Source organism: Papaver somniferum, chromosome 7 (assembly GCF_003573695.1).
Source record: "Papaver somniferum cultivar HN1 chromosome 7, ASM357369v1, whole genome shotgun sequence".
Lineage (NCBI taxonomy): Eukaryota > Viridiplantae > Streptophyta > Magnoliopsida > Ranunculales > Papaveraceae > Papaver > Papaver somniferum.
The window spans coordinates 265,791,035-265,863,123 of NC_039364.1; the positions used below are offsets into that span (position 1 = coordinate 265,791,035).

General features: G+C 36.5%; 2 protein-coding genes, 2 long non-coding RNA genes, 2 other non-coding genes and 2 pseudogenes across 7 annotated transcripts in view; 4 read left to right on the forward strand and 4 right to left on the reverse strand.

Annotated features, from left to right (window-relative positions):
• Window positions 1-11,891: 11,891 nt before the first annotated feature.
• On the forward strand, window positions 11,892-13,649 carry LOC113296533 (protein GLE1-like). Its single transcript, XM_026544838.1, has one exon. The coding sequence runs from the start codon at window positions 11,892-11,894 to the stop codon at window positions 13,647-13,649; it is 1,758 nt and encodes a 585-aa protein (XP_026400623.1).
• Window positions 13,650-29,040: 15,391 nt separating this feature from the next.
• Window positions 29,041-31,633, reverse strand: LOC113296535. Its single transcript, XM_026544839.1, has 5 exons — window positions 31,187-31,633; window positions 30,618-31,087; window positions 30,407-30,506; window positions 29,930-30,319; window positions 29,041-29,427 (listed from the first exon to the last, which is right to left on the reverse strand). Exons 1-5 carry the CDS (start codon window positions 31,631-31,633, stop codon window positions 29,041-29,043), a joined length of 1,794 nt encoding a protein of 597 aa, XP_026400624.1.
• A 14,042-nt stretch (window positions 31,634-45,675) lies between these two features.
• Window positions 45,676-50,039, forward strand: LOC113293762. 2 transcript variants are annotated; one of them, XR_003332541.1, is made up of 7 exons: window positions 45,676-45,769; window positions 46,268-46,515; window positions 46,691-46,869; window positions 47,315-47,598; window positions 47,873-48,043; window positions 48,463-48,984; window positions 49,215-50,039. It is a non-coding gene; the product is annotated as an uncharacterized LOC113293762 (long non-coding RNA). The 2 variants fall into 2 exon arrangements; XR_003332542.1 differs by lacking the exon at window positions 46,268-46,515 and having other exon boundaries at window positions 45,686-45,769.
• Window positions 46,307-46,519, reverse strand: LOC113300940 (annotated as a pseudogene).
• LOC113300660 lies at window positions 49,670-49,815 on the reverse strand (annotated as a pseudogene).
• Window positions 50,040-52,267: 2,228 nt separating the features above from the next.
• Window positions 52,268-52,456, reverse strand: LOC113300932. Its single transcript, XR_003336020.1, has one exon. It is a non-coding gene; the product is annotated as a U2 spliceosomal RNA (small nuclear RNA).
• Window positions 52,457-68,261: 15,805 nt separating this feature from the next.
• Window positions 68,262-68,461, forward strand: LOC113300914. The gene has a single exon (XR_003336013.1). It is a non-coding gene; the product is annotated as a U2 spliceosomal RNA (small nuclear RNA).
• Window positions 68,462-71,900: 3,439 nt separating this feature from the next.
• The window catches only part of LOC113293763, a 2,331-nt gene continuing 2,142 nt past the window's right edge, over window positions 71,901-72,089 (forward strand). Inside the window, exon 1 of the long non-coding RNA XR_003332543.1 lies at window positions 71,901-72,089. This exon is cut by the window's right edge and continues 216 nt beyond it. This is a non-coding gene — a long non-coding RNA (uncharacterized LOC113293763).

A 72,089-nucleotide genomic window follows, 5' to 3' on the forward strand; every position in this document is an offset into this window, starting at 1 on the left:
ACCTAAAAAATATTTTTAGAATTTAAAAACCAATAAACCTAAAAAATAACATAAGAATATGAAAACAAAATTAGATATGTGTAGTCACAATCTTCGCAATTGAAAGCACTATTTATTCTTCCAACTAATCCAAAAAGAAGACATACTAGGAAACAATTCCTTTGAGAAATTCTTTATCATTCCCGAACTCCTTGTTATCGACAACCATCGGGACATAAGGTTCACGGAGATAAGTGTCAATACCCACGAACTGTCTTGGTTTAAGAGGTCGAATTAGGGTCCTCTGAATTTCCAAAGATTTAGACACGAACGTATTTATTTCATAAATCTCCCTTCTTATTTCCTTTAACTCATCAAGAACATTGGAAAACTTCTGAGAGTTAGAAGGAACAACCATGGGTTTTCTTGTATTCCTTCTTTTTCTTTTCAGGGACTTAGAAACAAGAGATTTCTCTTTTTCCTTGATTGAAGACTTAACAATCATGTTGACATCCTTTTCATCTAACGACATAGTGCTTTGAGAAAAATTATGAACAACTGGATTTATGTGATGAAAATCACTTAACTCAACAAGAAGTCTTATAAAGGATGTCAAAAGGAAAAAGGAATGTAGGGTTCGAAACCTATTGACAGGTTCGTATACGCCCAACTCTAAAACCCTATAAAGAGTAGAATTGTCGATAATAACCCTTTATTTTATTTGATAGATAAAAAAAATAACAAATCTAAGAAAAGAATGAAAAACTTTTCTGAAGCCTGGATCAACACTCAATCTTGTCTCTTTTCGAATAGGCACATGAGACAAGATTTTGCCAACAACACAATTAAGTTGTGTTGCGATGAACAACGATTTGTCCATCTTTTTCCTCATGGGAGGAATCCTCTGATCTCTGTCTATCAAAACGATTTGACCATATTTTCTTTTCAAATGGTCTTATTCTATCATTGGAAACCAACTTATTAGACGAAGATAAGATCCTACATACCTCGGCGGTCTTCTGAGCAGGTTTCAGATTCCTTGCTAATCGATCTGCTCTTCGTTGAAGTTTGTTGGCGTCCCTTATTTGACGCTTGTATTTGTAACACATTGATAGTTCGTGTCCCTTCATCGAACAAAATGAGCACGTCAATCTTGGATAGTATTCAGGCATCTGAGATGTGCAAGTAGCTAGACATACAGTTGATCCTGAAACATCACTGATAGGGTTTCCAGTTATCGGATTCAGTGAATCTTCCAGCTTGATTGGGTTTGCCTCTTCTCCGAACCCATTGAGGTTGATATATGTATTGCTACAAGTATCAAAATCGATGTTTTCACAAAGAAGCCCTACACTTGATTTCCTATCTTCATCGGAATCATAGGTTTCAGACATTTCATCAAGTGTTACAGCTAGACCTTTATTTCCAGTGTATTTTCTACGATTTGGACATTCGTTAGCAAAATGGCCAAAACCCTTACACTTAAAGCACTGAGGCATGTCCTCGTCATCATCCTCGTCAGCATCCCTGTTTTTAGGAGGTACGCGACCGTGAGGTTAATTTGTCTCTTTAAAACCGTTTACTTCTCTTCAACAGAAGATACCTAAACTGTCTTGTGATCAAGGAGACTGATTTGTCAAGATCTTCATCCGAAAAATCATCCTCAGACTGATCATCCTCAGAGACATGAACACTCTTACCTTTGACAGGTAATTTAGTGTTCTTTTGTGCTATAAAGGCAACATCTTTACCGACTTTGGATGTATGCTCATGGTCAAAGATCTTAAGACTTCCAACCAAGGTGTTTCTGGAAATATTATCGAGGTTATTCCCCTCAACGATGGAATGCTTCTTAGACTCGTATCTAGATGGCAGCGATCTGATAATTTTCATCACAATGTCATTTTCAGGAATAGTCTTACCCAATGTAAAAGATGCATTAACAATTTCAGACAATTTGTGATTAAACTCATCAAATATTTCTTCATCTTCCATACGAAGGTTCTCCCAATCGGAATTAAGGTTTTGAATCCTAGCATCCTTTTCACTGGAGTTGCCTTCAAATACAGTTTCTAAGATATCCCAAGCATCTTTAGATCTAGTGCAGTTTGTCACATGATGCTGAAGATTTAGGGTAATGGCATGTATGATAGCATTCAAACCGTCGGAATTTTGCTTTGCAGCAGTTATCTCAACAGCGGTGTATTCACCAATAGGTTTGGGAACGTTTACATCACCAACTTCCACGACGGGAGCATCATAGCCATTAACCACATATACCCATGATTGAAAATCACGCGATTGAAGAAAAGCTCGCATATCAATTTTTCACCATAAGTAATTGGAGCCATCGAAGACTGGTGGTACGTTAATAGAGATAACACCTCTGTCCATAGAGTCAGATCGCTACAAACACGGACTTGTTAGGTCTTAAACGTGTTTCCCTGCTCTGATACCAATTGAAAAATCGGGGGTCTAACAACAACACCCAATATTTCATTTAGAAATCTGTATGGACTAATTCCGAAATACTTTGCTAGAGAATCAACTAGACAGTCAGACTTAATCTAGATTAAAGTATCTCAAGGAGCCAATTTCTCTCATTTGTTTTGATGTACTAAAGCTAAAACAATAGTGAGTCTTTAATCAAACACAAGGAATAACTTGGACGGTACCAAAGACCAATATCCAAGGATCAATCAATATCAATCAACAACCAAAGGTTGGATTTCCAATTGATGATCTTAACACACAACCTGTATTATTTCAATTATATAAAATATAATGCGGAAAAGAAATAACACAGACACCAGAAGTTTTTTTAACGAGGAAACCGCAAATGCAGAAAACCCCCGGGACCTAGTCCAGATTGAATACACACTGTATTAAGCCGCTACAGACACTAGCCTACTACAAGATAAATTCGGACTGGACTATAGTTGAACCCCAATCATTCTCTCACCGATCCAAGGTACAGTTGTACTCCTACGCCTCTCATCCCAGCAGGATACTGCGCACTTGATTCCCTTAGCTGAGCTCACCCATAACTAAGAGTTGCTGCAACCCAAAATCGCAGACTTGATAATAAACAAATCTGTCTCACACAGAAAAGTCTATCAAAGGATAAATCTGTCTCCCACAGAAAAAACCTAGGTTTTGTTCCGTCTTAAGATATAAAATCAAGGTGAACAAGAACAAATTGATAATCCGGTCTTATATTCCCGAAGAACAACCTAGATTAATCAATCACCTCTCAACAATCCTTCTTGAGTACACAAGCGGTTTGTCGAGGAATCATAAACAATGAGACGAAGATGTTTGTGACTTCTTTATCTTACCTATTGGAGAACTCTCACGATATCAAGCCAATCAAAGATTGTACTCGTACGATAGAAGATGCAAGATCAGATCACACAACTACGATAAAAGTAGTATCGGTCTGGCTTCACAATCCCAATGAAGTCTTTAAGTCATTAATCTGGTTTTAGCGAAGAAAACCAAAGGTTAAAGGAGAATCGACTCTAGCGAGCGCACTTGTATCACACATACGTGTGGGGATTATTTTTGCACAATTCTAGATGTCTCCTTTATATAGCCTTCAAATCAGGGTTTTGCCTTAGTTACAAAGAAATTCATATTCACCGTTAGATGAAAACCTGATTTAGATTCAAGCTAATATTTCTCAACCGTTAGATCAAAAATTTAGCTTGTCACACACACTTGGGTAGACGTTTACTGGGTTTGCGAAAACCATGCCCAAACGTGTACGTGTATGTTGGTTCAACATAGTAACCAAAAAGGTTAACCATATGAGCATTTCATATTAACCTAGTTCTTCTTCACCATAACTAGTTCAATTGACTCAAATGAACTAGTTAGAGAGTTGTTCAATTGCTATGAGATCCTATGTAACTACACAAGACACAATTGAAACAAAGATGATTCGATTCGATGAATCGGCTCATGAACTTTATAGCCACGGTTTGCATAAAGCATTCCTTAGTAATTTAAGTTTCATGTTCAGAACACATCTTTAGATCATAACCACTTCAGTTTACAAACAAGTTCGCGGACTTAAGGCAACCGAAAGAGTTTTCCAAACTCAGCAGAAAATCTCGGCAAAGAGACTTCCGCCAATTCACGGACTAAACACGCAAACGAGTTTTTGGAAATTCCTAGCAGAAATTCTCGGAAAGAGAACTTCCGTCAGCTCGCAGACTGAGTTCGCGGACTTGGCAAAGGTGTGAGTAAATTTCCAATCCTTACAAAACAAAAAGATGTCGGTAATGTCCAAAACAACCATCAATTCAGACGAGACCAAGGTGTGAGTAAATTTCAAAACAAAAAACATGTGAGTAATTTAGGGCCTGTTTGGTACAGTTTTCAAAAATAGTTTTCTACTGTTTTAAATACATACCCTTTTTTTTGTTTTCATTTTCTAAAATTTGTTTGGTAGGATAAAAAACTGTTTTGAAAACCAAAGAAAATGAACTAAATCAGATCAAATGTAAAGACTCGTCTAAGAGATAGTGATACTAGTCATGAGTAACTTGTGGTCATTTCCCCGATCTCTTACTTTGTTCTAAAAAGAAGAAGAATGAACAGAAAACAATAATCTGTTGTTTTCATTTTTTTTGTTTTCAAAAACGTAAAACAAATAGAAAACAGAAAACTGTTTTTTGAAAATGTCCCTACCTAACGCGTTTTCTACTGTTTTCTGTTTTTAAAAACACAAAACTGTTTTTGAAAACTATACCAAACAGGCTATTAGTATTTAAAGAAAGTTCTCGTGCATTTTCTTTTTCCTTTTGTTTTGGAAAGAGAATCATTGTGCTAATGAGCTTGTGTGTCACAGGAGTACCACATTAGTGAACCAGCGCAAGTAATAAATGAATACCTTAATTCATTTTTTCGCATCAAAAGACGATCAAATATCTCAAACCAAGAGTGAGAAGAAAAAGAATTCCTGGATAGCCGAATGAAGATAATTTAATTCTACGCTTTTATGTTTGCTAGAATTTTTGTTTAATGCGTTTACCTGTTTCAGCTGTACTTATGATTGATAGTAATTGAAGTCTTTGGCCTGTTCGAAAGTGTCGATTCAGACACAACCAAGATGTGAGTAATTTCCTTATTATGTGACTTTTTGTTTTGTGAATAAGTTCGTGTGCATTATGTAAAGAATGGTATCTGCAGTTAGTGACATACAACATGGATACAGACCTATTGCGATCAAACGGAATTTCTAGCTTGGGAAAATTCTATTCCATAGTTCACATATTTGATTTCTAGTTCCAAATTTAATGCAATTGACATGTTGCATTTTTCTACAGATTGAAGAGGTTCGCTTGCGGCTAAATCTTGATGTTACTGCTGCTCGATATTCTGCTCCTGCACCTGCGCAAATTGGATCATTTACAGACATGGTACATTGTTTTCATTTCCAGATACTACAAGTCCATGACCAGGATTAACATTTCCTAAAACTATGTGGAATTTGTTTTCATTGTTTGCATGAAAGTATCATGAAAGATATAGCGTTTCACGGATACACTAGACCGACCTCTATTCAGGCCCAAGCTATGCCAGTTGCTCTTAATGGAAGGGATCTTTTGGGTTGTGCAGAGACTGGGAGTGGGAGAACTGCTGCTTTTGTTATTCCAATGATCCAGGTTTTCATTTCCACCATCATTGCATTTTTTGATCATTGTACTATATTTATACACTATTCTATTTCAACTCTGCAGCATTGCTTAGCCCAGCCTTCTGTTTGGCGAAGTGATGGTCCTCTTATTTATTATCAAGGATTCAAATTTGTGCATCCCGTTACTTAATATGAGCATATTCTCATAAGCAAGGTTATCTTTGCATGATACTGGTTCAATCATATGACGGTTCTTCTGGACATTGAGATGTGATGTTATTTTTAAGAGTGTGTTTATTAATCTTGACTAGGCATCTGATACTCCTAGTTCTGGGGCATTTTTGTTTCTGTGTGTTTTACTGGGCTGGGTCTCGGATTCTGCACATTAGAAGAAGAAAATATCCTTGAAGTCGCCAACAATGGCCCAATAAAGAGTGTTTGTCGAAGATGTTTTGGATTGTCATTCTTACTTTGACACTTCCTAGTAGGAAGTTACATTCTTTGATGCCATTCATCCAATGGCATCAGCCAGGGATTGCATTCTTATTTTTTTAAGGGTTCTTTTTGTTGTTGTTGCTGTTGAGATCAGCTTATTCCAATAAGGAAGGTTGCTAGAATTAGAATATATATTGGGCCAGTCGAAGCCAACATATATATATATATACTGCACTCTTCAAGGAACAACTTCCTAGAAATGGCAGGTTTTGCACTCTTCGGGACATACAAAACTCAGTTCCAGAAGATACTAAATTTTATATCTCGCCACTTTGTGGATGCCCTGGAATCAAAACTAGATCCAAAGCTGAAACCAGTCGTCGTGCAACTTAAAACTTATACCGACACAAACCAATTCCTCAAGGAACCAGAAGGATGGCTTTTGAAAATTTGGCTAGGCAAACCGGATTGTTACCAATTTTTACTTCAGGAGGTGAAGATGTGCTATGTGTTCTTTGCAGTTCCATGTCATCTAAATCAGCATGAGTCTCATTTGCCACACGTGCGTTCCTTGGTAAAAGGAGCTACAGAGGTGGCACATGATGATGGGTCTGAAACTGCAGAATCATCTTTGTCACAAACGCTTCATTCAGTCCATCAATGCCTTGAGAATCAGGAGATTTGCCAGATTTCCTCGCCATCGTAGCGAACGCCATGGTATCCATCATCATTCCTAATAACGAGGTCCAACATCAAGATTCTACCAAGAGAAGCCGCTGTCATTTCAGAAGCCTCCAATGATTTGAACGCACTAGGAGAGGATATCCATGAACATAACACTGCAGAAACAATACAGATATTTTTAGCTCAAGTATCTACAGAAAATAAAAATCCAATATTCAAAGTGAATTGCAGCATAATATTCCCCCCATTCCCATACCAGCATGAAATAAGTTTGAACGGTTGATCCTAACCACACCTATCAAGGCATACAAATATACATATAAATCTGACGAGTTTGCAGAAGTAAATTTTAATACTATCAGGTACAGCCTATCAGTCTTTGGGAGATGACAATGATCCTTACTACTAAGCATTTGATCCAGTATAACTCTATAATCCATAAAGAACACAAAACAAGGAGATAACCGGCACAGCTACTGTTTGTATTACCTAAAACATGGCTAGCAGTCAGAAGTTGGGTTTAGCACACACTTACGACTTCTATATACATATCAGACAAACTGACAAGCCACAGCAATTTTAGACATGAAGCAAGCATCTGGAGTATTCAAAAAAGATTGTGAACTTTGTGGGGAAGACAAAGTAGGAACTAGGACAAAGAATTATGTGTCATTGGATTTCCAAAACTAGAATGGTCTTATGACCTGCATAATAAGAGTACTGTGATGTTCATGTGATTTTTCGACCAGAACTGATTTTTGAACAACAGAACCTGCCACAAAAAGAAAGAGAAAATACAACCAAAACAGTTCAATGGCTACCCAAAATTGGTCCCAAAATATCAATAAGGTTCGCAACTATGTATTGTTAGTCAATTGAGGAGTACCTTGGCGGCTCTTGCCCTTGCACATGCTCATCGTGAAACAGCGGTTTCTCAATGTTGAAGAAAATACCAAACTCCGTTTGGGAGCGGAAAAGTCCAATACTTCCACCTACAACATTTGAGAGGAAACCAAATTATATCAGCAATTCAGCATAGAAATCCTAAAATCCTAATTACTTAAAGGAAATATTAAATAGTGATGCTAATTGCTTACCAAAGCTCCACAATCACAACTGCACAATTTGCAAGATTTCTCCGAAGTAAGCTTATAAACTTTCTGTCTGGTAACACTTATAAACTTTTGAAGCTTAAGCGCAGAAGCATCAAGTTCACTGATCTCGGAGAAAAAAAAAACTGCTGGCTCTACAATGGAATTACGAGCTTTGACCTTTTGGTGCAATAAGCCAGTTTTGCTCTTTGCTCTTCGAAATAGCCGAATATAAGAAGTTTGAACTATCAAGAACCAGATTTTAAAATGAATGTGTAGTTTTGAGCTTCAATTACTCTGTTTCCATGTTTTTGAAGCTCACTGACTCTTGATTGATCACATTATGGGATTCATCAGATTTCAAAACAGAATATACTCGATAATCTTCACTGATAAGAAATATACCTTAAACTATTGCAAATGCTAATGCTAAACCTTCTTGACTAATTATCTGACTAGTTGTTGATCACTGAATATAGCAAGGTGATACAATTTCTGCAACCTGCTCGGGAAATATTCTTAATAATTTTATCTAAACCTAGGCTACTTCGTAACAGATATAGATACAACTGTAGCTGCTAGATAACCAAATTATGATATGTGCACAAGGAACGAGTTTTGCTGCCGCATTAAGAACAGTTGCGCACACTAGGGACTTCCATGCTTATCAGACAAATTGTCAAGCCACGGCAATTTTAGACATGAGCACAGGAAGAAAACATCTGCAGTATTCTTAAACGCTTACAAAGTTGGAGCTAGGACAAAGAACTATGCAGCATTGAATTTCAATAACCAGAATGGTCTAATATGACCTGCAATGCACCAACCTATTCGAAGTTCTAGTCATCACTAGCCACATCAACCCAAAATGAAATTACACTAGCAGTCTGCTAAGAACCTTGCTAATTGATCTTTCCATGGAGATTTGAAAGGTAGCATTATTTGATGACAAACCAAGAGAATGGAAACTTAGATCATATTGGTAATCACTGAGAAACTATTAGTGCAGTTTCCTATTCAAACTACCACTTTCAGTGAAATGACACTAGTAATTACAACACCAACATAAGCAGTTTCAAAATGCTAGGCGAAAATATGAAAGACAATAAATTTGGAAAACTAAAATTATTTATCAGATAATATTAAGAAGTAAGTATTCCCTCATACTACCCTTGATTTTGCTTGCATAGTTGCATATACATAAATGAAATAAGTCACCAACGAATGCATCACATTCTTCCATTGAAATAATGTCTAGTCACTAACAAAATGCAGAATTAACAAAGCAATATAGCTTAACCCAAAATAAAAATTACGTCTATCAAGTTAAAGCTGGATCGATTATATAATGACAATGTTAATAGCATTTAGCTTCAAACAAAGGTTACTCGTCAAATCTGTAGAGATATGAATATTGCATCTAAAATTGAACGAAGATTACCAGCTTATACGTTTTCAGGGTTCGCTATCCTCCTAGAGCTGCTCGAAAGAATACTCACGGCTTCTGGTCTCCTCCAATTCAACTGACTCCATTATTTTTGTATCTTCTTCGCCCAATTCTTTCAACGAAACTAAGGTGTTCTGGTGAGGGAATACTTGAAGAAACCCACCGTTAAACTTCACAAGCACAAGCCTTTTCGAGATTGAAGATTTTGTGTCATAAATGCTGAGATAGTTACTACCGTAGGTTAAAACACGATCACTTTTCGTAGCGGCAACCAATTTGCTTAATATGTCAATCCTAAACACTTTACTCCAAACCAATGGCTGATGTTCCTCCCCCTCTTTCAAGTCATGATTATGATCCTTGTTTTTCAGTAGCCATATATCATTAATCCTAGAGCTGCTCCAAAGAATACTCACGGCTTCTGGTCTCCTCCAATTCAGTTTTCGCTTCTCAGACCTTTGCATCTGGAGGTTCACTGATGGCCATGCCCATGTTGGCACAAAGAAGAAAAAAACTTTTAGCTGAGTAAAAAAAAAAGGTCTTCGCATCTAGTATCCAAGAAACTGTAGACAAAATAGTTCATGCTTCCGATTGTTGAATTTGGAACTTACTTTCTAATCTTGCAACCCATCTATTGTGGAAGTTTACCGACACCGTGATCAAGATTGCTACCTAATGGTGATCTTTCATTAGAAGTTCTTCTTGTATGAGGTTCTTTGATTCTTTCTTTATGTGGTTCTGGTCAAAATCAAGTGGAATTTCAGAAACTGATTCTTATTCAAACTCTTGGATTTAGTGTTTCAAAATGCTGTCCTTCAAGTTTTGAGAATTAGTGTTCCAATTTGTAATACTATGTCATAAGCTGTTCAGTTCTGTACTTCGCAAGCTGCCGGTTCTCATTGATTGAAAATTGATGCATTTCTGGGTTGAGATGTGTACATGAGTAATTCGTGGGTTTGCTAATTGCATTTCCTAAGTGTTGTTATACTTCAGATTTCCAATTTTTCAAGTTTATTTCCTGCAAACTGTGTGCAGAGTAGTGTTCAGGTTGTCTTTGTCCCAGCAGTTGCTCTTGTTGTGCTTGGATCACAGTGTGTGATACTGGTGGTATTCTATGTCTGGCATTATAGCTTGTGAAAAATCATCAAAGCCAGTGTTGGTGTGTTTGATAGTTTGGCTTCACTGAAGCATCTTAATGGTCTACAAAGGTGTTCTGTATTCCTTGAATGTGGATGCTGTGCAGGGATCAGGGTCAGTGTTCCAAAACTATGTTCCTGGGCATTAATATTTATCAACTTAAAAGTTGAGTTAGTCAGGTCTTTGGTAGTTTTGTTAGCTAGGAATTCACCCATTAATCCTATTGTAAGCTGCTTGTTATTATTGCTGTGGAGTTTTTCTGGTTACGGACAGGTGCATCTCTTGGGTCTGTTGTAACCATGTTTTGTTACCACTTCTGGTGTTATTGAGTCTTTTGGTTAGATGTCAAAAAGGCAGAGCTGAGACAAGCAAGCCCGCTAACAGTATCTTCAATTACTAGACCTAGTACTCTCTGTCCATTTTGGGAAATACTGTTAACTAGGAGGGTGACACCTTCCAGATGGGAGGTCATAACACTAATAACTCATAAGGTGGGCAAATCAACTATTACCAAGTTCTTTGTTTTTTTACTAGTAGAAAGATTTTGTCAACACTATTTACATCGTTATAGAGGGGAGGATAGACTTGGTGGTTTGCTCTACAGGATTCAGAATACTCTTCTAGAAAAATCACAGTGCTGTTCTTTCCCCTTTTTAGCCACCACCACCACATCAAAGACTGAGAAGCAGTTTACGCATTCTCTTCTCAGTTGTAATGTTTTGAAGTGTAATCGAGTGATACTTCAAAGTTATCATTGTCTTCATCTACCAATATTATTCAATATTCAATTCTTTGTAAACTAGATGTACGTACAGTAGAAACTCTTTTAATTAATACTCGATTATTTAATAAATTCTCTTAAATAATATTTTTGGCCGGTCCCGAATCGGGAAAAACGTGCCAAATTAATAATTCGCTAAAATTATAAGATACTATATTTTTATTACCTATATAGACCCATATGAAATTTAAATTAATAATGCATATATATATTCAATACATTAGTGATTTACGAAGACTTTTTGAAAAATGATTTAATTCTCTTCTGTTTTTTTGATTACTAGATTACGTAGTTGTTTGGCCAACACCCCAAGTAATCTACAGTAATTACTTGGACGACTAAATTACTGAGAGTTCACATTTTCTGGATATTTCCAACTGGTTTTATATTTCAGTAAACGCATTATGTTCAACACTTTTATTAACACACTTTGATCCATCCAAAACATGGAAAAGGAAACAGCAGTTAATCATGACCATTCAGTCGGAGTCCGTTCCTAAGGGGATGTTGGTGAACTTCTAGGAAACTTATTTCTAGTATGTCTTTGATTTAGAAATCTAGTTATTTTAGGAATCTAGTTTGAGCCTATATATAAACTGGCATCCCCTTTTCTTCTTTTCGCATCCCCGTATTGCATTCTTCTTCTTTTTTTTAGGGTTCGTTGTTGTTGAGATCAGCTTATTCTAATACACAATGGGAGCAATAAAATTGGAACTACCTTGTGTTACTGCGAGTAATGGAGTAATAATAACACCAGACCCTGATCCAAACTGGAATTTAGATTCACTATTATCAGAACTAAATTCTTTAAACCTCAAACTCAATGGCACTTCATCTCCAGATTCTTCTTACCTTATTGTACCTTTGGCTACAAGTACAACTAAACAAGTTCACAGTAAGAAAGTGGTTAGTCAGATGCAGAGGGGTTTTGTGATGAGAGTACCTGATTATTCCAGTGACTCGGAAACCTCTGGGGATGATGATGATGATGATTCGGTTATCAAAGAGAACCAGACGCGATTAATGGGTAGAGTTGGATTGCTGGATGGTGTTTTAGCTGAACTGGAGCATGAATTGTGCCATCAAGGGACTAAAGAGAAGATAAGGAACAAAGTGAAAAAGTTACAAACTGATTTGATGCATGAGTATGAGAGGTCAGCTTCTCTACTCAGCCAGCTTGAAAAGGATGGAGATTATGAAAGGGAGCTAGACAGACAGTCAGATATGCAGCATTGTCGCGCAATTGCAGAAGAAAGGGAGAACCACTTATTAGCAGTCCATAGGGAGCGTGAGCTCCAGTCACGGATTGAAGAGCGGAAAATAACAAATGCATTGGAGGAAGCTAGAAGAGAAGAACAAGTTTTACGTGAAGAGAGGCTTCAAAAGGAAAACCTGGCTCATGAGCAGAAAATAAAAAATGCTGCTGCTGCAGCATTGGAGGAAGCTAGAAGAAAGGAAGAAGTGAGGCTTCTAAAGTTGAAGGAACAAGCTTTACGTGAAGAGAGGCTTCAAAAGTTTAAGGAACAAGCTTTACGCGAAGATAGGCTTCTGAAGGAAATTGATGAAAAAATCCAGGCTTTCAGATCGATTTCTAGTCAGGCTTTCCGTGATCAGGAGTTGCAAATTGGTCGGCGGATAAGGCAGATATCCGGGAGTAGAGATAGTGTCATAGCAAAAGCGAGTGAACTGATTACACTTCTTAATGATCCTCTACTATGCCCTCAATCAATTAGCGCTGCTATATTCGCAAAGAAGATTGTGTCTCAATGCTCAAACCAGAGGGCAAACTTTAACGGTACTGCATTTGCGTATGGGTATGTCATTGTTTTTGTTACTTCGCAGGTTCCCCTTGCGATGGATCTTCTTCTCGCGGAGCTCCATAAGGCTTGTATATACACTGACCCAATGCATCTAGTTTGCTCAAAGCCTGCAGCAATATCTAAAGAAGACTGCTTTAAAATGACGGGTTTCCGAGAAGAAGATTGGAATGCTGCAGAAAGCCTTGAAAGTTATTTGGAAGGAGTGGCATCTTATATAAAACTCTACGGAGCACTAGTTCAGACAGAAGTTAGAGGTGTCAAAACCCTACATGGTCTCAAGGAAGGTTGGGCATGGGTTGCCAGGTTGTTGAATTCATTGGAACCCGACATATACACTGCAGTAGCTCTGTACAGCTTCCTGGAAATGGCAGGTTTTGCACTCTTCAGGGCATACAAAACTCAGTTCCAGAAGATGTTAAATTTTATATCTGGCCGCTTTGTGGATGCCCTGGAATCAAAGCAGGATCCAGACCTTAAACCAGTCATCGTGCAACTTGAAACTTATATCGACACAAACCAATTCCTCAAGGAACCAGAAGGACGGCATTTGAAAACCTGTTTATTGTCTGAGATGGCTATGCCAGAGGAGAATTACCGTCCTCAACAGAGAAGACAATATTACACCGGCTGATTTGTATCAACTTAAACTGAGTAGACAATATCACACCTAACTCAAATTGAGTATCGTTGTATCAGAGTTTAAAGGAAATGTATCAAACAGCAATACCAATTATGTTTCATTATTTGTAAAATAAATCTTAATTATTATTTTTATTTTTATTTTGAGAATATTGATAAAATTATTTTATTTTACACCAGAATAAATTACAATATCAGTCTACAATAAAAGTGCATATATAATTTGAAGATAAACAGATGGGTCAAGTTAACATTTACGATCTTCTAAATGGGATTGTTGATTCATGATTCATTTATTCTTCGTGAACAACTTTCATCTTCAGTAATAATACAAGTAGTTGTAGTAGGCATTGGGATTTCTGTTGATAGATGGGTGTACAATAGTGCAGTGCCCCTAAACCACATCCAAAACCATTGGGAACCTGCGAGGCACATACACAACAGCAAACATTAGATTCATCTTCCGAAAAATGAAATAAACGGGTTATATGAGCAGGATGTTGGTCAGATTTGGACTAATCAGTTTATGAACCCTGAACACAATAACAAATTAGTTTATGATCCGTCAGAGATATAGTGTATGATTGTCAAAGTGCCTGTGATCCAAAACACCTATCAAGTTTATTCAAACACCTGAAACTAAAGGTTCATATTAAGAAAATTGACAAACACACTTACATCAACAGAAGGATCTTGACCAAGAAGTCCATAAGCGAACCAGGATGTGCCGCTAACAAACAGATACAGTGATAAGAAGAAGCACAGGTACTCCATACTCTTTGTTCGAATTGCCAGTTTCTGCAATCAGATTATTGATAATAATTATGTTAATAAACACGATCTGTTTTACCTTCTAAATGATGAGAATACAATGAAAAGAACTGAGCTCATTACTAGCCACATTGACTAAACAATAACGAAGAAAGTAAAAAATATTTGAAAACAATTTCTATTCAAAATTACATCACATAGTTGAAAATTGACAAATAAAACCATTAAAGAGGAATTGAGAGCTGCTTTACAAGAAAACAAGGTAAACTTACACAAAAATTAGTCCAATACTCACCGAGATGGAACCCTTTTGGGGATGTGGCTTCAAGTTGAAAAATAAAAATGGACAGGATAAAAATTTTCCTATGGGCACAAGATGAGCCTAAGTTAGTCAATTCTCTATGCTGTGAGATCAATTCAAGTTAGTAGGTCTAGTTGTGGAGACCCTAGGTTAAGGAGTCTTATAGAAAATAAGATTTGGGGTTTGATTGAGGAGAAGTGACCGGCCCATACTACTGTTACTACTAGCTGGAAGCTTAATGAGAACCCATACTATTACCCAAAAAAAACATCCTAATAAACATTATCAACAACACTATCATGCTCATCTTCTTGTTTCTGCGCGTCAAATTGCTTCTTTTCTTTCTAATTTCACATTTTATCAGTCAATAATGGTTTCTCAACTGGAAGCAGCTAAATCTCAGAACAAAAAATTGAAATTAGACCTTGAATTGGAAATGAAACATATGAAAAAAAAATGGTTGTGGAGAAATGATGGGAGGACTTGCCTGTGATAAAGCTATAACAAATGAAATAAAAAGTACTACCTTCATTTTTGGAAAATGACTTTCACTTTGGGTGTGAAATAAATAAAAACCTCTCTGAAAGTATCTCTTTTTCAAAAACGGAGGGAGTAATAATCAACAAGAGAGAAAAATGTTGGACAAGTCTGAAGTTCTAAAAGAAGAACAGAAATAACAGTAGTGGTATTATTGTTGGATCCAATTCTTCTTGCGAAACTGAAAATCCTTGCATAGAAAGAGGGATAAAAGGGCATGATAAGTTCAGGTGGTAATTACTAGTTAATATATTATACTAGATCTAATCTCATGAATCAAAATAATGACAAGAATGCTCATACAAAGAACTATTAGAGTATAAGAGAAAATCGTACACTTCAGCAAATAAAGTCGCAATAATCCTAATATAAAAAAATAAACTATTGGCATAAGATCTTCACCTGTTAAATCAGCATTCTTGTCAGTTTAGGACATAGTTGTTTCATTTGTTATTTTTCATTCGCTTGTTCTTCTACTTGCATATCCGCTTCTGCTTTAGCATGAGCCTCGATGACTCGTGTGTGTGTGTATATTTAGCTTCTCCTAGAACCTACATAGACACTACAAAAACGCACAGATATCTCAAGAGACGTACATGCATGATTGTGGTACACAGATTCAGAACTAACTACTGATTCTTTTGCTCTGCCATAAACAAGTTAACTATGTTATGCTTAAGATTAGCTACTTCCTAAACACCCCAAGATCTTCACACAGAAAACTGAAAACTAGCGCGGAATTAAACAAGAACACAAAGAGTTATAGTGGTTCGGCAATGTGTCTACTCCACTGCAGCAATAAACTTCTTTATTGAAACTTAGAGAATAGACTTCTTCACACACCTCTGCAATTCAGACTGAGATACAATAACCAAAGGGTTACACTCTTATTTATAGGCCTAGGAATAATCTAGAATTGCCTAGAAATAGAAGTCCTAAATAGAGAACTATTTCCTAATGTAACTTAGAAAACATATTCCTAAAATACTTGAGGAGGTGCAAAACTGTTTTAGGGAAATCAGTTTGCTCTTTGCTAAAACAGGGTGTTTCCTAAATCAAGCCAATAACTAACAATTCTCCACCTTGGCAAGATTTCTAGGACAACTTCACTATTCTCTAATTTCTCCACCTTGGCGTGAAATGTGACATTCCATTTCCTTCAAACTTTACTGCTTTCACTCATCCTTAGATGTTTCACTTCTTCACTCATCATAAGATGTTTCACTCCCTTTTTGGGCTTCACATGTGCTTGACAGCACCACTACACCCTAAGGTGTCTTCAAATATGCACAATGCTGATCAAGTTTAGACAATGTCTAAAATTTTCACCTGTCACCACTTTGGTGAGCATATCTGCTGGATTGTTGGCGGTTCCAACCTTTTCCAGCTGAATTTCACCTTCTTCAACAATTTCCCGTATTTTATGATATCGTACATTGATGTGCTTTGTTCGTGATAAACTTGATTCTTAGCTAGGTGTATTGCACTTTGACTGTCACAATACACGCTTACTTTCTCTTGCTAAATTCCCAACTCCTCAAACAAACCTTTAATCCAAACGGCTTCCCTTATACCTTCTACAACAGCCATATATTCAGCTTCGGTTGTCGATAATGCTACTGTTGGTTGTAAGCTTGACCTCCAACTGATTGGTCCACTCGCAACTATAAAAACATACCCCATAGTGGATTGAAAATTATCCAAATCACCAGCGTAATCGGAATCACAGTATCCGACTACTTTGCAAGCAGATCTCTCATTTCGTGAGAACTTCAATCCAACATCTACGGTACCTTGAATATACCGCAAAATCCACTTCACAGCCTGCCAGTGCTCCTTCCATGCATTATGCATATATCTACTAACCACACTAACAACTTGTGAAATATCAGGCCTAGTGCATACCATAGCATACATAAGGCTTCCAACAGCACTTTCATAAGGTATTTCAGCCTTAACCTCTGCTCCTTCACTGTGTTTGGTGACTGTTCAGCATTCAACTTAAAGTGTCGAGCTAGAGGTTGTGTTACCGATTTAGACTTGTCATCTAAACCAAAACGCTTCAATACCCTTTTTAAATAAGACTTTTGAGAAAGACTAATAGTGCCTGATTTCCTATCTCTCTCAATTTCCATGCCCAAAATTTTTCTTGCTTCACCGAGATCTTTCATCTCAAATTCATTACTCAACTGATTTTTCAATCGTTGAATCTCCACCTCACTTTTAGACGCAATAAGCATGTCATCTACGTATAAAAGTAGGTAGATAAAGGATTCATCTTTGAGCTTTTTGAAGTACACACAAGAGTCATAGTTGCTGCTTGTGTACTTTTGTGTCTTCATAAACTTGTCGAATTGTTTGTACCACTTCCTTGGAGACTGCTTCAAGCCATACAACGATCTCTTCAAGTTACATACCCAATCTTCTTTACCTGCTACTTCAAACCCCTCGGGTTGCTTCATATAAATCGTCTCCTCCAAGTCACCATGTAAGAAAGCAGTTTTCACATCAAGTTGTACAAGATCGAGATCAAACTGCGCCACCAAAGCAAGTAAAATTCTAATGGAAGTATGCTTTACCACTGGAGAAAACACTTCATTATAGTCAATTCCTTCCCTTTGCGCGTAGCCCTTAGCTACCAACCTTTCTTTGTACCTTACATTGCTTGCACTTGGAGATCCTTCCTTCTTTGTATATGCCCACTTGTATCCAATTGCCTTTTCTCCTTTAGGTAGCTGCACCAGCTCCCAAGTTCCATTCTTGTCAAGAGAATCCATCTCATCACTCATGGATTTCTCCCATTCTATCTTTTCAACTGTCTTGACAGCTTGTTTATGGGTGGAAGGAATTTCTTCTTATACAATCGGTAATGCATATCCAACAATATCCACAAACCGTTCTGGTTGGCGAGTATTTCTTTTTTCTTTCCTATGAGCAATACTATCAAAATATGTAGCTTCTTCCGGTACGTCAGATTGTGTTTCTTCTACTTGTACCTCTTGTTCCGGTTCTTTGGTTGAACCATCAGTTGTTCCCAATTCTAAGTCTTCGTCAGATCCTTCATCTTCTAAATTCTCGTCTATGTGGACAGACTTCGCTGGTTTCTCATTCAGTTCAAACCCCTGCCATTTTCCGACTTACTTCATTCGTTTCAGATGATTCATTCTTCCAAATTGCAGTCTCATTAAAGGTAACATCCCTACTTATCACGACCTTCTTCGACTCAGGACACCACAACTTGTATCCTTTTACTCCTGATTGGAAACCTACGAAAATAGCTTTCTTGGCTCTAGGATCAAGTTTTCCTTCCCTCATATGGTAATAAGCGGGAAAAGCAAATACGTGTAACATATTGTAATCTGAAACTGGTTTACCGTACCATACTTCCATCGGTGTTTTACCTTCTAGTGCCGCTGTTGGCAACCGATTCACTAGGTGACACGCATATTCCACAGCTGCAACCCAAAACTGTTTGCCTAATCCAGCATTAGACAACATACATCGTACTTTCTCCACTAATGTACGATTCATGCGCTCCGCCACCCCGTTCTGTTGTGGAGTCTCCCTTACTGTGAAATGACGCTCAATGCCTTCATCTTCACAGATTCGCATGAATGGATCAGACTTATACTCACCACCATTGTCTGATCTTAAGGCATTCACTTTCCTGCCGGTCTTCATCTCGACCTTCTTCTTCCACTTCAAAAATATTCCCAAAACTTCATCCTTTCTGCTCATGGTGTACACCCATACTCTTCTGGTGAAGTCATCTATAAAGGAGACAAAATATCTTCTACCTCTCAAGGATGCAGTCCTTGAAGGTCCCCATACATCTGTGTGAACATAATCTAGAATTCCCTTTGTGGTGCTTTCACCGGTCATAAACTTCGTTCTAGTTCTCTTCCCCTTCACACAATGTTCACAAAATCCCAACTTGCTGCATGATTTTGTGCCTTTCAACAAGCCTTGCGAAGTCAGCTTTTGCAAATACTTTTCTCCGGTATGCCCTAAACGCATATGCCATAGTTTGGTAGTGTCCGACTCAACACTATCCGATACTGCTGCAATTCCTTCACTCATACTTGTGTTTCCTTGCAGAAAATACAAGTTCCCATGTTTCAAACCTTTCATAACAACTAGGCCATTGGAATACACTTTCAAACCTCCACATTTCAATGTCACCTCGTACCCTCGGGAGTCAAGTTCACCTACTGAAATCAAATTTTTCTTCAATTCTGGTACATAACGAACATCTTCAAGCTCTTGAAAAACACCATCATTCATCTTCAAACGAATCTTCCCAATCCCTTCAACTTTACAGGTATTATTATTACCCATAAACACCCTTGGTCCATCAAACTTTTTAAACTTAACGAACCAGTCCTTCCTAGGAAACATATGGTAGGAAGCTGCGCAATCCATAATCGACGACACCACTTAATTACCAATTAATTGTGTGGAAAGAAGTAATTAATTTGTTGCGTAAACGACTGCACCACTAGTGAATTAGGTCATGAGACTTCAATTATTTTCTTGTAATTCCTCCTTGAAGCTAGTTTTTACTGTATCGATCTGAGAAGTAAGATCTGTGGAAAGGGTTTGGAACTCCGAGCGGAGTTGAGTGATTGCAGCGGCGTTAGCATCAGTTTTATCGGAAACATCCTTGAGAGTCATCGGAAAAAAAAAATTGGGTGGATTAAACGGCTATGATACCAAATGTTAGAGTACCGACCCTAAACTCGTCATAAGCCCATGGGTAGAACTCAACTAGAAAACCGGTTGACTAGATGAGGGATCCCATTGACTTATAAACTACCCAATTAAGCCCCATCTACCAATGTGGTACTAAGGTCCCGACATCCCACCGCGCTTCCAGACCCAACGTCCTCGTTGGCCCACTCTATCGACACTGACCCAGCGGTAGCCCTTTCCTTTATGGCGGCTCCACTCGACTAGCGGTATTCAGTGCGGTGACAACTACGCCATACATTGGTGCCCCTACACTATAATCCAGCCTATAGGTCACCCCTTCCGTGGAGAGGGCATGGGTCGTGGTGGTTGGCTCTGATACCAGTTTTTGTATCCCTACAACAACTTGAACAAGCAGAGATGATAGAATGGTGAAGAATCACCTCTTGAATCGAGATTCAAGCCGAAATCTGTGCCAGAGGCGCAGCCAAATGATATTTCATTAAAACAAACTTCAGGTTATTTTTAGAGATAACTCTCTTACACATTAAGTAGAGAATTATTGAACCCTAAACAGAGTCAATCAGTAACTAACATGTGACTAACCATCAACGGTCCACAACCAAACCAATTACAACCTGTCTGAATGACTAAGGTATACAATTAAAAGGATATGGGCATAATATATAGTAGTATTTGAAGAGGGGACACAACAGGAAGGCAAGATAAATCCTGCCCGTGTAGTTGATGTTCCTGGACACTCTCGATTTCGACCAAAGCTTGATGAACATTTGCCTCAAGCGGATGGCCTTATCTTTGTCGTCAACGCTCTCGACTTTGTGCCAAACTGCCACGCAAAGTACCTGTATGAAATTTTGACCAATGCGCCTATGGTGGAGAAGAGAATCCCACTGCTTATAATGTGCAACAAGAGTGACAAAGTGAATGCCCATACCAAGGAATTCATCAGAAAACAACGCGCGCATCAAGGAATGCCATATCTGCTGCTGATATGTCTACGAATATGCACTTGGTGTGGCTGGCGAGGCTTTCACGGTTTCTTAGTGTCATAACAAGGTAAGTGTGGGAGAATCATTTGGGCTCACAGGAGATAAATCACAGGTTGAGCATTTTATAAGGGAAAATAGCAAAAAAAAAAAAATTTGCCTGACATTCATACTTTGTAAGAAAACGTTGATCGATCAACAATTTTATTTAAATTGAATCTCACACAGCTAAATGATAAGTAGCCAAAAAAAATGTACAATGGAGGCAAAAAAAAAACAAAAAAAAACAGCAAGCCCAAGCAGAGCCAACCTGCCAACAAAAGCACCACACTTAGTCAGCTGCTCTTTCGTTCAGCCACAACGTATATAAATAAGAAGGCTGTTATTGGGGCATCACACTCCATTAGAGGGGATTCACTTGGATATATGGTGACCAAAAATCTGGTTAAGGGATACTTTTAATTCAATAACAATTTGTCCAAATTAGCCTTCAATTAAAATTAAAACAAAAACAGAATAAAACCTAATCAAATCTTCACATTTTCAATCTTTTGACTCCTGCTCTTCTTCTTCTTCACAGTAAATTTCCGTTTTCACAATTAACCACATCTTCATCCTCAACTATTCCACCAATTCAATCAACTGAAGAATCAGGTTTTCAAACTCCCCAACAACAACCCATGGTGTGTGTAAGGTATTAATCAACAAACCCATCTATTCTTACTCGTTTTGAATCAAATCGAAGCCAAACTAGGGTTTCAGTTTTGTTTTTGAAGGTGTTACGCCTAGGTTAGCCAAGCGTAAGTCTAGTGTTTGAAGAACTTACGCCTAGGTTTAGAGGAATTCAGGCGTAAATTGATTTTGCATGTAGGTTTACGCCTAGGTTTAGAGAAATTCAGGCGTATTTCTTTTACTTACGCTTGGTTTTTCAGTAGACAAAACACAGGCGTAAAAGTTTCTGGATGGTTTGAAGAAATTGCAGTTTTGGTTTACGCCTAGGTACGTGCACAAAGTTTCCAGGCGTATTTTCTTTTGTGCCTAGGTTTGGTGGATGAAGTTTCCAGGCGTATTTGTTTTACGCCTAGGTTCGGTTATATTTTTCTCTAGGATAACCTAGACGTGATTAAGACTGAACACTTTTTTTTCTGAGATCAAGTATGGTGTAGAAGTTATGAGCTGAACTCCGGCCACGACAACTGAACTTCTTCTAACAAAGGTGTAAACTGGATCACATGAATGTGATAGAAGTCGTGTAGCAAAAGAAAAGTAACCATGAAACTAACGAGAAAACAATATATTCATTGTGACTTGTAGCCTATAATGCAAACATGTTTTAGTACGAGTTTAACTGCGAACCACACAGGTCTAATGTAGAATTTCGATCTTTCTCGAATCATTAACGATCACTTTTATTCTTTGTCAGGAGATTCATGTTTGGCAGCTTGAAGAGTAGACTTGAATTATGTTCAGTTAGAAACATGGAATGTGTTCTATGCCATTTTATTTGTTCCTGCTTTTCGTTGGCATGTTTGCTGCATGTATGTATGCTTCTCTTACGCTCTCCAAACTGATAATTATGTGTGTACCCTACACTTGCCACTTACATTACATGTTGACAGCAAGAAAACTATTTAGTGCATATTTTAATTTTTTGGTGGTTGTTTGGTTTTAAGAAGTTTAGTACAACGTGTAGGTTGCAATTAATGTACAAATGTACAGATGTAGGGTGCCATTACATCATTTACATGTATATCTTCTTATACACAGATGTACTGTGTATGTTTTTAGTATGTTTAATGTACAAATTTAGATTCTCATGTCATTGATGTTTAGCTGAAGGACAGGAACCCGATGACCATCTGTCAAAGAAAGCTTAAGCTTTTTGGGGTTAATCCACTTGATCGTACGCAGTCTTCTTTGTGATGTATTATTGTGATATCAGTAATACGAAAAGAAGTGTGATCAGAAGTCACGTACATACAAGTTAATCTTTTTTTTTTTTGGCACTTCTCTGTATTTCTTGAATATGCAGATCTATATATATCATGGAACAGGGCAATTTCCTTTACAGATCACAGTTTCAATTAATTTCGGTCAGAATATGTCCGTATCGTGTAACGACCCCATGGTTTTGGATAGTATTGGATGGGGAAACCAACCACACGTCTGTAAAAGATATTCTATGAACCAAAAAATCACAACATTAGTCAAAAAAGGAAGGAAAACCAAAATTACGTCCAGGTTAGAAGGTACACAGACCCAACCATAATTATTGATTTCAAGGTATAGGAATAATTACGGTTGGAAATTTCAACATATAACCTGGACGTTCCGAATTACGGTTGAGAAAGAAGAATTTCTAGGTTTTGAAAAAAATCTTCAAATTTTTTTCTTTTTTCTAGTTTTTCTTGCTACAAAAACTTTGTCCAGAATTCACAAATATATAACAAAATTCATCTTCTTAATCTAATTAGATTAGATAATAATTAAACTAAATTAAAATTAGCTAAATAAGGATTGTTTGGTCATTACAAAATTATTTGAGATAAGAGATTTTTGATATTACTTGTGGGTGATCCGTTTTTGTCTTATTAGGTGACGCGCCAATAATGGCCTTCATAAATAAACCTGGACTTTGTAATGTGTCCAATGTGGCACTAAAAATATGGTAAGACTCTAAAACCCCAATGCCTATTCATTCATTTGCCTTCAGATTCAAAACATCAGTCTTTCTCTCTTTCCTTCAAGGAGATAAGAAAATTGTAGGAAGAAACCCTAATTTTTCTAAATAAGCAATCTAAGAAGAAAATTGAAGAATCAGCAGCAATATATCTCAAGCATGCATTTCGGAAGAGATGTACCGTAAATCCTTAATCTGTTTGGTATGGCCTAATTACTTCTTCCTCTCATTTTGTTTGTTAATTTGCACCTAATTCTACCACCCAGAAAAACAACAACCCTTTTCTCATGCTTGAAGACAACTTTACTTTACAGGTTATGTATGATTCAGTGTGTGAATCTGGTTAATATTGAAATGGATGATGATTACCCATTTATCATACTTAGTCTTATTCTGTTTTTATGCTGATAGATCACCTGGAAGTTGATTATTAAGGATGTTTGATGAAGAGTCTGGAAGTTATTATGACTTGATACAGAGAGGGGCAAAGTTTGATTGGGTTTAAAGCTGGATTAGCCATGAATTAGGAAAGTGCATAGGTGATCTTGTGTATTTGAAAACTGGTACTCTTTGCCTACGGTGAGTTTTGCAAATCCGTATGGTGAGTTTTGGTGTATGTTCTAGTGTACTGAAGATTGATTGTTTTTGGAGTTATTTTGAATTTGGGTCGTAAGTTTTGGTATAGCTTAGTGTTTGAGTCCTGAGTTTGTCCAATTTTGAATTTGGGTCGTTGACCCGTTAGTCAACCTGGTCTTTTGGTCAAACCGTTAAAAGAAATCACGTCCGTTAATGTTCTTCAATATCCCTCCGGAAAAGATAATGTTTTAAGCTCAAAAATCTTCTTTTTCAAAGATAAAGAAAAAATATCATTAAGAAATATAATCAAACACTTTGAGTTCAATCGAAAATTCTTCGACCCAGTACTCCAATTGCATCAAATTCAATCAAATCCCAGAATTTCAAACACGATAATATTTTTAGAAAAACCAAACACACAATAACATCAGTTGTATTTCTACCATTAGCAACAGTGTCAGAAAGGGTAGATTGAGGGAGATTATCGTACAGCCCCAAGTCCTTTCTAGCTCTCTTATAAACCCCAACAATTCAATTTCATTTTCTAATCCAATCATCATGGTCTTCAATTCAGAATCAAACGGATCTATCATACTACCCAGTTCGATAATATCAATAAAAATTCCAAACCAATCCAGCTCAAATCTGTTTGATTAATTAGAAAATTGGGGTTCTTTGAAAACAATGATGTAAAGTACCAATTTTCTTTCTTTGATTCAGGATCAAGATCAATTGGAAAAAAGTCCCTTTTTTTTGGGTGATTTACTGATGATGATAGTTAAGTTTGTAAACAATGGAGACGATCGCCAGCACCTTCATTGAAAATGGAAACAATTTATTATTAAGTTTGTAATTTGGTGAGATATGAAGATATTGAACCAGTCTCCAACTGACGGTAGAATCTAGGATGATAATGAGTGAAGGTAGAATCTAGATGACGGCAGAATCTAGATGACGGTAATTTTGTTAACAGTTTGACCTAACGAATTAGTTGACTAACTAGTCTACGACCCAAATTCAAAATTGGACAAATGTAGGATCCAAACTCTAAACCAAAATTCACGACCCAAATGCAAAATAACTCTTGTTTTTGAATTTTGGTTGATGATGAGTGATTTTTTTGTACATGGTTATCAAATGAATACGCAACCTTCGGAAGCTGAAGCAGGTTTTGATATTCGGATTCCACCTACAGTAGACCCATAAATGTTGATAAAGAGGTGAGCTTTTTGGAACTCTTATATTTGCATAGTCATAGTTTATTTATGCAAGATTGAATCTGCTAAAGATCAACTGGGCGGGGATTTTTAGAAACTTATTGATGTGGCAATGATTTGCTTTTACGGAGTTGTAGCATGAACAATACAATTGCCTCTGTTGGATGCCTGTAGGCTGTAGCTATAGGTAAATATCCTTAAACACACTTGAAACTTGAAAGTCTATGACTATGCCACAACCGAGCAAGTAAGCTATGTATTATGTGCCATCCTTCATTTAGTTACTGTTTGGCTCGGCCTGCTTAGATGAGTTACTTAAAGAGGGTGGATGGAGGGGATCAGGTCGCTGGCCGGGGTGAGGCATATTTGATCCACTTATATGTTAATTGGTAAATTTGTTTTCTAGTAGCTGAAACATTTTGTGTCATATCTAATATTGTATCGATGTGTTTGTCTCATTTAGCTCTCCATATAAGGTCTTAGGAAATCAACCTGTCAGTCATAAATTAAATAAGATCAGTCTGAAACAACTTCAGTGAAGCAAATGTGGTGATATTCTCAATTTGAAAACATATATCACCCTTCCACAAAAAGTTGGGAATTGTAAAAAGGACATTTTCTAGTATCTTTCCGTCCACAACACTGTTAATATATAGTCAATTATCTCTTTGCAATGGAAAAAACAAAATTCTAGGATATGCGGTTAGATTTCTCGAACATGAATAGCGGTTTCAAACTTGCCTAAAACTCGATCCAAATTATAACTCAGACCCATGAAAAGTTAGACCTAGCTCAGGTTAGATTATTGACTTGACTGTCCAGAATCATTGATTAATCACTTAAGTCAGATCACTAAGAATGTGCGGAATTTATCAGTCTGAGTATAATTTAGAGCAATCGTCGCTGAAATCCCAACGTTTCAGTCATTCTTTACAGACAAACAAGTTTCCAGTCATCCCATGTTGACGGAAAAAGCGATTTTGTCCGTCTTTGTTTAATAAGTTTCACTTTTTTCTTCCTTTTTTACCCCCTAATCATAGTTAATACTCAAACCCTAGTTAGTCCTTACATATGGGTTGTCTTAATCCCCGTTAAATCCTGGCTTTACCATGCTAGCGAACCTTATATCGGCTTGGCCCTAGCTAACGCTAATCCTCACTTCTAATATTTCGTCCCTTTTTTTTCGTTTTGGTTTTAGTTTTAGTTTATAGACTCTAAGTAATGTAGTTTTCTTTGAGTCTCAATTGATCTTGGTAAACTCTCATCTTTAATTTGTTGGGACCGTAGTTAATTTTCTCAATCGATTGTTTCAAAGAATTATCAATGGGAATCAATGATAATACGAGCTTTTATGCCATGAGGGCGTCACCAATGGTTCCACGGAACCGATTGCGGATCGATGAGAAGATAACAACGGGACTTGGTGCTGGTTGGAATCCTGATAGAGGAGGCAATCTATATTGTTGGCATGTTTTTTGTTACGGAAGTTGAGCCTGTGTTCTTAAGGAAAGGAAAAGATATCCAGGGAATTCCTTGGGAGAGAATAATCATTACTCGAGAGAAGTACAGACAAACTAGAGATTGTTGCGGCTGTGTAGTTTTAGTTTATTAAGAACAATATCAGTCCTTCCTCAATCCACAAACAATGATGTTTTTCCAAAGCTTCCATGGGAAATACTTTATCATCTTACGAAATAATGATTTGATTTAGTAGTTTTGTCAATTGACACTTTGACATAAGCTTCGGATGGAAGTTGTGCGTATTATATACTTTCCGTTCCCAAGTACATGTTATACAAGAGAAACGGGTAATCATCACTCTTTCAGGACTCGCCATTCTGCTAATAATTTTTATGATACAGATGGTTACTTGGATTGAACCGAATTGGTCAAAAGCTAAAGAGCTCAACTGCCGCTTAATCCCCCCTCATAAAGAAGCTGTCTTGTAATCATGAAAAACAACTACTAGTTTTTTCCTACTATATCTGGAGTCTGGACATGTTGTAACATTAGTTTTTATTTTTCCTTCCCTTGATAAAGTAGTTTTTCCTACTCTATCTAGACATGTTAGACTATTGAAGTTCGACATAAGAATTGCGCTGATTACTTTTTGTACAACATGACATATTTTCTCTAAAATTTAAGGGTTAAAGGACAAAATGCCCCAAAATCGACCCCCAGATTTGAAAATGTCCCGGACGTTAGGCAAGAAATCAAAATGCCCCAAAATCGTATCAAAATGTCCCATTCTGTTATGTTTTCCGTTTCAGAGCATTAAGTGGTCAAATGCGTAAGCATGTGGCCCGCACGTGGAAATCGATTGACATTTATACCCTTCTGTCCACCAAGATGAAAATCTAGGGTCGTATTGTCGTCATTTACTGAGATTGTGACACGTGTCGATTACAAAAATGGACGGCGAGAGATTTTGGGTTTTACATTTACCGAATTTCTTTTAAATGACCACGGTGTCCTATTAGCTAGGATCGCGACACATGGAACATCCTAGCTAATCAACGGCTAGATTTTCCGACCGTTGTAATAACGGTCATTTTTTTTGTCTCCCCTGACTTATAAATTGTGAAGATGATCCAACCAAAAATCAGTAAAAAAAATTTTTTTCTTCATAATGGCTACTACATCAAGCCAGGAATGTGAGATGTGCAACGAAAGAAATCATCAATCAATTGATTGTCATTGGATCTACACAAGGTGTAAATTAGTTCCTTGTAATGGTATTCGTAAACTTTTAAAGGTCAAAGATGGTGCTAATTCAGGGAAGAAATTCTTCTCTTGCTCTAATCCCATGTGTTCATACTTCGAATGGTTTGATGATGCAATTAAATCCATTGCACCTCAGTACAATGGAGGTTGTAAAGCTTGTGTTGGTGATCACAAATTTTCTGATTGTCCTTGGTCACAGACTAGATGTATCAACCCCAAATGCAATTCAACAAAGGTGAGGATTTTAAACATAGCTCAAACATCATGGAATTATGGTATTGGCTACCTAAAATGCCTAGAATGTGAAGATTTCCAATGGGTTTCTGATGCAATCTTTATGAAGAAACAAAAGCAATTAGATAATATTGAAGATCAAATTTGTGCACAACTAAAGATAAAGTGCACAATTAGAAGATAAAGCACAACCAAAACTCATGTCAGAAAAGGTTAATGTAATGTTATCATATTGGAAGTATTCCTCAACGTAATGAGCTGAATTAAGAAATAAAACCATGATTGTGTCCATACTTTTTAAACCCATAGATTCATAAATAAAAGTCTGCTAAAAATTTCAACATAAACTAACTAGTAGTATGTCTGCCATCAAAAGACATAGGTTTATAAATGCTAAAAGACAAAGACATAAAAAGACATAAAATATGAACCCAACATTTCTATTGTTGATACTTGGAGTTAGGTTTTCTAACCCTTTTTGATGATGGTTCGGTAATGTTGATTGTTTGGCTAGAAATGTTAACAGTACCATTAAAAATCTGGTTAAAACATGCACTAGAAGGTGTAGAAGAAGTAGATGGTACCTTCCTTTTAGATACAACATCAACTGCAGTGGAGGAGGATGGTGCAGTTGTCTTACACTTTTTCTAGGAACCAGCTGTAGAAGAAGATGGTGTAGTAGTAGCTGCCTTGCGCTTTGAAAATGGTGGTACATCAGCAGTAGCAGTCTTTGATGCAGATGTTGTTGCAGTAGTTGGTGCAGACAAGGCCTTCCTCATCTTCTTTGTTGGTGCAACATTAATACAAAACTCATCTCCATTAACAGAACATTCCATTCTAACTCCTTTCTTCTTTGGATTAGAACCAACTGGAGGACCTTGACAAGTATGGATGTTATGATCAAGACCTTTACATACACTGCACTTTGTTACTCTTTTGGGATGCTTGTTCTTCTCATACCAAGACTTCTTTCTCTTGACAAAAGGTCTTCCCTTATCTCTCAATCTGTGTGGATGTATAATGTTGATATCAGTCTGCAAACAAAATAGAAGTTAGGGTTAGTAAACTTTAAATGCACAGATCTAGAGAATAAAAAAAATCCATAATAATAATACAATAAAGTAAAAGTAAAAAAGTAGATAATATTATTCAATGAAAAGATTCTCAAAACAAAAAATAAATTGAAATCAGGCAATGGAAAAAGTAAAGACTTTTGAAAAAGTTAAGGGATAAAAGTTAAAGTAGGCTGTCCTTTTGATTATCAAACCTTATTCTGATACTCATCAATGTCTCCTAAAGGTGTTATTGACCATTGGTAGGATGTCCTATAGTAATCTACAGTGTAGTACTTACTTCAGTACCTGCACAAATAATTGATAGAATCAGTCATCATTCATTTATTGCATAACCACATTCAACTATGTAGATGTAGTAGATTTACTCACTTGGACCAATTAGGATTCACTTCACCATGCAATCAAGGGAACTGCCTCAATTGCCACTGTCTACATGTACATTTTTTTTTTCTACTTTTACCACAAAAACTTTGCCAGTAGCTTTGTTGGTCACCTCATACACTTTGTGCTCTACAGAAGGATCACATTCATAGTTACCTCTAAGATCACACATCACCTTAATGAGATCTTTCCCAGCAGGAACAAGGTCACCAGCTTGCCAAGTTGCAGCAAGCTTTCTTCTATTTGAAAACAGCACCATCACCAAGTGTGTGTACATATCAACCAACTGAGGGAGAGGCTTGCCTCTTAATTTCAGGGCCATGTTGTTAAAACTTTCTGAAAAGTTGGAGTAGATGTGCTCACAAGCAACATCATGAGGAAACCATGACCTTGCCCAAGACTTCGGTTCTGCATCAATCAGGTATTTGTATGCATCTGGAGATATCTCTTCTATTTCTTGCATGGCCTCCTACAAATAGGTGTCTAACTTAAATAATCTGATGTAATAAGGCTTGACTAAAAAAATGAACATTCAATATAATCAAACATTTCTTACCTCCCAATGATGATATTTGTATGCCTTTGCAGCCTGCCAAAGAAGTTGTACAAGTCTTGGATTTATGAATCCTTTGGTCAAGAAATTATTGTATAGGTGCCTGAAAAAAAATAGATAATAAACAAGGACAAATATTTAAATTTCAATGTTAAATTTTTTTTGTTATCTTTAAAAATTATTAAACAAAATTACCAGTCAAAACTAAATGTACCTTAGGCAGTATCTATGATTTGACAAAGGATACAATCTTTTTACTGATTCAAGAATTCCCTTCATTCTATCAGAAATAAAGGTCAGTCCAGCCATATCTGGTATCCTTTTTCTCAATTCTTTTAACATCATAAACCAATTTTCTTCAGTTTCACTCATACAAATCATCATACATAAAGGAAATACCCCATTCTGAGCATCTATACCTGTTGCTGAAAGCATCACACCACCAAACTTACCAGTTAAGTGAGCTCCATCTAACCCAATAACCATTCTACAACCATTCATTAAACCTTTTATCTGTGCATTATATGCCAAAATGAGACTCTCAAATTTGTTATCTTTATCATCTTTGGACCAGCTGAAATGACCTATGCTCCTTGGGTTCAATGAGGTAGCAGCTATGACCAGTTCTGGTGTTTTTTTGTAACAAGTCTCAAATGTTCCATCCCTTTCTGCTAGCACCAATCTCTGTGTACACACACAAATAAAAAATTAGCAATTCAAATATACCAAAATTTATTAAATAAACAAACAAAAGGTAATAAAAACAAAGCATGAAAATGATACCCTTGCATGACGAGCAACCCATTTTGGTATTTCAGTTTGCAACTGAGATCTAATGATTTTCTTAGCTATATCATCTTCCTTGTCCACTGGTGAAGCAACATCCATAGTCTTCAACAAATACTTAGCTACAAATTTTGCATTGCATTTTCTGCGGTAGTCTTCATTGGGATTTTTACAAGTGTGTTCTATGTTGCATTCTCTGACTGTGACTGTCATATCATCTTTCTCTGGTACCTTTCTTGCATTCACCATCCAAGCACAGTTTTGGGCATCCCTGTAAGCACAGTAAGAATAGTGTCTGATTTTATCTCCTTTTTTCACCTTAAAATCCCTATGTTTCAACACTGCATATTCTCTTAAATGATCCTTATAAGCTTGCATACTTCCAAAAGCCATACCAGTACTTATTTCACCAGGTATGACCTCAGGAGCATCTTCATTTATCATTTCTAGACGTTGTGGTTCATTTAAATGCTGAAATCTTCTTCCCACTTAGTTTCTTCCTCTTGAGTGACTTCTTGGCTGGGAAGATCTTCATCTGAAGGTGCATTCACTGGTGCACTCTGCTCTTCATAAAAGCCACCTACATTGAAATCTTCATTACAATCATCAGGGTCATTACCAACATCTATACCCCTAGCACACATAGAAACCAAATCTTCATAATTCATTTGTTCTTGTGTTTCTTCTTCACTATCATCTTCACTCTCATCCTCACTTTCATCTTCACCATCCTCTTCCTCATCATAGTCCTTAAAGAGAAATTCAGGCCTGTCATCAGGATGACACTCATCTTGATGTACATTAGGCAAATTCACCTGGTCATCTTTATACCCCTGTACATGGTTGGCTGCAACAGATTCCTGTGTAGGAATTCTTTGAGATTCATGATCATGGTTGTCTGCAACAGATGCTTGTGTCAATTCCACTTGCTCTTCATGCTCAAAATCAAGTCTTGTTGGTCTCTTATCACTAACCCCACTAACAGTAGCAGTTTTATTAAGTCTTGGACTCCTCCTAACCTCAACCTTTTTACTAACTGTTTTCTTCCTCACTGGACTGCTAAAATTAGTCACACCACTTACCCCACTAACACTGGCAACATCAGAAACATAACCCCATTCTCTAACTGTAGGAGTAGGAATGATTGGAGTGAACCACAATCTTACCAAATCATCTTTATTTGGTTTAACTTTGTTCCAAAATGAAATAAACATTTCCTCTGATTCACACTTATCACATGCATTCCCTTCTTCATCATTAAATAAAAACAGTTCAAGTGCAGAATTCATACCATGTGCATTCACCAGCTGTCTCTTTACCATAGCCATAAAAGCATGTACACTGGTACCAGCTTTACAACCAAGAAAATACAAGTCTTTAAACCTGCCACCTATATCTGTTAACCAGAAATTCCTATCCTCACTCCCCATTCTGAAACAGTTAACAATAATGAAACAAATCAATTAAAATGGCATATACATTATCTAATACAAATGGCAATGCTCTTGTATAAAATTTACAAGTCCATTACAAGGTGGCAATGCAGATGACAATGTAACACATCAAATACAAGACTTGTTTTTTGTTTTTTGGTTAAGCCCTTTTTTTTTGGTTAAGCCCATTGTAAGTGAGAACTGCAATGCATACAGAATGCTGATAAGCCCATTGTATTTGATCTTCAAATACTGATAAGCCCATTGTATTTGAGCTTCAAATACTGATAAGTAATACATAGGTAATGCTGATAAAACAATACATTTCACCTAACTTCAGCTTCAAATATGGATAAGCAGCAGGAACAAGGATATATAGCTTCAGAGTAATAATAGCTCAAGAAGCTCATGCTTATACAGTAAACCAATTGCTCCACCCTGACTACAATACAGTTCAACATAACCACACAATCAATCAATTTTACAGTTACAATAGCTCATGCTTTTACACCATCACAGTAATAATTTCCATTTTAGCTCAAATAGGTCATGCTTATACAGTAATAATAGCTCTGCAATTTTAATTTTGTTCCCTAATAAAATTACAAATGGGGATTTTATAGTAATCCCCAAATTCAATTATCCCCTAAAAATTGAAAACCCCTAAACTATAATCCCCTTTCCATCCCCAAATTCGTCAAACCCTAATTTTCCTCTACTACAGAAACACTAAATCATAAAACCCCAAAAAAATTCGTAAATCGAAAAACCCATCCTACAGAACCCAAACCCTAAATCGTAAAACCAAAAAAATTTGAAGGAAGTTACCCAATTCGTCTTCCTGTCTCTCAATCTCTCACCGTCTTCCTGTGTACATCGTCTTCCTGAAGCTCATCTTCTTTGTCTATCAATCTCTCTCTGAAACGTTGAAGAACAATGGTGAAAACCCTTGCTCGTAATCAAAATACAAAACAAAAGTTAGGTTAACTTTTACATGTTCTTCACCTGTCCACGAACACCTTGCCTTGCATCCAACCGTCTAATCGAGCAAGATATTCTCTTCTTCTTCCACCCTCTCAATCTCTCATGGGTTCTCTCCTCACTCGCCTGTCTCTCTCAGCCTCTCTCTATCTCTGGTCTGTGTGGTTTAGGTTCGACAGGAGGAAGATAAGATCTGGTGCACTCGTACGAACCACACGGGTGGAACAGGTGTCGATTAAGGTGCACGTGTCGGGACCTTGGATGCCCACGTGTCATCGATTTTGGAGCACACATGTCAAAGAGACTTACACGCTTCGTTGGGATAAAGGGCAAAAAAGACATTTCACCTAACAGTTGACTAGTCAAAGGAAATCAAAATGCCCCATTTTGACCAAAATAGAGAAAACTAACGGAATGGGGCATTTTGATTTCTTGCCTAACGTCCGGGGCATTTTCAAACCTAGGGGGTCGATTTTGGGGCATTTTGTCCTTTAACCCAAAATTTAACTCTGAAAGACATGACGTGCATTTGTTGTTGGAAGGATATCTCCGAGTTACACACAAGAAAAATTGTTGAATTGTCAGCAGACTGATATATTTGTGGAATCACGTGCGAGTTCAACTTAGTCCATCACCTCCTTAATCTATCATGTTCCACAAATATACCCGAACCACAGACCAATCCCTTTGGAACTTAAAACAATGTACTCATTAAATTTATGCTAGAGACTGATACAGATACCTATTTAAATTTATACCACCCTCAAAGTGATTTGCCCCTCATAATTTACGTAATTGACGGTACCTTTACAAACAAGGTACTCATTAAAATTTATACGTCCGTGTTGTGGAGTTACCCAATTTATTTTATAGGACCGTATGAAACACAATAATGCACTACAGGTGGTTGCATATCTGTGTTGAATACCATCCTCGCAAGATTTGATATGGCCACTGTTAAAAGTGAAGGACGCGCCAACCCAATGGTTGAATGATCCTAATCTCTCAAATGGGTTATAAAACAAAATGAGCGTCGGCATATATCTTCATTCATGTTAGGGTATATATTTAAAAACATAGTTTTGTAATAATATGCCAAAGTTAGAGAGATAGTATGGTGGCATTGTTTTGATCTCCCACACTATAGGCATGGGTTCAATTCCCACCCCACACAATTTCCCTAGGGTATATACTATTTATACTATATATTATATTACATTAGTCCGGGAGCGGGGTCTTGGGAGGTCTGCTGATCCAGAAACAATTTTTTTTGCTGTTTTTAACTTAAATTTTCAAAACGTATTAAGATAATTATATCATGATTAATTACAATTAATGTTGAAATTTTAATACGGCCGTTTTTTTTTGCTGTTACAAAGAAATTTAATTGGCATTTAATCGAAAATTAATTTTCCATTAATTCCATTGATTCTTTTTGATTATAAAAAAAAAAAACTGGTTTCTGGAAGAGAAAACATAGAACGTTATTTTTATTTCGTCAAGTTCTCTGAGCAAGTGTTGTTGAAAGAGTTATCATTGATTCGATTTCTCAGTGCAGAGAAATCGAAAGAGATAAGCTGTTTTATCCCATAGGGTTTCGACAAAAAACTGACTGCTAGCACAATCAAGAAGCAGAGTCGCGAAACACCTTAAAGATAGCGACCTAGTACGCGACTCAGCGGTTTCTTTGTGTGATTTGATTATAGTGCTTTGTTTCCAACAATTCATTTATAGAATGGTGGTGTTAACCGCAGTGACTTTCTCCCATAAATTTCATGCTAATATGTTTTCAGTGTAATAACTTTTTTCATGCTACTATGCTAATATTAGTGACTGTAGTACACTGGTAAATTATTGGATGATATTACAGACTTTAGTACACTGGTAAATTATTGGATGATGACAATACCAGTGACCTTAGTCGGAAGCTTATCGGCATCAAAAAGAACAGAGAGAAAAAAATTGTGGACCGTAAGGAGGAGAAGATTGTTTAATCTTTAGGTGGACGGAGACAATGGTGCAATGTGCGAACAAATTCATAAAGAATCAGTCTTAGTGCCGACGAGGAGAAGCGTACGCCCCACACTGAAATAATTATTTACAACGAACAATCAATCAAGCATTTAAAATTCCCCTTCTGTATTATCAGAAACTTAAACATTGTCGGAAGCTTTACAGTTTAAGTACCAAATAGATACATAAGATGAAAAAAGTTACGAAGTACCAAATAGATCGATGGCTGATGGTGATGACTGATAAACAGCAACTAAAGTTTGCTCCCTGTTCATTTATAGAATAAAAAAACCTTCACAAATGACAGGGAAGCGCACGGTATAACAAAGAATCAAAGAAGCACTAACTGCCACATCGTCTCTATTACGCACATCATTAACAATAGGTTGGACCTATTCCAGTACAGTCGCCACAAATCAAGCAGGTGATTAGTTAAATTGCCACATAAAGTAAACATATGGCAAAATGACGAAATAGACATAGAACTTTACTTTACTGAAAATGAAAGAGAATTCAATACGAGGGCAATGCTCAACACTAGTGGAAAACAGAAGTTCCGCGACCGTCAGGACAAATCATATATACGTGTTATACGAGTACTTTCAACCGTCTCTGTTGAGGTCTCTGATAAAGCGTCGCTGTTTCGTACGACCCTAAGCCGTGGGTCTCAAAATAATGACGTATCTTAAGGGTAACGAGCTACAGACCCTTAACCGTGGGTCTCAGATTTAAATTATAATATAAAAAAAATATAGATTCAGATTTGCTGAAATGCCTGAATGGCTAAATCTGAAACAATCTGACTGCATCAAAGTCAAGTCAAGTCAAATTGAACTCAAGTCAAAGTCAAGTCAAGTCAAATCAAATGGAAGTCAAAGTCAAGTTAAAAGGAACTCAAAGTCAAGTCAAATGAAACCCAAACTGAAATTCAAATTTAAACTCAAACTTGAGAATTCCACATTCATTCATTTTATCCATTGGGTTTAAAATTACACAAAAAAGATGAAATTTTGGTTCAAGACAATACATGTCCAAACTAGCTAGCTAGTAAGTTCTAACAAAAAGATGCTAATAGACAATAAGCTAAAAAAACATGTTAATCAACAAAACGATTAGCTCCTCCGATGAAGATGAACTTAGCCAATACTTCATAAATGATATCAAGTAGAGCGTCCATGTGTTGTGTCCCTGGTTCACATACGACAAAGAACGTCGTTCCAGCAATGCAAATCAACAACAACACAATGACTTCGTTCAGTTCATAATACACGGTAGAACAAAATAAGTTACTAGAGTATACTTCATATTCTTTCTTTTAGTGTTGGAAGCACGTGTGAGGTAATTTGAGAAATTAAACCGAGATCTGGTTCATGTAAACAGCAGTTGGCTCATCAGTAGCAGGTATACAATCATGCAACAAGAGTGAAAACATAAATGAGGAAAGCAGGGAATTCAGGAAAAGTAAAGGACTATAAGGGAATTACTTTTGTGGAATGCTTTTGGTATGCAAATACTAATATCACATGGGAATAATATTCAAGCTCGTATCAATATGCAACATGTTATATATATATATAGTGGAATATAAAAGGTGCAGAATATAACCCAAGATTCGGCATGCTATTCACTATAATACAAGTACTAGTAAGTTGCAGGTTTATTCAAAGATGTGCTACAAGTCCTTATAAATTCAAAATTTCTAAAAAAAAGGGCAAACCAGCAAAATGATAAACTTCCCGATGATGAACTAAGCCCAATAATTCATATATTTGGTGCACCTGCAGCAAACAAAACAAAAAGGGATTCAGTTGACACTTCAGTTGAAAAGGTACACAGAAAGGGATTTAAATCAATATTCTATGACGCATAATGGAAGGGTCGAAAGACTACAAGTCCAACATGGAACAACAAGCACCAAAGATCAAAGTCTATAAAAATACCCCACGTACAGTTCAACAGTATTTTCCAGGAAATCTGCACAACTTGTCATTGATAACTCGCGTACCACAGGGATAAAAGATCATTAATTGGAGTCTCCTCTAACCAAACCACCAACTATAGTTCTCTAGACATAATGCACTACCTGAGGAGAAATATTCATAATCTCATATTCTTTCTTAATCATTCCTAATAGATCCATCACTGCTAAACATAGACCACGCCAAAATTAGGTTTCAAAAATCACACCATTTATTAACCCATAATAAGAAAGTGTATCATACTATGTATATAAGCATTTCTTTCACAGAATATTAGTAAGATACAATCCAAAGGGATCTGTCAGATAAACCTATTAAGCTAAGACATAACTCGAGACCTCAGAATGATAACTACGTTGCCGATTACAAAGAAAATAAGCTAGCCTACGTTTCCAAACCATTCAAGTTAGTTTTCAAACAGGGAACCAAGACTCCAAGTTAATAATTATAAATATATAAAAGAAAGCAATAGACAACAGCTACTTTTTTTTCCAGGCTTTATATCAAGCACGGGTGACAATATTTGGTTCTTAAGAAGATGAGCTTACACAATTCAAGTTATAAATTTCGCATAAGCACCTTCCTCAGATTGTGCTTTCTGAAACCAACAACATGATTGAATAGTTATGATATGACATGAAGCACATAAGTAGTACAACAACTACATAAGTATAATGAGTAAAACAATTAATACACAAACATTTGACATGAACAAAATATCTTTTACATGAATTGAATTGTTTTCTAATACACGTGACTTCATTCCATATTCTGCAAGGCAAAAACATTACATGAACTCAACAATTTTGCTTTTTAAGGAGTTCGTGATCTACTACATAACTTCTGTAATGTAGTAAATTAGAAAAGCCTTACTGGACGTCATGCCATGAGCAGAATTTGCTAGACCATGTAGTAATTACAAGGCAAAAACATTACATGAACTCAACAATTTTTCTTTTTAAGGAGTTCATGATCTACTACATAACTTTTGTAATGTAGTAAATTAGAAAAGCCTTACTGAATGTCATGCCATGAGCTGAATTTGCTAGACCATGTAGTAAATTAGCAGCACAGTGAACACATTAGTTGATGAAGGAAATATACCTGATTTCAGATCCTTTAGGCTCACGAATCCGGACCTGAAAGATGAACAATGGCATTTTAAAAGTTAAGTAACCCATACAAACAGAACATTAATAAAAAAAACACCTGTTCAAAAACCTACGTTACCCCCGTTAAGGATTTTCAGTTTTGCCAAATGTACGTGCAATCAACATAAATATAGGAATACCACCTTTGCCTGTATCTGTGACTGAATTCTCTGAAACCCTAATGTCCTTCACATAAAAAATCACAAGGCATCAATGTAGAAATAGAGAAAAGCATTCAAGCAGCATATGCTATGTAAAAAATTATGTGTAACTAAGTATAATGTAGCTAATCATTAACCAACATGCTGGTACTCAAGCAAGCCAAGGCATCCAAAAAATGTACCAACCCATATATTCTTATACTATCTGGAATGTAATTCTCTTTTCAATACAGTGGAGAAAATAGGTATGTGCTAGTTTCATATTCAAAAGGGACTAAGTTAATTAAGCCCAATGATTAACCATTTAAATACAACCAAGATTATCTACCAGTAGCAGCATCTTCACCAATCTATGACCATAATTCATAACAATGTGCTAACATACATACAACAAAGAAGAATAAGAAATCCCTCTGTTGCCTTTTCCACTATTATAAAACTTATCGTTACTCACATCAAAGCTATCTAACATGTAAGCTAATAATCATTTGATGCAAAGAAACTGCTCATAGCTATCTAAGTGTTTCCCTTTCAAAGTAGTGCTCTTGAAAACTAATATGTAGCTAATTTGAATTCTAAGTAGGAATTAATTAGTACATGAATTCCACTTGCACACATTACCATTTCATTAACTTATAATAGAGTCCAAAATTCAGGGAAATGTTGAGATTACTTAACTTGACCTTTGATGGTAACTAACCACCAACCTTGCAGCACTCATTGGGACCTTTTTACAAACACCTGGAGTGCAGAGTTGAGATCCACAGTGAGAGATATTTCTGTTGTTGGGGTAAGGCTCACATATCCTGCAAACACGAATTCTACAAGAACTCCAACAAATTTAGGCCTTGATAGCACCCACAAATGAAAACAGAAAAGAAAAAAAAGAACACAATTGTTTCCACAAAATTTAATCCACTCATCATCAACCACACAATAACCATTTATCAGGATTATGTTTAATCAAGTTAGACAAGAATTATGGCTCAAACCTGCAACAAAATCACAACAACCAGTTATTAGATTAAAAAATACACAGATTTGTAATCAAACAATGGTGATAGAATTAAGAGGTGAAGCATGGTTCTCAGCACTTCCTTCCCAAACCAAGTACCTCAATTATTAGTCCTTCTACCTGCAGTTTTGAGAACTTTATCACTTATCACTTACAAAACAGAACTTCACAAAAGAGTTCATTCATCAGACCACATAGTACAAATTTGTTTGGACGAGCACCAACACAATAATAACAAACAACTTAATGCAGAATCACCACCAATTCAAGAAAACCCTAAAATTAAAGGAGAAGAAAAGATAAAAACCAAACCTCAGATCTCTTCGACATAATTAGTAGAGTTGCATGCTATATGAACCCTTTTGTTTATCACATCAAAGTGAACTGGTGCATAATTGTTCAGGAGAGTTTTACTTTCCTACAAAAACCAAAATAAATCGTTAAATTTCAATTTCATGAAAAACCCAAAAATAAATTTAAATCAAAATTACAAGCAACATGGTAGAAATAATCATAAAACGAACAATCAATTTTACCTTCTTTCTGGTAAATCAGTTGATTCTTCAAATGTTGGTGAAGCCAAAAACCAAATTCCCCTTAAAATGTTCGAGAAATTCAACTGAGGATGATAATTGGTCTTCTAAATAAAAATCCTACAAGAAAATCAAAATAAATTCAAAACCCTAACAATAACAAAATCTACAACAAAGAGAGAAAAGGGGGAATAAATGGTTTTACATAGAATATTGCAAATGGAGAGATGATAAAAATGGTTTTTCATGAAGATATGTTGGTTTAGATAGCGGATCTGGGAGTGAAAAATAAAATGATTTTTCTTTGAGCTCGGCTATGAGAGAGCTTCAGAGAGTGAGACGATGGAAGTGGAAGAAAAAAAAACAGACAACAGGTTTGAGATCTACTTGAGGGATTTCCGAGGAAGAATTAAGAGAAGGGTTTGCTAGCATGTTTGATTTAACGACATCTGGGGTTATTAATCAGAAGAAGAATCAAGAGAAGGGATTTCCATGGAGATCACCGATTCGCTTCTTCTGTCGACAATAGCAGAAACACCTTTTTAATCATCATCTTCTTCTATAGTCTTCTTCTATAGTTGTAGCGAACTCATCTCCTTTCAACCCCAAATTGTCTTCATCTTTGTCTTCAAGATTCATTGAAAACCCTTTCTCCAATTCCATCACAGACTCATAATTTCAGATTCGGAAACCCTAGAACACCCTAAAACAAACATCTTTAGCAGTAATCATCCATGAGATGATTATTTATTTAGTTAGAGATTTTGATAAAACCCTAGAATGATAGAAAAAAATCTTGGATTGAATCTGTTCCCATCAGATTTGAGATTTACAATTGGACAAGTGAGTTGAGGAAATTTAGAATTAGAATCAAGAGAAGGGTGGGTTTTTATTAATTTGGTTGAAACTACATCTAAGGTTTACTGATTTCTCCATTTCCATGAAGCCAGTTCCTTAGGTTAGATAGGGAGACCGAGAGCAGAATAAGAAAGAGAAAGAAAAAGACTGGAAATGGGTGAGAGAAAGAAATATTTATATGCTCCATAAAATAATAAAAAATTATCAAATGTGAATCGGTTTGGAAGGGTCACGGGATCGGCAGTAGATTTAGGGTAAAATAGTAATTATTCAGAGACGGCTATAAATGCTCTCGGAATATTTCCTTGTTTTTATCATATCAAAGACCGCTATCTTTAGTCAACGGTCAAACTACCATTACTGGCGGTCTCTGATGTGGGTCTTTAAACACCCATTTTCCACTAGTGCAAGGCTATAGACCTCTCAGTCTTCAACTCTTACAATCAAAGAGAATTCAATACGAATGGAACCCAAAACAGATAAGGAAGTGGAAATACATTACAGAAAACAAAAACAAGATCAACCTCCCCACTACAATTTAGAGAAGCAGTTGCACTTTCTGCTAAACATCTTTTACATGGTTTCGCTTTGTTTCCTTTATGTCATTGTAGGCTACGTCTTATGTTCTTCGAATTAACTCATTCTCTACTAAAGTTCCACTTCGACTATGGATCCAGTAGTCCAACTAGTCCCTGCATTGTAGGCTACGTCTTCGCTTCTTCAAATTAGGTCATTCTCTACTGAAATTTCCACTTCGTCTATGGATCCGGTAGTCGAACTAGTCCATGCTTCTTCGATGTATAGAACTTTCATGTCCCTATCAAGGCATCCTCAGGTGAAGAATTTGGAGCCACCCGTAATGAATTTGAGTTGAAGGATGGGCTAACTACGGTTAGCTTACTAACTATGATTGAGGGGTAGAGGAGGCACAAAAAAAAAAGAAACTTCATAAACATAGAAGGACAAAGTAGTTTGTCCGTCAATGGAGGATGACTGAAAACTTGTATGTCTGTAAGGGTTGACTGGAACATTGGGATTTCAGTGAGGATTTCTCTATAATTTAGGGGGTTTAAAATGGTATGTAAACATAAAGAACTTGCCCTAACAAATTTGTCCTTTTAGCCCATTATTCTTCTGCTGTACTACTAGCCTGCATTTTGTGATCTTGTGCTTTGCATATATTCCCTTTCTGAACCTTCTAGCTAGCTAGTCTTCTGAGTTCTGCCTGATAATTCTTGTTATAAATACCAAGCAACTTTCAAGCTTAATCTATCATTAGTTATGGTAATTGAGAGTTGTAGGAAACTGAACCTTTTATGCATGTAATTTCACTTATTTGGATCTTGAACTTGAAGAATGTTCTCTGGAAGTGAGAGTTGGATGAAACTAAATCGATGATTTCTAATTACTTCGGTTTGCAATCAACTTAGTTTCCTCCAATATCTTACATCCAGTGTACACTAATACTGATACCAGCATTCGTTCTCTATTCAAAGCGCCAATGGACAGAAAAAAAGACAAAATTAAAGTTGTAGATGAGAGTTGCTGAAAACTGAACATGTACTGGTACTGATCATATATAGGAGTATGTGTGGCTCAGGTTTCTGGAATTCCTCTTCTACAACCTTCACTTTGGACTTGGAGAAAGAGAATGGTTATTTTCGGAAGTGAGGATTGGATAAAACTAAGTTGAGGCTCTATTACTTCGTTTCATACAATGAATTTAGTTTTCTCCAATATCTCACATCCGACAATTGCTTACACATTCGGATCCTCCATTTCCTGTGTCTCCCTAGCCCCCTGTCTGCACCGGTAACAGAGTTTTAGACTTTTTTTAATAACTAGATCGTACAGAAGTCACCATTCTATAGGTGCAGACAGGGGGTCAGGGAGGTATTGGACGGAGGGTACTTGTCCAAGTTGCAAGTGAGATTCTCACTAGTGAATGCGGTGTAGTGGTAGTCCGCTTCTTGGCATGGCAGTAACGTTGCATACTGTTAGAAAGTGACTATGGGGATTGAGTTGCAAGAACTTGTAGTAGTAGTTTTGATGAAAAGTAACAATTTTGTTGAAGATGAACCTTGTGAAGTTGTAGGTGACAAAGAACGGACAGATGCTTACCTAAATTCTCCCATAACAGTTGATAAACAACAGAAAGATTTTTGGAGTTTCACATCTAAGGAACAGAAGATTCTTGTCTCAAGGATTCGCAAATGGGCTTATTTCGCTACGCAAAGGATAATTTTCAGGTTCGTGAGATTCTTTGAGCAGATGGTCTTCTTCTTGTTCTTTGTGCAAGCTGCCAATTTTAATATTCCGTTTCTGAACCTTCTAGCCAGTTGGCTTGTCTTCTGAAATGTATCTGCTATATTTTGTAATAAATACCAAGCAATTGTCATGCTTCATCCTTCACTAGTGATGTTAGGTTGTAACTGAGAGTTCTAGGATACTTTACATGTTAAGTACCTTTTATGTATGTGTGCTTTAACTGTAGTCCAATTTCCTCTAACATCTCACCTCCAACCTTCACTTGTTTGGATTTTGAACCTGAAGAACAATAATGTCCGGAAGTGAGAATAGGATGAACTAAATTGATTATTTACTTATTGTTTACAATCAACTTAGTTTCCTCCAATATCTCACATCTAGTGTAGACTAATACTGATAGAAACATTCATCTCTATTTTAAGTGTCAACTAAGTAGCGAAAAAGATAAAGTTAAAAGTTGTAGACGAGTTGTTAAAGAAACTGCGCCTTCGTTGGTGCTGATCATTTCTGGGAGTATATTTGCCTGGTTCAGATTTCTCCAGCATCTCATTCACGAGCTTCACTTTGTACTTAAAGAAAGAGAATCGTTATTTTCAGAAGTGAGGATTGGATAAAACTAAATTGACTTTGTTTGATATGGCCAAAAAGACATCATACTGCTTTTGGGAAAATAAGCCTGGATGTTTTAGCGGTAAAATATGTTGTAGCTACTCTAAAAGCAATTTTGGCTGAACTTATTACTATATTGATTGTACAACATTGAATCATTGGACAAATCAAATTGGCTTGATGAAAATTCCCAAATTCAATCGTCCATATAGTTGTTCGACAGTTATTGTAGGAGATCATAAAGTGTTACTGACAAACATAAAGAATGGATATCAAAAAGAAGTCTACTATTGGGGCATCACATTCTAATAGAGGGGCTTCACCTAATAGAACAAAAATGGATCATCCGTAAGTAATTTCCAAAATTCCTTATAAAAAATAATTTTATAATGACTAAACAACCCTTATCTAGTTAATATTAATTTTATTTAAGCTAATGGTTAAGTTAATGAACTTGTTATATACTTGGTGAGTTTTGGCAGTCATTTCTTTTTATGGAAAGAAAAACCAGAAAAAAAAAGAAAAAAAAATTAGAGATTTCTTTCAAAACCTAGATTTTGATTTACTCAACCAAAATGAATGAAACCAATTTATCACTTTCACCTAGTTTGCTTTTTAGACCGATTTATGATTAGATTTTCCTTTCATAACCAACCGTAAGACTAATTTACGGTTACGTTGTGATGAACTTCTAACCGTAACTGACAAAGTTGGGAAATCCGATCCATAAACCAGCTACGGTTGGGTTCTTGGTATCTCGGAGCCAACCGTAATTCATTATGTCAAAAAAGTGGTTTTCAGAATATATACGGCTAGATTACAGAATATATACGACTAGATTTCTAAAATTCTTGGACACCGTCCATCATCCTTATCCCTAACACGACATAAAATATTTATTTATCCTCCCTAACACCTACTTTGAGATCCACCGCTATTAGTAACAACTCTGGAAGAGAAAAAAATAATAGACTGTTCGGCACTTTCGGCAGCACCATCTCTACTTTCTACGATTAGTTCTTGCTACCACTTCTTCTTTGCTCGTACTGTTCCTCCATTCCTCTCTCTTCATTACTAGTTTTAGATCTCTTCCCCTGGCAGAGAGAAAGAATGATTGGAAGTATCACAATCAAAACTACAAAATGTTTGATGTATAAAATTTTTAAATCCCATCACTGACTTCCTTCTTTGCTTAATCCCACCTTGAATGCAGTTGAGGTGATTAACTTTACTTTTGTTGCATTTTGTAATCTGATATTATCACGAGAATTCAATAAGTGCCGAAGGAATTTGAGGAATGCAACGGATTCTATAGAGGCTAGTTCAGTTTCATATTCACACAAAAGATTGTTGGATGTTAATAAATGTGGAACGAAATTTACGGTCGGTTTGGGTCTTTGTCGAAACCAACCGTAAATATGTTACGGTTGATTTATTTAAGATCAAAACCAAACGGAAAGTTAATTTGAAAATTTGAAAAAAACATTCTAAAACAAACATTTTTACGTTTAGGTTTCGTGTGCATTGAATCTGGACGTAAATCCAATACGGTCAGGAGTTTATGGTTAAGAAATTACCTGTAAGTAAATCTGCAACCCTAATTTTTTTTCTCTTGATTTCAGCCAATTGAATCTATTTAAAACACCAAAAAGAGAAAAAAAAGGTTGGGCTTCTCGAATCTAAAATAATTAGGTTGAGGAGAAGAAGAGAAAGAGGAAAGGAAGAGCAATTTTTTTCTTTTGAGTTAGAATAGAAAAGATTAGGTTTTCAAGTTTTTTTTACTTAAAGGGTAATATAAACATTTTGTATTTGTATTAGGATATCGCATAACCACTTTTTTGGACACTAAGAATCCAAGTGAAGTCCCTCTATTAGAATGTGACGCCCCAATAATAATCTTCATCAAAAAAGTTCAAATTTTCAGTTTAACATCTTGCAAATTTGAAACTGCAACTTGAGTTGAACTAGTTATATAGAAGGTAGCAAGGCGTGTCACTTTGAGTTCTAAAGACAGACTAGAGCTTACGACTAGGCCTTTTACAGGTTTGCTAAAAATTCACATGCCTTCGGTTTCCAGGTTGGTTTAGCATACGCAAGAGATTAGCTTTGATATTTGGTGGGGTGCGCCAGGCCCTTGCAGTAATGCAACGCAATGGCGACGCGTGCGACACGTGAGAACCCCAGCAGCAAGCTGTTGTGCCTGTGGTGGGAACTCTCCCTTGAAAAAAATAAATTTAATATCGTGTGAGCCAATGGCTCACATATCACATATTAAACTCATAGGAACAGATACTACATTTGATCTTAGCCAAAAGGCCGAGAAAGGTATTCTTGTTATCAGTTTAAGCTTCAGTTTTTATATCGTCTTGTTTCAATTCCTCTACTCTGGACTAGTCTGTGTGAGACTAAATCTTTAGTTTTGCTGCCGCTAGGTGCCGATGTTTTAATATCTAATTGGCTTGATGGTAGGAACCTTATAATTTTCTGTCCTCTCTCACAGCTTCATTGGAACATACTAAAATAAGAGTTGGCAACATGTGCTTAGCGGTAAGCACAAAGCTTGAGACAGCTTCTGCATAGTAAGCTCATAAAGCTTCAGACAGCTTGAGTAGTCAAGATACAATTTTCCGCTACCTTGATGCTCATTCATTGCAAATAATAGTTGGCAAACTAATACAGGTACTGCTACATTTTGATTTGTTTTCCTTTACATAAATTTATAAAAAATTTAGCATTCCCTGAGAGTAACTGACCCAAAATTTGAATGGGTTTTCATGAAATTTTGCATGGGTTTAGATGTAATGGTTCTCATGAATGAAGCTTTCATGAAACTTTGGCTGTATGTTGAGCTTCAACTATGTAAAATACAACATCTGTTACATGAACCGCAACTATTTGACAAAATACCCCAATGAAAAAATTGATTTGGGTGTCTCATTTGGTACCTTAATTTGTGTTGTGTGAAATCGAAAAAAATAGCAGTTGAATATCTCAATAAACAAATAAGAAAGAGTAGCATTACTCACTGAACTTTAGCAAACAGTTCAAGAAAGTATTGAATTTGTGGTGTTTCTTTTAAGTTTAGCTCGAGTACTCTACTTCATAATCAACTGAATATAAGCAGGTTTTGATATTCGGATTCCACATATAGTAGACCCAGAGCTGTTGATAAAGAGAATCGTTGATGAATGGGCGCCACATTATAGGATCATAGCATATATGAGGTGAGATTCTCTTGACTGAAAGGGATGGAGATACTCCCATAGTGGAAGCTACTGCCAAAGCATTGTCTTCCACTGAAAGCACAACCTCGCAGTCCTGGGACCAGCGGATCTGGTGCAACTGTTGCTCCTGTAAACCAAGAACCTAGTGCTTTTGATGAATTTGACCCTCGCAGTTTCGCTCCAGGTATGAAATGCAGGTACCTTTTAGTTAGGAATCAATTCAGATATTGATGTTCTTAGGTTTCATGTGTATGCATAACATGAGTTTTTTTTGTTGCTTAATTTAAGCTATGCCATCACCAGTTAAGCCGGTAGGTAGCTTGGGTCTATTACCACTTACCAGTGTTATGTTTGATTGAATATTTTTATTCTTGAAATTATTTATATCTGGTGGGATCTGCGACTTGCCTGAAGCTGAAGAACGCTGGAGCTAAACCATTGTTATTTCTTCTTGTTAGCTACCGCTCCTCCCGCAAGTGATGGAGAAATGGATCTACTTGGGTCCCTCTCGGATGCTCTGGCTATCCTCAACTTCTATGACCACAACATCTGAAGCTGGAATTCCCTTTGATTCTGCTCCGGGGTCCACATTCGCAGCACTATCATCAGCATCTATTGTGCTGAGCCAGGTATGATTGATAGTTTTGAAACTTCAAATAGTGTCAAAATTGATAGTTTTGAAACTTCAAATAGTGTCAACTTCTCATTTTAGTGGGGACAAATAATAAGTGAACAAGAGTCGGGGAAACATCTTAATTGTTAGGCATAAAGACATGAAATTAGAACTCCAATTTATTCCAAAGAGCTCAAGTTTACCAATCTGAAAAATAAGCTGTGATATTTCAACGGTAAAGGGTGTTGTTGCTAACACTCGACATTTTCACCCCTTGGATTTGGGGTGTAATCTTATTCCCAGACCAAGGCTGATTATTCCTGGCATCAAATTCCTGCCAACACTTAATATCATGGTTGCTTAAAGTACCTACATTTATGTTCCTCTTGCTCGTATGTGATAAACTTGATAATTGGTTTGTTATGTCATTTACAGCCTACTGAAGACCCATTCAGCGAGACTCCCTTCAAGGCTATACCTTTCGCAGAAAAAAACTAACCACCGCAGGATTTTTCTTCCACCGCCAACTTTCGACCCAATGCAATGGCTTGAAACCTTCCAACCAGCCCCACCACAGATTCAACTAACCCCGTCTGGCTTTGTATAAAGAGCTCCAGTTGCCTTCATTCGGAGGTTTTAATGCTCCAAGTGGACCACATTTTCAGCCAGGTGTTTCTGGGAACAATTTTCCTGCACGATCCACGTATGGTGCACCAGTATCCTCACAGACTGGTTTTAAAGCTCCAGGTAGATCAGCCCCCCAGCAAAACAATAATGCGATGGGGAATTATCACCAGCAGACGGGACCTACAGCACCAGCAATTTCACAGGTCACACTTTCCATTCCAGCAGGACTACCTGCCAAACCTCAACAGAAGGACAGCAAATTTGAGACTAAATCAACAGTTTTGGCTGATACACTTAGCCGAGGGCTTGTAAATTTGAAAATATCTGGACGTAAGTGCTTCAACTGCATCGATTGGCTTTTGATCGAAAAACAAGATTTGAAAAACCAAGCACACAAACTGAAAGTCTGGGCTTTCACTGGCTTCTTTGCTTTTCTTTGTTTCATTCCCTTCTACAGATGTTTCAATTACTTCTAGATTATATCTGGAAATAGGCTTACTTTGTTTTTTTTCAATTTTTTAGTTCTGTGCTAATTTGCTTGTTTTGTTTGTGCCCTGCAGCTAAAACCAATCCTCTGGCGGATATTGGAGTTAATTTCTATCCATCACACGGAGAAGAGAGAGAAAAAGTTGTCCACACAAATGGATGTAACGTCTATAATTCCTTTGTAAAAGCTATGTGATCTTGTTCTGGAATGGGATGTGCAGGTGCAAGCTCCCTTGCTGCTCAAACCTGGCTTCTTCCTTCTTTCTAATCAACTTAAGACATTACACAATATGCCGGTTGGGGTAATACGATAAAGGCGGGGATAGAAAACTAGCCAGTTTGAGCATAAATGATGTTTCCTTTTGCTGAAATTGATTCTGGTTGTGGCTGAAACCCCACGTATTTTCAAAGAACCGTAAACAATGACAATGCAACTTCAATGTATTTGCTATGGCTGTCAAGAGGCCGAGACAGACTATGGAACCCAAGATTTTCCTTTCATTCAAAAATTTTAGTTTAAAGTTTTGTAGGGCTTTACCCTTCCAGAAATTCTCGACGGCCCCAGGAGACCCAAGGCTGAGGAGGGGGAGGGGGTTTGGAAATAGTTTTCAACCAGCAATTGACACGCCTCGGTTATTACCTCATTAGCTGCGTCATTGCCCCAAGCACAAAGATGAGTTTTAAGGCTTGCATCAACTGCCTTTTATAATACCTTCATTGGCATCCCTAACTCAGACTTGGACGCTATGGGTCTAATAATTGTTACTTTTTACACTTTCGGTTCTAATGGTCGTGTAGCAGTGTGAAATCTCTGATCCCAAAATTGTGTTTATATCGAAGTATTTGTCTTTATAATATGATGTGGAAGAACACACTGCTTTAGTTAAGAGTTTCTTTTAGTTTTGGGAACAAACAGAATTTTAAGGCTTACCTTGCTGAAATTGCTACAAGTTTGTGTCAATACTTGAGCTGGTGAGTTTTCTGTCAATGATTATGAGCTTTTCAGTAGAATGATTATGCAGTATCAAGATACTGCTTCAAAAAAGAATCTTATCTTTAAGGTGATGAATAGATTAAGAAAGCGGCATATTAACGAAATGATGTTTTTGTGCAAGTACCACCTTCCTGACTCAATTCCGTAGCCAAAAGGCAAATTTAGCTGAAATGTTTGTTATTACGCTGAATAAGCTCATTTCAAGCATTACTGTATTTCTCGGGGACGTCAATTATTTTGTATGTTTGACTAGAAATAATCCGTGTGGTAACGGCAGGACATGGGGTTAACAGAGAGTTCTAATAAATATTTAGAGACAGCTCGTGTCGTAACGCCACCACTTTAATATAATATCTGAATGGTGTAATTTTTTTTCCGGACATTAAAATTAAATCGTGTTCCTTTCCAAGATAGTTTTCTCATTTATGAGTTATGAATAAAAATAAACAAATAAATTTCATTTCCCATTAGATTCATCATGCCACCACTAAACCCAATTAATGCATTTATGATATATTATGATTTCATTTAATGTTTCTTTGAATATCTTGAGTTAAGAGGTGATGCAACAATTAAAGATTAATAAATTTTTATTCATAATGGGAGGGGTTACAGAAACGACGACTGTCGGATGTCATTCGCTGGGATGAGACTGGGATGGTAAGATGCAAGATTTGTCTCTCAAAATATTATCCAACCGTCCAAGCTCAAAAACCCATTATGTTTTGTATTATAGATTTGTATTTGTAATGTATCATTTTTAGAATTGTGATTTGTATTTAAAGCACATAGCAGTTGTTAGTCTTCTGGCTAATTTCCCCTTGATATATCGGTGCCGTGTCTCTAGCAATGTAACCTTACCCTTGAACCACATAGTACAATGGATTTGTTAATTAAATGGAATGAGTTTAGTGGACTCAAGTTTTTGCACCCTCAAATTGTAATTGTAGCTGGTGATTTGATGCACCTTGGTCCTAGTGATGGTGCAGCACTGAAATCTTTCTGCTATGGTGGAACCCAAAGGAAAGAGACTAGAGACTCTGGAATTGTTAAGCTGTTGAACTTACAACTTGGGGATGTAGCTCAGATGGTAGAGCGCTCGCTTAGCATGCGAGAGGTATGGGGATTGATGCCCCACTTCTCCATCTTTTTTCTTTTTTTCTTTCTTTTTTCTGGATTCCAGAAAAATTGGTGTTATCAACCAAATGCACCAGATGACACTGGATTTTGGTCATGGTAATGGTATTTGTTTTCTTTTTTTCTTTCTTTTTTCTGGATTCCAGAAAAATTGGTGTTATCAAACAAATGCACCAGATGACACTGGATTTTGGTCATGGTAATGGTATTTGTTTTGTCAGAGCATACACAATGGTGGTGTGCCGTGCCCTTGTCCATTGTCATGTATGTCCATTTCTCAAGCGACTGTAATTAATGGCACAAAAACAAGGAAAAATACAGCATTACTCCCATGAAGTATATACACTTACTGATGTTGACTCTTCAGAGAGCTAAATACTATTTTTAGTCGCAATGGCGTTGAGTTCCCGGGCACCAAATGAGGATTAATTTGAATGAATAACCTTTTGTAAGGTTTGTAGATAGAAGTAAGTTCAAGAGCAATCCAAGCATTTGAGAAAAGAGTCAGGCCAGGACCAGTGACTCTGTTGGTAAACCTGCAACACCACCTCCAACTATCACTACTTCCTCTTTTATCACAACATTTTCCATCTCTGTAATCATCTGACGGATGTATGTATCACTACTTGCCAAGCAGAAACATTAAGACAGCAAATCATTCATGCCTTGGTATGAATTGTTGCGCCATCTTGTATGATCACCCCGAATGAATCGTTATCTTGACATTGTTTCTGTTTTCTCAATTGAGAGAAGCTTCGTTTTTAGAAGAAAACCAATCAGAACTTGATCATGCAGGGCATCATCACTTTATTTTCTGACAAAAAATTAGTCTGATGAATTGGTAGACAAAAAGAGAAACAACCGATGTTTTGGTTTGATAAAAATCCAAGCACATGTCTTCAGTTTCGAGGTTGGTGTAGGCACTGCGACCAAGAACATAATGGTATTGTTTACACCAGTCTGCACCTGCAACAAAAGTTTAGCTTTTAAATTTGGTGGGGGTGCGCCAGGCCATTGCAATAGTGCAACACAAAGGCGACGCGTGAGAACCCCAGCAGCAAGCTGCCCCCATGAAAAAAGTTAATTTAATATCGCGCCGTCACATGGACGAGCATATCAGATATATATTAAACTGATAAGAACAGATACTACACTTGATCTTAACCAAAAGGCCGAGAAAGGTATGCTAATTCACAGTTTAGGCTCCTGCTTTTATACTGTCTTGTTTCCATACCTCTGCTCTGGACCAGTCTATGTGGGTCTAAAACTTAAGCTCACTAATCAATGAAATCACATTCTACAAGTCTCATTCAAACATTCACAATCTATCGACATTCTTACTACTATTCTTTTGGAGAATATAGAAATAAGTTTATGAATGAACATGATAGATTCTGGTATTTGGATTGAAGGAAAAGAGAATTTAGATAATCTGTTGAAAGGTCCACTACTGGGAATAGCATTGATCCTATTATTGACAGCATTATTCCTTCGGTTATATCTGATGATGAAAATTTGGATTTGATTAAAACTCCCTCAACTGAAGAAATTAAATCTGGTCTTTTTTTTATATAATCTTGGGATTCTCCTGGCCCAGATGGGTATGCTCCGGGTTTCTTTAACCCATTGGACCTGTTGGAAAACGATTAATAAAAAAATAATTTTTTAAAGTTTTAATAAAAAATTATAATTTATTGTTTTATTTTGTGAATGAAACTTTTTAGTCCCACATCGTGGAGTTTCCAATTTTTAGTAGTTTTAAGAAACTATATAAACCTTTTAGTTCCACATCGGGGAGTTTTTCTTCTTAAGTTGTATTTGTCAATTATATAAAGAAATTCACTACTTTTGTAAAATCTATGGGAAAGGGGTTGCTCTATATTTTAGAGGGACCCCTAAGGGAAAATATTTTATAGCGGTTTTTAAGCATTCACGATTTTCCTTAACGGTTTTTTCGGAGTTGCCAAGCTCAAGTTGAGCATCTACTACATATGTGACTCACTCTATTTTCCAAAGTTTTGCCTTGTTGCTGTTGCGGAGATACGGGGAGCTTGTTCGTTTCGTCAAAGCAATCACTTCCATTATAAAGGAGCTACGTACCAATAACTTTTGCTTATTTGATTTTTCTTTGTTTTTGATTATTGCACCCAACAATCTTAAGACATTACCATTTGTAATAATCGAAAACGATTGATTGGTTTGTGAATCATGGATGTTAATTGTGGAGTGAAAAACAAAAACGAATTTCTGGTCAGCTGTAGAGTTTCAATTTTATCTTTTAATCTAGAAGGAATTTCGATGAACCCTTTTGACACAACGTAGTAGACATCCTGATAGTTACCCGCGTAAAATTTCAGAATATTTGGAGTTGTAAAAGTATTTTTTTTATATTTTACAAAACAGAAAAACGTTTCTGAAAAATTCTGACGAGCAGAAAATTGTTGTTAACTAAATTAATTTTTGTGGGGTAACCATGAGTTTTTTGAAACGCTGATTCAAACGAAGTTTGTATATATAGATGTTATCTTCAAAACTCATATTTTACTTTCTGATTTGGAATTGTGATTTGTGAATAAAGGTGTCATCTCCGAGGGACATGGCTAATAGCCGCATGTGGTTGGAAACAAATCTTCCAAGGATGGCAAAGGTGAGAACATAGAACGCAACTCTAAGCATGGTCTTCATGATAAAGGTATATTTCGTAAACCTGAATCCGGAATTACTTTAGTTAAGGATGAGTGTTATGTTTGTAAAATTTCTGGTCACGCGGCAGTAAATTGTAGACAACATAAAAACCTTAATAAGTAGAAAGTTAATGCTAATTTAGTTGAAACAAACTAGAACGAGTTTGGTGGCATGATGTCGGAAGTTATTTTAATAACCAATGTGAGAGACCAGTAGGTGGATTCTGGAGCCACCAAGAATGTTTGTTGAAACAGAGACCTGTTCACCTCCTATCATAGGATAGGGGATGCCGAGAAACTCTTATTGAGTAACTCATATGCAATAGAGGTTGCATAAAAGGAAAAGGTCGAGCAGAAGCTCATATCTGTAATATTCTCACATTGAATGAAGTTTTCATGTTCCGAGCATATGCGAAAATCTTGTATCTTGTTCTGTTGTAGATGGAAAAATATTTAAGATCTTAATTGAATCTAGAAAACTTGTTGTAACTAGGCAGTGATTTTTTAAGCAAGAGTTATAGGACTTTGGGTCTATATAAGCTTAACGGAAAAACTGATGATGTGAACGTAGTTGATTCTTGTGATATCTTTGTGTGATTAATTGTTTTACGTGGTAGACTTGGAACCGTAAACTTATAAGTCAATGCTTAACTGGCTAGCATAGGCTTCGTACCCAAATTTAGTTTGGACTTTGAACACAAAAGTGAAATCTGTGAAGAATCAAAATATGCTATAAAATCTTTTAGCACAAATGTTCAGAGTAATTCTAAGCCTTTAGAATTAATTCAGTTAGGCCTAGTTGACATGAGTTCAACCCAAAACCACTGTGGTAAAAGATGGTTATAACTTCCGTAGATGATTGTACGAGGTACTATCTTGTATACTTGCTTAGGATAAGGATGACTCCTTAGAATCCCTAAGATGTATAAACTTGAAGTTGGAAACCAATTAGAAGCCTTGAACATAACAACCGTATCCTTAAGGAGATGATAATTTCCATGTTGATTAGTTCAGGATTACCTGCGGCCTTGTGGGGGGAGGCAGTCCTCTTAACTAGTATATCCTGAATAAAGTACCCTTTTAAGAATCAGATGAAACTCCATATGGTTTATGGAACGGTAGATGACCTTCTTATGAATGTGTCAAAGTGTGGGGGCGTTTGACTAAGATTGTAATTCCTCTTCCTAAAAGAACTAGATTGAAACCAAAAATGTTGATTGTGTTTTCGTATAGGGTATATTGAGTATACTTCTACAAATAGATTTTTGGTTGTGTGTTCTGATTTTTTCTGACATTGGTGTGAATATTATTACGGAATCTAGGGATGCTGAGTTCTTTGAACATGTTTATTCTAAACCTGTACCTCATTAGAGATGTGTTGTTGATCCCCTAGATTTATCTTCAAATAGTCAGAACTTATTTTAAAGGAAGATGAAGTTGATGTTGAGCCTAAGAGAAGTAAAATAATTAGACTTGAGACTTCTTATGAAACCGACTTCATAACATGCCTAGCTTAGTCTGAGCCACAGACTTGTAAAGAAGCCTTAATATCTACTGAAACCCCATTCTGGTAAGAAGCTTCATTTAGTGAAATGGACTCAGTCCGTTGGAACCAGACTTGGGAGCTTGCTAGTTTACCTCCAGGTTGTAAGACCATGGGATGTAAATGAGTCTTTAAGAGGAAACGATAGGTAGATGAAACTGTGGAAAAATATTAAGCTAAGTTGGTAGCTAAAGGCTATAAACTAAAAGAAGGTGTAGATTTCCTTGATTCTAATTCAATTGTGACGGAAATTACTTCCGTTGAGATACTAATTGTTATTGCTGCCATAAAGAACGTAGAGATACATCAGATGGATGGACAGCTTTTTCTAAAACCGTGAATTAGGTAAAGAAATTTACATAGATCAACCTGAAGACTTTGTAGTGAAAGGTTGTGAATACAAAGTTTGTAATTTGAAAAATCTTTGTATGGTTTTCAAATAAGCACGTAAACAGTGACATGGAAAATTTAATCATGTGATAATGGATAGTGGATTTAAATTAATGAATCTGACAAGTATGTCTACAAGTAACTTGTTAAGGATGTATGTGTAATTGTATGCTTGTATGTTGATGATATGCTTGATACAAACATAGATGTGATCATCAATTCCACTAAAAACATGCACTGAATGAGACATTGACTTGAAAGACTTGGGCCCTTTGATGTAATCTTAGGGATGAGGATTAGAAGATAATCAAACATTTATAAGTCTTAGTCGTTCTCATTATGTTGAGTTGTGCTTAAGAGATACAATCAGTCTGATTGTAAACCTGCTTGTACTTCGTACGATTATTCTTGTAGTCTCAAGAAAAATAAGGGTAGTGGAGTATCTTAACTTGAATACTCAAAAGTTATAGGATGTCTGATGAATTTAATGAACTGTAAGAGTCCAGACATTGCCTATATTGTGAGTAAGTTAAGTGGATATAATTGTAGTCCAGAGCAAGAGAATTCAGATGCACTGAGTAGAGTATTATGGTACCTAAAATACTCTTTTGATTTATGAAAGGTATCTTGTTGTCCTTGGGACTTTATGATGCAAACTGGATAGTTGACTCAGAGGAGTCTAAGTCTACGAGTGGATATGGTTTCACTCTAACATGTGGGTTTGTTGTTGGAAGATTTCCAAACAAACATATCGCTCAATTCATTATGGAATCTGAGAGTATTGCGTTAGATAAAGCATGAGAGGGGGCCGAGTGCCTAAGATGCTTTTTAGAAGACATTCCTCTTTGGCATAGGCCTGTGCCAGCTATATCTATACATTGTGTTAGCCAAGCTATAATAGTTAAAGCTAAGAAATAACTAATCTCAATCGGCGTTATTGATTGATTGGATAAAGTCCAAGGAGAATATCGCGCAATCTTTGACGAAAGGTTTGTACAAAGAGATAGTTAAAAATGCATCGAGGGGGTTGGGGCTTAAGCTCATATATTAAACTTGCCATGAAGGATACTCAACCTTGCTGACTGGAGATCCCATGATCAAGGTTTCGAATGAGACAACTAATTTGTGGTGGGTAAAGGTAAACACTATCAGAGATTTTCATTCTCTGTCCCTTCCCTATGGTGTAGACGTGATAGTGTGACTGCATGTGGAGGATGACTTTTTAATAAGTCTTAATGAGTTTATAGTTTCAATTTAAGATTGAAGTGGGGTGGCGTAGTAGTAACACTCTTTATGGAAACTCACCTATCTGAATGAGGAAGTGGGTCGCTTCCTGTGAGAATATGAGCTGATTCTCTAGAGCATTCTGAGAAACAGGATACGTCCAGGGCCAAAACGGACAAAACGGCACGAGCTTGGCAGCAATCTTGGAGATATCACCCGTGGTTGTTATCACGAATTACATCAAATGCTAGCAGTTCAAGACATAGTTCACTGTCTCTAGCAAGTAATTCTGGTAATATCTCACTAAGCAAAGGTTCAAGACCTCATGGACACCTCTGCCTAAAATGGTATTTCCTGCGTTTTTTATGTGATTTTCATTTTGATGGTTTTGGTATTACTGGAACTTAGGACCTAAAGGTCACTAAGGGTTCACTAGTTCATGCTTTTTCACTTTGGTGAAAGATACCTATAGTCTCACCATGTGAGAATTAAAGATGAAAGCTCTCAATACTATTATGATTTATGCAATCCATAGTATGACCCTGGGGTCAACACACTTTTGTGTGAGGGAGAGGACGTAGAAATGACTAGTATGATTTCAACACTTGCACGATCAGTCTGTTTGGATCGTGAGGTTGGGATGTTTATTTACCAAGATCTATCTGTGTTTTCATGTTTTATTGAGTTTTCATTCATGTGGGGGATTGTTGGAAAACGATTAATAAAAAAATAATTTTTTAAAGTTTTAATAAAAAATTATAATTTATTGTTTTATTTTGTGAATGAAACTTTTTAGTCCCACATCGTGGAGTTTCCAATTTTTAGTAGTTTTAAGAAACTATATAAACCTTTTAGTCCCACATCGGGGAGTTTTTCTTCTTAAGTTGTATTTGTCAATTATATAAAGAAATTCACTACTTTTGTAAAATCTATGGGAAAGGGGTTGCTCTATATTTTAGAGGGACCCCTAAGGGAAAATATTTTATAGCGGTTTTTAAGCATTCGCGATTTTCCTTAACGGTTTTTTCGGAGTTGCCAAGCTCAAGTTGAGCATCTACTACATATGCTAGTAGTAGGTGTATTAGGGTGTTTTATCCTGAAGATATCCGTCCTGTGAGGGATATATCATCACTCTTGAGTGTAGCCGGGCGCTAATGTCTTAAGGACAGCGTGTTGAACACGTGACTCACTCTATTTTCCAAAGTTTTGCCTTGTTGCTGTTGCAGAGATACGGGGAGCTTGTTCGTTTCGTCAAAGCAATCACTTCCATTATAAAGGAGCTAAGTATCAATAACTTTTTCTTATTTGATTTTTCTTTGTTTTTGATTATTGCACCCAACAGGACCCTGGTTGAATCGGTTGTTTTGAGTATGGCTGTGGATTTTTTTGAAACTGGTAAATTAAGAGGTGCAATTAATGATAATTTATTTATCACTGCCTCAGAGGATTCATCTAGACTGTTTGCTTATGCTGGGTCCAAAAATAAAACTGTCCGGTGATTTCCAATTTATTGTTTTCTTATGATTGTTTAATTTTTTGTAAAGCTTATGTGAGGGAGATTAGGAATTTGATGAAATTGCTAGATGTATTCAGTCTCTCTTCAGGCCAGACCATAAATTATCATAAATGAGATGTTTATTTTTAGTAATTTTGTCCATAATAAGCATCGTAAGACCCTGGAACAAATGCTTAAAGTCAAAAGGATCTCAAAAGATAAAACGTACTTAATTAGGGACACCTTTGTTTTTCGATAGAAACAGGTCCCTAGATTTTGAACCTTTACTTGAAAGAGCTTATAAATCCTTGCAAGGTTGGAAAGCCAAGCTTCTATCTCAAGCTGGTAGGACAGTGCTGTTTAGCTATTAGATGCGGTACATAGAGTTTCCTAAAATAATTTTGAACGAATTAGACAGGGCATGGCGAGATTTTTGGTGGAATAAACAAAACCCAAAGAAAACCTAAAGCTTGGAGTAGAGTTCCTTGTTCAAGAGATAGATGAAGGTTAAAATTAGCTTGGCCCACATGATCTGTGGGCAAAATTGTTAAAGGGAAAATATTTCCCTTAAAGAAATTGGAGGGGTGAAAAAAATGGTTCTGGGTAATCCAACTGAGTAGCGTGATTGATAAGATTTCCATGATATTTGTTGTTTTTTTGATTGTCGAAGCTGCCAATTTTTTCTTTGTTTCAGCCTGACATTGCTAGGAAAATAAAGTGTATTTACATAGATCTCAATACTCTGACAGGATAAGATGGCTAGGAAATAGAAATGTGGAATTCTCCGCAAAGTCTGCCTATGAAATATTCTCAAATGAATCAAACATACACTTTGATAAAAATTGGTCTAAAATTTGGCATCTTAAACTCATACCTAGAGTAAGTTTATTAGTTTGAAAGATGTTTGCTGGTGTGCTTCCCTTGAAAGCAAAACTCCATGCTTTTGTTAAAATGTCTGATCCTTATTGTGTGTTGTGCAATAATGCTAGTTCATTTATTTACTACTTATGCTTTTACTAGAGTCTTGTGATTTGGCCTAAATGTTACTAACCCAAGTAGTAATGAAGATTTTAGGAACTGGTCTAACTCTTGGTTTGCGGAACCTTATAGGGGACGGGCTGAAGTTTGTAGCATAATACGTTGGCATATTTTCGTTTTTGAAAGAGTTCAGGCAAATCCTTTAGACTGTAAAGCTTATAAAAAATTCTTTTTTTGGACAGGAATATTACTCCTGGTAATGGTGTTTTGGCAAAGTTTCTGGGAAAATTAGTCTTCCCATTTGATACCTCATTTGTCCGAGTAAGAATGGGTTTCAAGTGGATGCGTCTTATTATGAAGAATCTGACAATATTGATGCAGTTACACTACAGGCGCAATCTGCGCAGAAGCATTAGCAATAAAAAAACAACGGGCTTCAGAGCTACATCTCCCAGAAGTGATTTTCCGAAGTGATAGTAAACATTTGGTTTCTTTTCTGAACAAGAAACCGTGACCTGTGAATGGAGAGTAAAAACACCTCTCAGAAAGGTTTGCATGTTGGAGCATTGAGAGCACTTGAGCAGGAGTTTAAATGATGAAGCTGATAAACTAGCTAATTAGTGTAGAAGAAAGGATAGAGAAAGTCGACAGTATAGTATACTACGGCCTTGTATTCATTGATTGAGTACAGATTGTAAATTTATACAAGTTGCATGGAATGTAAAGACTCCAGCTACAAGCAAAACTTAATTAATCTTCATATGGAATGTAAAAACTCCAGCTACAAGCAAAATCCTCAAATCTTCACATGTACTATCGGCACATCCTCTGAGAATTTTCGTGAATCAGTAAATCATGCCGACCTGTTTCTCAATTTCCATATGTAGCTTTGTGCACCTGGCGAAGTTAGTAACTACTTACAGGTCTTTGACAATTTTATTTCGGCCTTTAACAGCTTAATAAGAATTAATCAAACTAGCCATAATCATATGCCTAATCCCAAGATGCCACTGATCCATCCCCAACTCCTCTGAGCAAAACTACAGATCCAAATGATATGACTGCGGAGACATGATATGAGTATTTTTAAATTGTCATTTTGCACCTGCCTAAACGACGTACCTTAATAACTTAACATGTTTGAATGACATTTCTTGAAAACACAGCAGTGTGCAAAATAAAAACAACCGTCATAAAATATAATCTTCCTCGGGTTAATGTGTATAATAAAATCTAAATTAGAATTAATGATAAAATGTACGGTAATATACTTTCCGTAAAATACTCCCTTCGTTGATTTGTTAACGTTAAAATATATTGAAATGACGCCATTTTCAAACATAAAATAATATATGCAATTAATTCGAAAAAGCATTGCATATGTATATATATTGTGTAGTAGGATCTTCACATGGTCGATCAAATCAAAAATGGGTACTAGGAGAAGCCATGGCAATATAAGTTTGTTGTTGTTTTTATTGTTTTCAGTTCTGGTTTCCAAAGCTTCATCGTATCTGGTGACAGTGCATGTACAAAACAATATTGGATTTAATATAGTTTGAGATACGCACTGCAAGTCGGATGGCTATGAACTGGGTCATCGTATGCTCCGTGAAGCTGAAGAGTGGTGTCTACATATTTCATCATCAAACACGTGTATGTGAGAAGACACGTGGAGAGCATGCGGACCAAATCATCAAAACATGATGACATACGCCCGCAGCCAAGAAGCCAATAAGACCTAAAATATAGGATCCTAAAATAAGATAGGAATAATTAACCGCTTATCACAGATTCACAACTTATGCAAATACTTTTGGAAAACCAAATCACCTTATTCATTCATTAGATGACATATGGGCATGAAAAGAAAAATCCAAACGTGGATTAAGCATAATGGATATTTGCTAACCGTATGTATAATGGTACTTGGTATAAACGAGTTTTCATTTCATTGCAAGAATGATTAATTGTAAGGCACTAGGATGTGATGGAACCAACAGTGATGATATGACACGGAGAAAGTTGAATAGCAAATGTACAGAAGAGAAAATTGAATAGCACCTTTAGTATGTAAATGATCAGAAAAGCCTGATTGAGAAAAAGTGTTTCATATCTTTGCGACCCTGTTTAGAAAATTAGTTTTTCTGGCTTATTTGATCTGAATTCTGCAAACTCCGACAGTAATATTATTTCAAATGGCAGGATGGACTTACCGTTGATATCAATAGTAATACTTAATTAGTATGATGATCAATTCATCATCATCACTATTTTGTTATAAAAAGAAATCTAGATTTTAGGTATTATTTAGATATGATGTAAATTTTGTTACCTTTTTTAAGATATAAATTAAATTAAAACAAGCAAAAAAAAACGTAATTAAGTTATTAGTTAACCGGCTGTTAAGTAGAACCAATAGGATCCTTTTGTTTTGTGCACACTCATTAAAGAAGTGTGCACAAAATTGGACTCCAGTATCCGTTGAAAATTTTCGTAGATCAGTTTCCATCTTGTTTCTCAATTTCCATATATAGCTCTGTGCACCTGCATGCCAAGTTAGCAACTACTCACAGGGCTTTGGCAATTTTGCTTCGGCCTTTAACAGCTTAATAAGAATGAGCCTAATCCCAAAAATGACATTGATCGGCCTTTAACTACAACTCCAAATGATATGCTGCGGAGACATACGAGTATTTTTAACGTGCCACTTTGCACCTGCCTAAACTACTTTTAACATGTTTGAATGACATTTGTTGAAAAAGACAAAAGTGTGCAAAATAATCTCGAAATATATTCCCTTAATCGACCTCGGGTTAAAGTGAGTATAATAAAACTAAATCAGAATTAATGATAAAATGATAAAATTTACAGTAATATACTTTCCGTGAATACTCCCTTCATTAATTTGTTAACGTTACAATATATACTGAAATGACAACGTTTCCAAAAAAATAATCGGAAATGCTAGTTGGTTCCCTGTTCTCCACCTCCCTATTCACCTCCCTATAATCTAAACCTCACATTCATATCGAGATCCGCATTCAGGTTCAGGTGGGGTTCACCATTTTCCTAATGCGGGTTTTAGATTGTAGGAAGGTGAAGATTAGGGAGTCAAATAGCACTGCCGACAAAAATAGTATATATGCAATTAATTCGAAAAGGTCTTGCATGTGTGTTTATATATTGTACGTAGTGGGATCTTCACATTGTATATATAATTTGAGGCCGAAATACTGGCCCCACATCGAAAGTTAGGTCAAAATCTTGAATTCTAGAACCCCTGCCCCCGACTAATAGGCATCAAGGATTTTGAAAAAAAAATTGGTCTTTTTCAACCGCACACGAAGGATAGGTGATAAGTACTTGAACGCAATCATACAAAAGCCTTCAGTCGCAACTTTCCCTCTCTCAGTTCTCCATTTCTTTCTTTCTTCTCATGAAACCCTACACAGCCAGCAAAATCCTTCTTCTAACAAGCTGTCTTACGGCAAGAAAACTTAAACCTCAAAGGGGTTTACGACAATCATGATAATATCAGTTACACGGTAAAACCATGTAGTTAACTCAGTCAGTTTGTTTCGGGGTTTGTTCGTGATTATGATTTTTTTTCTTATTGTTTAGTGAAGGTACTACTGATAATGGAACGGAGATGTAGCTATTCGTGATCGTGTTTGGAATCATTATTTCAGATTGAAGTAGAAACTATTGGAGAAATCCTAGGGTTTTACACCGTGTAAGATTTTAGGCTTCTTAATCCTAAGGTTTGTTAATGATCATTATTTTAATTTGTGTTTTCCAGTGTTGTTTTAAAGATCAAATACCATTGGATTTAGTATCTAATGGAAGTTCAAATGAAAATGAACTAATCGAGTGTGCAAAGGCATGATTGTTCAAGTAAGAATAAGAATTGTATCTTTGATTGATGAGTTGTTAATATTTATATCATTTATACTCTAATATTGTTGTTTTGCATGTTAGTTGATAGGGATATATATATATCAGTGTCACTCTGCTGTATTTGTTCTATCACGTATGTTTGCTTCTTTCGTTTGAAAACTAATGCAATGAGTGTCCCGGATCGGGTTGTTTTTCTTCTTTTACTTAGATATGTTCATATGAAACCAGTTCTTTTTCAGTTTATGAGAAGGATTCACTTGATATGCTTCTTCGTTTGAAATAAATAAGGCATAATTTTTAAGATTTTTGTTTCGATGCCTTCTTTTTTATGGTGGTTAGGACAATCCTATGTCAGTCTAAGAAGAAAATTGATATTCTGATTTTATGTTTAAAAATAAGTCTGTTTCTGAACATGGTTGGGATAATAGTTACATTTTAAATACTCTCCAATGAACGCTGAATAAATTATAGAAATTTTCTATAAGATCAAGGAATTTATTGATCTTTTTATGTTAGTTGGGTATTCAACTGTTAGGCCAATTTCACATGACAGGTGTATCCAAGTATGGGTGTATTAGTAGAGTAGGAAACTAATTATGGGTGTATAAAATTCCACAGCCGCACATCCCGTAAGATATTACCATTAAGCACAAGTTCAAAAGAACTCTTCCCCATTTGATGTCATTCCCGAGAGAACAACAAGAGCGATCTTAATTTCGAAAGAAAATAAGTATTTTTTTTTTAATTGGACACCAAAAACCATGAGAATGATTTTCTATATCCAAAACTCAACCAAATTAATCACAAGTAAACCCATGATTAATTCAATTGCAGGAGTACAAGTAGGAAGGTCTTGTTTCAGGGAGAACAGTCGTCAATTGCAGCTGCAGGTAACTTATCTTTTGCTTGATTTGGTATAGTATGGGCTTTTTCTTGTTTGTTTAAATTGTAATCATTGAAGTCTGCTGGCTGGTATTGAGTAGTCTATTTTGTCTTTTGCAGAACTTTGAAGCTTGTCTAAGTAGTTTTCATTTTCAATAGACTTGAATCAGGTTTTAAAGTGTTGATTTGATAGATTTTCATGCATTTCCAAATGATATGTCCAATAGTTTACGTATCTTGAAGAAATATGCACATGTATGTGACTTGCGGCTCAATCGCCAAATTACTCGGTTGGGACCGGCCAGGATTGGGCTAGGATCGGTCCCCAGCCAATCCGGGGCCAATCCCCTGTCAAACTACATTGGTAGTCCACACTCCCCTTTATGTTATTCCAAGAATTGAATCTCAGCTCAATTACATAGTAGCATAAATGTAAATGCATTAATTAGTTTTTGTACCCTTCGTCATAAGGTAACGTTGCCAAGGACCTTGTATTAAAAGTAAGAAGTTGACTGACCTAAAATCCGTCTTTGGATCCAACATTGCCAAGGGCCTTATATGTATGTATTATGACACAAAATTTAGTTCAGTATGTACCATTTTAACCACTTCTTACTGTTGATATATGGTTTGATTAGTTTTTGTTTCTGCTGCAAACTTTTTTGAATCTTAGTAAGACCTTCCTAAACTGTAGGAGAAAGCTTGCATGAGCTCTACTTAAGAGGCTTAGAGCATAATAATAAATTACTGTGGATTTAAAAGACTCGTTCTGTGCAGATGCCTTAGATGATGGTTACTATACAATTGATATATGTGGGATGATGAGTTTGTGCTGCTTACATCTGTTGATGAAAGAACTAGTCACTTTTCTGGTGGTAGTTTGGTTTCAAGTCCATATTTTATAACGAAATAGTAAAATCTTCATTATTCTGTAAATGTGCGAAGATAAATAAAATGATTTAGTTTTACTTAGAATGAAGTTTTTACGAAATCAATTAATATCTGAAAGATAGATTAATATCCTCATTAAGTTTTTAAACAAGTTACTGCAACTGCTCCGAAAGATTCTGGAAGACTTTCTATTATCGCATGGCCTTTTCTTAGTTACCCTAGTCAGAGTATGTTCAAATTGCACCTTTTATCTTCTTCTTTTTTTCTGCATAGCCAAGGGGCGGTTATGATAGTTTCTCATGGAAATGCATATTTGATTTTGGATTATATATTTTGATGTCATTGAAAATGGATGACGTTCCTTATTTGTAACCTCATGGGCTTTTGGGGTAATAGTAAGACGCTCTTTTTTTTTTTTTTTTACTTTCCGAGAGTCTGAAGTCACTTTACTTTGTCGAATCTGCAGCTTAGTGAGTTCAAAAATGTCGTGAACTACACCAAATGATTGATGGAGGAAAGGAGATGTAGGTCACTTTTCAATATCTGTTGGCAGAAGTAGCATGCTGCTAATTTGGTTCCAAATCAAGTTATTAGGTGAGCCCTGGCCCCTATGCGTTCTTGTGAATCATATTTTAACTTTGTTCTTGGTTGTGCCTTAAGTATGCTCGTCCAAACTTGAGTTGGCTGCTCTTTTAACCCTAATGGGTGATGAAGTTTTTGGTTTCATATGCATATATATGCCATGCAACCATGTTATGGATATGTCCGCTGGTATTAGGTGTTAGCTATGAAAATATACGATACCGGCGAATCATGTACAGTGGCATACATGTAGTGCATATATTTGTATATATTATTAAGAAATTCTAGCTCCTAAAAAGAGTTGCATGCTGTCACCTGTTGTCATACCCATTGAATGTAGGTTTTGTTGGTAACCAAATATGGCTTAAACCTGAACCTCTTTTGCAAGTTGGGATTTTGACTTACTGAGTTCTCTTTCTTAAGAACCTTAAGGGATTTGTAGTAAGGCGTGAAAAATTAGGGATGAACTATAGCGGACAAGTGAGTGGTACTCTGATCATGTTCCCTGTGACCCTGTCTCACAGTTGGTTACAGTGAATTTTTTCTGAGAAGTTTTGGTGTGAAACTGAAAGGGCGAATGATGGCTCATGTGCAATTGAATATTTTCAGCTTCAATCTCTCTTTTAAATAGTTTTGTATCTTCTGTTAAATTCTAAGCAATGATGATGAATAGGTCCAATGGGTCTCTTTGCTTGATACTTGCTTAAGTTTTGTGGGGTTGTATGAACCTTTTGATGAGTTAGATCAAAGTATAAAATATATACTGAGATGTGAAGAACCCAAAACCTAATCCAGTTTCTTTTAGTAAAAACCAAATCCTGCAACCATGTTGTTAATTGAATTTTAGTTTACTTCATCAAACGCTTTCAGGAAATGAATCTTGTTAAAGGGTCGAGGCTTCTCTGATTAATTTAACCATCAAATAAACTCGTACACCAATTGTTAGGAGATAGATTTTATTCTTTCTTTATGTGTTTGTAGCTCGCAAGACTAGCTGTACCGAACTCCTTGGCTTCGTTAGCTTCTATTTTTATAACAATTTACCGTACACACTTGTTTTGATCCTCCTATTTTCAGTGCCAGCACTTTCGTATCTTAAGATTCTAAGATTTTTGGAAATGACTTGGATCCAGTTGTGTTTGCGCATTCCTGTTGTGAATAAATCCTTTTTAGTATTTTCCAAATTCGAGTCCGTGGTTACTTCTGTTGTACTTCAGTTCTGTTTACATAGAATACATGACATGATTTTGCTTCTACTGTTTGTACTTATGAAAGTTCGATTTTTATAGTCATGATGGGGCTGAAGCAAGCATTGACTACCCAGTTTGAAGAGCTGCCATCTGCTTCTAGGAAATGTTTGTCACAAAGAACTGTCTATTGTACAACGTCGTGTTCTCAGAAAACTTGGGAGTAAGAAGAGATCCCTGAGTCGAAATGTTGTAGCAAACCGGAACAGTCACATTCAATTAGCCACTCGCCGAAAGTTGTCCTGTTCTTACTCAATCTAGATTCTAGAAACCAGATTGGACGTTCTTCTACCTGTCAAAGTATCCGTCTAGCAAGGCAGCTGATCAAGTCATTGAAGAGCATGTGTTAATAATGCAGTATTAATCATTTCAAAGTTTCCCCTGGTGATGTAATCTCATTTCAAGACAATGAGGTGGTCAATGCAGAAATTCGGAGATCTCTTTCATTAATTAAGCTTGTAAAATTGTGTAGCTTGGCTGCGCTTGGTCTAAAAATTATTTGTAAAATTGTGTTGTTTTGCCTATGAAAATTATTTGTGGTTCTGAACCATTAGTTTTCTTGCCCTGCACACAGCACAGTGCACTTTTGCGACTTAGTGGTTTCTATAAGCTTCCATGAACCAAAAGTAAGTGTAATCCTGGAAGTGTGTTCAAACCACCAGTGCATCAGGCGTGTTGAATTTTTTTGCTGTCAGTGTAAACTGTAAAGAAATGAAGGATTTGTAACATGATGTTATATGAGTCGTGTATAAATGCTTGTGCAGCAAAAGTGAAGTCGTTTAAGTTCTCAAATATGCCTTGTGCGATCTCAGGTCGCATATAATCCATAGGAAATTGCCACTCAAGATAGGAGCCAGAATTACTGAAATTTATGAGTTGAAAAATTGCAAGAGAACTGGCAAGTAAAATGGTCTTTGCCTGCACTGTTGAGAGAAGGTGTTGGAGAAAGTTGGATGGGATTCGCATATGCATTGGAAGCTTAAGCTTAACCTTTCTACTAAGAGTTTTTATTCCATCAACATATAAGGAGATGATTTTGAGAGGAGTTTTACTCTTGAGATGAATAACTACTACTACTATTTGAAAGTTGTAGGATTTAGTCCCACATGTTTACGTTTAAGAAGGTACAGGAAATCGGACAGTATAAGAGGCGTAGTTGTAGATGAGCTGAAGCATACCTTTCTCCGCCTTTTGGCTAAGATCAAGTGTAGTATCCGTTCTTATCAGTTTAATATCTGATATGCTTGTCCATTGGACTCGCGTGGTATTAAATTAATTTTTTTCACGGGGGAGTTCCCATCACAGCAGCTTGCTGCTGGGGTTCTCATGCGTCGCCTTTGAGTTGCACTACTGCAAAGGCCCAGCGCACCCCTACCAAGTCTAACACAAAATATTCTGTCCGTTCTTGCTCATCCTGTGAGTCTAGTTAATATGTTTGATTCTCTGTTACTTATGCAGTTTGGAATCATCTTTTCGCTCAGCCTTAAAAAGTTCTGGTGATTATCCCTTTCACAGTACACTCCCAAACACCGCAATGATTGATTTGTGAAGGAACAAAATTGCCAAGCTCTGTAAGATCTAGAAATACTACAGCGTTCAAGCTCTACAAGATTGAACCACACTGAAGTATTTAGTGGAATTGGTGTGCGTTTTTGCTAGTGATTGGTCAATAAAGTACAATTTGAAGCTTATATTTATTATGATTCATCTGCATTCATGGGTTTAAGCTACGTTATGTGACACCAGTCTAGTACCTACTGCTGCTCCAACAACCCTTCTAAAACCAAGTTAACCATTAGGAGGGTTGATTTTCTTCACTCTGGTCGCTCTTTTCTCCACATTCTTTACCCCTAAACCAGATTTTTCTTGGCTTGAAAATTTATTGGAAAAATGAGACCTTGCACCAGCAAGCTCATTACCATTCAGCCTCCCATCCCCCTAAACCAGATTTACTGGTTCGACTTTACCTTCAATTGAAAATGCATCTAGTACCTACTAGAGTAGTTCCCCCTAATCCTGATATTGTTTTCCTAGCCGAGACAAAAAGATCTACTGTCTCGCATGGACTTATTCTTTAAAAAATCCCCCTTTCACGACTGATTTATTATACCTTTCGTGGGATTAGCGAAAGACTTAGCGACAACAACATAAAAATGAAACTAATATCTGCACAATTTAACGTGTGCCATTTTGAAGCAATTATAGATGATAAAAAAAATCTTTCATCACATTTGTTTATGGTGCAGTGGACGCTGAAGGAAAAAGTGAACAATGGAATTATATTTCAAATTTGGTTCAACTAGTGGATAAATCCTGGACCCTCATTGGTGATTTAAACATTATTCTTGATCCAGACGAAAAGCAAGGGGGAAATAAGGCCATCTCCAGTAACAAACAAAATATACTCCAGATTATAGACTCAATGGGCTTACAAGATGCTGGCTTTGAAGGTGCGCCTTTCACGTGGTCAAACAACCGAAAAGGCGATGCAAACATTTGCGAAAGAATCGACGGAGCGTTAACTTCCTTTCTTTGGACACAGGTATTCCCGGATACAAAAGTTACGCATTTACCTAGAATCGGTTCTGATCATACGCCTATTCTACTAGATACAAAGCCGACAAAATTAAAACTTCAAAAGCCCTTTAGATGTAGCAGATCTTGGCTTTCACACTCTAGCTTACCCGAAGTAGTTAAAGCTTCTTTGGAATCTCATTCTACCTACTCAACTAATGATAATATTTCCCTCAAACTCCAACTATTGTCTTCCGATCTTGCTCGGTGGAACTCGGATATCTTTGGCAATATACATAAAAATATCAAGAACTTAAACAATAAAATTGAGAATATCCATAGAACTAGAAATATTTCCAAAGATATAGATAAGCTTAAGAAGCTCCAAGAAGAACTAGGTAAATGGTACCAGATCAAAAATGACTACTAACATCCGCTGTCGAGAGATAAATATTTCAAAGAATATGACAGAAATATAGAATATTTTCATGACACTTCCTCCAATAGGAAAAGAATCAACTCTATCAATACCCTTAGAGAACCTTTCGCTTATGGCTATCAGACAGAGATCAAATATACTCCCTTCTGATTAATCATTTTTCCCAAATTGTCTCATCCCAAAAAAACAGTTGTAACTTTGATCTGTCCAGCATCATAAAACCGTGCATCTCTGAAGAAGAAAATTTATCTCTACTAAAGATTCCCTAAAAAAATGAAATCTGGCTAACTCTCTCCAATTTGAATCAATGGGGAGCGCCAGGGCCCGATGGTTTCCAACCAGGTTTTTTTAAGGCCAATTGGGAGGTCTTCGGCCCAGACATTATCAATACATTCCAAGAGTTTTTTAAAACGGGGGTTCTTGATGACGAATTGAATCACTCCTTCATAACCCTAATTCCAAAAATTTCAACTCCCCAAACCCCGACTGATTTTAGGAGAATAAGTCTAAGCAACACCATATACAAACTCATTTCAAAAATTCTTGCAATCAGATTAAAGCCCATCCTCAACAAAATTATCTCCCCTAACCAATCTGTTTTCCTTCCCTGTAGACAAATCACCGACAACATTATAATCGACCATGAGCTCATCTATTCAATGAAAAATCCTAAAAAGAAAAAAGGCCATCTAGCTCTGAAATTAGACCTGTCAAAGGCCTTTGATAGAGTGGAGTGGAATTTCATAGAGAAAGCTCTCCTTAGTTTGGGTTTCGATGAAAGGTGGACTGACCTCATTTTTCAATGCATCTCTACCACATCTTTCTATATCCTTTTCAACGGCTCCCCTGGTTCAAAATTTAGAACATCTAGAGGATTAAGAAAAGGGGACCCGCTCTCTCCTTACTTATTCCTAATCTGCATGAAAATTCTTTCCAGACTTCTAGATAAGGCGATTTCCGAGAAGAAAATATTCGGTTTCCATATCAACAAAGAAGCTCCAACATATCCCATCTTTTCTTCGCTGACGATTGCTTTCTTTTCACAAAAGCCGATTTAGGGGAAACAAAGAATCTTCTGGAAATCATCTCTCTCTTCGGAGATATAACAGGCCAAATGATAAATCTAAAAAAATCAAGTGTATATTTCAGTCCAAAAATTCACCCTAAACATGGAAATTTTTTAGCCAGATTCCTAAAAGTTCCTTTAATGACAAAAAATGATAGATACCTCGGAACCCCCCTTTTCTTTGATAAAAATAGGAAAGAAAATTTCGAACCTCTTCTATAGAAATATTACTCAGCTCTACAAGGTTGGAAATCGAAACTCCTCTCTCAAGAAGGGAGGACAGTTCTGATGAAATCTATCCTCCAAGCTTTTCCAACGTACCAGATGCAAGTTCTTGCTCTTCCCAAGGAAACTTTAAACAAGTTGGACACAATACAAAGAAACTTCTGGTGGAATAAAGACGGGCTAAAACGGCAAGGAGGTTTCATTAGGGTTTGGAAATATATTTGCAAACCCATTGCGCAAGGAGGCCTAGGTATAAAAAACCCACACTAAACTAGCCAGCAGATTATTATTAGAAAATGAGCAACTTTGGGCAAAAATCATCAAGGCAAAATATTCCACTAGTGGAGAATAGGGTATTTTCAACCCACATCCACGACCCTGGTTGACCGTTTTTGACCTTGACCAATGAAGACGGTCGCAGATGTGGTAAAAACACGGAGAACAGATTAATCGGTTAAAACGGGTCGTACTATATTTACCATTTTGTCCCTCATTTTAACAACCCATACTGCTACGGTTGAACATAGTTTTTCTTATGGTTCACTTTTCGAGACGACCACTTTCCCATTTCTATTTCAATTTTAGCTCACATCTCTCTCTCCTCTGTTATCTCTATCGCTTCTCCTTCCCGGCTCTCTCAGAACCAAAGAAAAAAACCATTTTTTTCTTATGAACCTTCCACCTCCTGTTCCATTTTCTTACCAAGACTAATTATGAATCAACAGATCTGCATGATTGCTTCCTCCTTCCAACAGAAC

Excerpts from the sequence above, each read along its gene's own strand:
- LOC113296533 (XM_026544838.1), top strand. The coding sequence starts at position 11,892 with ATGGGAGCAATAAAATTGGAACTACCTTGTGTTACTGCGAGTAATGGA.
- LOC113296535 (XM_026544839.1), bottom strand. The coding sequence starts at position 31,633 with ATGATAAATGAAGATGCTCCTGAGGTCATACCTGGTGAAATAAGTACT. Across the intron at positions 31,088-31,186 it reads GGGTTGCTCGTCATGCAAGG|AGATTGGTGCTAGCAGAAAG; the intron begins GTATCATTTTCA and ends GTGTGTACACAG. Across the intron at positions 30,320-30,406 it reads ACAAATATCATCATTGGGAG|GAGGCCATGCAAGAAATAGA; the intron begins GTAAGAAATGTT and ends ACCTATTTGTAG.